This window comes from Diabrotica virgifera, chromosome 9 (genome assembly GCF_917563875.1).
Source record: "Diabrotica virgifera virgifera chromosome 9, PGI_DIABVI_V3a".
NCBI classification, from domain to species: Eukaryota; Metazoa; Arthropoda; class Insecta; order Coleoptera; family Chrysomelidae; genus Diabrotica; species Diabrotica virgifera.
In genome coordinates this window covers 30,655,295-30,715,421 of record NC_065451.1, presented here as the reverse complement: position 1 = coordinate 30,715,421, position 60,127 = coordinate 30,655,295, and the positions used below count along the sequence as shown (strand labels likewise).

Sequence of the window (60,127 nt, the reverse complement as noted above, 5' to 3'; positions counted from 1 at the left end):
CCACGTCATCCGGAGGGCAATTCTGATGGCATATTCGTGTTTTGTAATCCCAAAAACCCATGAGTAATCTGTTTATATCAATTTAATGCCTAAAACCCTCGAAACTCTAGAAGATGGCGTCCGTTGAAGGTCAAGGTCAAAGTAAAGGTCGCCATTGGATAACCAGGAAAAAATCCTAGACTACTAGTACTTTTTCTTCAGCCAAACTTCTACATGTTGCCAAATAACCAGTAACTCACGGAATTGGAATACCCCGTAAAGGCCGTAAATCTTATAATTTTCCGAGTTTGGACCTCTATATCTTGAAAATCCTTCATACGATTGAGTTGTGCCCATGAGAACTTTTTATCATGATGAATCAAAGAGTATTTTCCCAAAGTATGAACGAAATCCACTGGGACCTATTTTCCATAAGGTTTGTGCGGGGTCCTTTAGCAAAAATGTATTTGAATATGTCAAATTAATGTACCCATTATTGGACACCCCCAGTTTATGGACATATTCAGTTTATATTAATAGAAAAAATTTGATCAAACATGAAATAATATAAAAATAATATTTTATTAACATACAATTAATTAATATGTTCTTTTTATCATCCGTAACTTCACGTATGTGCTCTTAAATAGACGCTATTGTATAGGTACTTGCTACTGTCATTTCGGAGTCGGCGTTTGTATTGAATATACAAATATATATTATATACTCCAAAAAATATAACTGTTTTCAACATGGTAACAGAATACACTTGCGCGCTTAACCCGCCATTACACGCGCTATGAGGAAATCCCTCACCATATTTGTTTATAACCAATGAAATTGTGTAAACTAATACGATAACCTTAAGCACCCAGGAATGCCTTTAGCATGGTTTATGAGAGGGTATGAAAAAGTTATAGAATATTTCAGGCGGCCAGTGTGCCGTTAGGTTTTTATTTAATATTTAGGTAGGTTTAATTAAAATATTATTGTTTGGATTAGGTTAGGAACAGTGGCACACCGAGGGGGGGTTTGGGGGTTAAAATCCCACCCAGAGCATATATAAATATATATAAAAGAAAGTAGGAAAATGTAACTTGTCTTTCACAAATAATACAAAAAACTTTCGGTGCCCAAGCAAACCCCCCTCCCCCCAGAGGAAAATTCTAGGTGCGCCACTGGTTACGAACCCATTTTTAAAGTTACCTACCTATTCTAATTGGGAAATAAGCCACAATTTAACTTGAAAAATTGATTTTATTGACGTTTCGAAATCCACCTCGGAGGTCGTTATCAAAATACAAAATATTAATAGTTAATTACATAAATGCCACAAAGAAATAGCTTCAGAACAGTTTTTAATTTTAATTTGTATTTTTAGTAAAATGAATTCGCGTAAAAAACGTTAATTTCTTCAGTGGCTTGCTGAAATCGAACATTAAGAAAATTTCCTTTGGATCTATATTATTCTTACTTTTGTTTTGTTAAATTAATAAAAAAAAAATTGGTTTACGAGAGTTTCTATAATATGTGAGTAAAACCCATTTTATATTTATACATGTTGACATTCATTCTTCCTCGAAATAAGTCGAATTTATGTAGGTGAGGGCGACGCTCATACACGTGCAACCACGTCACAATAGAAGACGCGTGTAATGGCGGGTTAAAATAAATTGTACGATTGATACAGATACTGCTGTGAAATCAATTAGTGAAAAAACATTGAAAACTACAAAAGAAAAATTAAATATTATTAAAAATTAAAATTAAAATTTAATTATTAAATTATTATCCTAACTACATTCCCGAAATTCCTTTGAAAATTATTCTGTTAACTAATTTATAAATAGCGTATGTTTTAATTGTCACTTTTTCCTAAAAAAATCGAAAGAGTTCTCTTATTTTCATCATCACTTACTTAGCTTTGATGTTATCAACTTCATCTGGAGCTCACTTAATAGGTATTCTTGAGTACTTTGACAAGTGTTTAGTAAGTATGTATATTTTATAAAATGCATCGTTCTCCCGTTCTTTAAGCTTGAATACTCGTACTTAGATTTGAGTACTAGCCGAAAAAAAAAATATTAATTCAATCAACTATTAACTCCATTTTAATTAATTCTAAAAGGTCTTTCACGTAAAGAATCTATTCGATTTTTTATTTTCTTCAATTTTGGTAATAATAACTATTTTATTAAAACTTACAGTTTTTGAATTATTTATGAAAAACCGCTTTACACCATGCATTTGTTTCACGAAAAATTCAAATCTTTGATCTTTAATAACTCAAAATTTAGATTCATATTTAGATTCAGATTTATTTTAATAACATGATAAAACAAATGTTGCTTAAAATTTGTCCCTGTATCGATTTGTAGGGTTATTTTTAATAAAATAGTTTTCACCCCCCGAGAAGGGGTGGTATCCACCCCCAGGGTAAAAGTGCAAGTTGGTACCAAATAGTTTTGTTTGTTGAGGTATGCTCTAACTAGTTACCAATTTTAATGCAAATCGATAAAGGTTTAACAAAATAGGAGGTGAAAACCTTTACTGACTGCACTAACTTTCCCCTTTCATCCCTTATTGCTACTTCCTGTATCCACTGAGGTGTCAGCCTGAAAGGGGTCATAATTGTCAATATACAGTGGACACATTTCACAGAAAAACTCCATATTACTTATGACGATGATTTTTCGGCTCTAGCTCTCCGTCTACAAGTCCCTTGTCTGAAGCATGAAATAAATTGCTCACCGAACCGTTTTCTCAGTAAAGCCATGCTTTGACGGGATGTATGGCAGTTGGCGCCATATTTTTGAAACCAAATATCACTTAAACTACGAACTTCAATTTCTGGCACCAAATAGTCCGTTATCATGGCGCGATAACGGTCTTTAGTCGGTCGAAGACATGGACCGACGATGCCAACTTCCCATAAACCACACCAAACTTTTTTCTGAATGTATTGGCAACTCTTGAACCTCTTTGTGTTGGTCATCAACTCAAATAAGGGCATTTTGTTTATTCACGTCCTCATTAAGCCAAAAACGGGCCTGATCGGAAAACATTTTTTTTGCTCTAAGCGCACTAAACACATTCCTCATTGAACGCCTATTTTCGTAACACAGCTAAATAATTTCTAGACGTTGTGCCGAGTTAAGTCTTTCTAGGATGAAATGTCAAACAATACTGAATAAGAAAGCAACTTTAGGTGATACTATTCATGCACGATCTCCCAACAAATCCTCACCAAAAAAGTACCTCTAAATGAATCACCCTTTAGTTTATATAAATAAAGCAGGAAACCCATTAATGAACGCCCATTAATGCCCATTAATGATGAGCGGTCAGGTCGGTTCGGCTCAGTCCAGCATGCAAACGGAACGGCCGGAATTCTCCGAGGAGAATAAAATCCGTTGAAGTCGAAGGGCCAGTGCGTCATAATTGTTGGTGATAACGTAGTAAGCAAACATAAGTGTTGATTTTTTAATGAAAAGCGCGTTGTTTGTTTTGAAATATGGAAATATAAAATTTGGTTTCGACATTCGAAAATATTTGAGAAATTTTGCATCATCTTTATGCGGGAAAACATGATAATCGTCATATTCTCTTCTTTTTTTTAATATTTCGTGCACCCAAAACCGATATTTCCGTCGTAATTTTGCATTTTCGTCTGTTTCAATCTCAGCACAAATTTCACTTACATACTACTATAACCTCTCCTTTCGATGAGCTCTCCATGGAAAATGATAATTTTGCCGTGCCGTGCCGGCAGTTACAAATGTGTTTTTGGACGTGCCGGCCTGTCCTGTGTCGAGCCGGGCGTTCATAATGGATTTCCTGATTAAGAGTGAATTTTTAATTAACAACAATATTAAGAGTTAACAACAGTAACAACAATTATTAACAACAATATTGAGAGTTACCTAGGTACCGTAGCAAGAAGAATATACATATATAAATTAACAAGGGACATTTATTATTTTGTTTATGGAATTGAGCCACAATTTTTGGTGTAATGAAAATTTCATTTCTCTTCTTCTTCTTTTTGTTTTTGGCATCGCTGCAAGGCGATTACCAGCACGATTTATAGGCGACCTTGACGTGTCTGGCTCTAAGCCATACCAAAATCGCTGACTATGTTCTTGTACGGAAGCTTTTGATGAGGTGTGATGATTATAATTAAATGAGATTAATTGGGTCATGTTAAGTATGATTAACCACCAGATAAGAAGGATGATAAATCAGGCAAAAGAAAAATACTTTGAAGAGAAATGCAAAGAGATCGAGGACCTTCAAAAAAGATACGATCTATTTAATCTACACAAGAAAGTAAAAGAAATGGCAGGGCTAAGAAAACAAAATCTCACTGGTGCACTTCTGGATCGACACGGGATTACTATAACACAGACCGATGAGAAAGTACAACGCTGGGCAGAATACATAGATGAACTGTTCGATGATGAAAGAGGAGACCTGGAAAACATAGAACTTACTTCAGAAGAAATAGGTCCAGATATCACAAAAGAAGAAATAGCACACGCATTAAAAACAATGAAGAACGGAAAAAGCCCTGGTCCTGACATGCTTCCTATCGAACTAATAAAAATTATAGATGAACAGCACATTGATATTCTAGTTATACTTTTGAACCAAATTTATAGCTCAGACGTATTACCCAAAGAATGGTTAACGTCGATCTTTGTTTGTCTCCCCAAAAAGAAAAACGCAAGAGAATGCGCCGATTACCGCACCATCAGCTTGATGTCCCATGTGCTGAAGTTGCTCCTGAAAGTCATCCATAACCGAATATATCATAAATTGGACATATATGATATATATGCGTGAAGCGTGAAGCTCTTTTCTCACTTAATATTCTAATACAAAGGTGCCTAGACGTCAATCAAGACATATATGTCTGTTTTATTGACTATAATAAAGCTTTCGATAAAGTACGACATGAACAATTAATGAATGTCCTGAAATTAAAGAAGATAGACTACAATGACCTCAGGATCATATCTAATTTATACTATAAGCAGCGAGCAAAAGTACGTGTTAACGAACAGTTGTCAGAGGAAATTGAAATTAGACGTGGGGTGAGACAGGGATGCGTATTGTCTCCAGTTCTCTTTAATGCCTACTCCGAAGAGATCCTAAAACAAGCTCTTGAGGGTGAAACAGCTGGAATAAAGGGAACGGAGTTCCCATTAACAATATTAGATATGCGGATGACACTGTCGTCTTAGCCGAAAATATTGAAGATCTTCAGAGACTGGTTAACAGAATAGCGACATATAGCCAAGAATACGGTTTAACAATGAACATCAAGAAGACAAAATTTATGAGAATATCTAAAACTCAAAGAAATAACGAGAATCTCCTCATAAACGGAACCAACTTCGAACAAGTAGACCAATATGCATATCTTGGAACAATGATCAACTCCACAAATGATTACTTCCAGGAGATTGAATAGAAAAGGCTAGAGCGAATTTTAACAAAATGAGAAAAGTGCTCTGCACAAGAGATCTAAGGTTAGAGCTAAGAATAAGGTTGGCTAGGTGCTAAGTTTTCTCGACTCTGTTTTACGGAATGGAAGCTTGGACCTTGAATGCGGCATCAATGAAAAAACTGGAATCATTCGAGATGTGGGTATATAGAAGAATTCTAAAAATATCATGGACAGAACACGTCACAAACAAAGAGGTTCTGAGAAAGGTGAATAAAGAAATGGAAGTCTTAAATACAATTAAAACCAGAAAATTGGAATATCTCGGACATATTACACGTGGAGAGAGATACAACTTGCTCCAACTCATTATGCAGGGAAAGATTCAAGGAAAAAGAAGCATAGGGAGACGCAGAATATCGTGGTTGCGCAACCTGAGAGAATGGTACGGATGTACATCAAACGAACTTTTCAGAGCATCCGTCTCCAAGGTCCGAATAGCTATGATGATTGCCGACCTCCGTCGCGGAGATGGCACTTGAAGGAGAAGAAGTATGATTAAAAATTAAAACATAGATTAAATGACAAATAGCAACATATAACACGAATACATATAAACAGTTGAGCCTTGCAATTTGTAAGCTTATTTTGTTAATTGCTAGAAAACGCATTGCAGATTATAAGCTTATTTGGTTAATTGCAAGAAAACGCATAATTACATTGACTGATTCTTCCGTTAAGGAACTTAGAATATTGTATATAGAGAGCGGTGTTTTGAAGTTCATGGAAATGAATTTTGTGTATATATCAAAATTAGGAATCACATTAATCGGGCATTCAAAAAAGATGTGGTTTAGATCCTCGAGGCGACCACATTCACAAAAAGGATTATCTTTTATATTCATTTTATACAGATGTTGTTTTGTTAAACAATGGCCTGTGCGCATTCTAATGATGGTGGTAGTGTGTCTTCTATTTCTATATGGAAAATTTGAATACCAAGGTTTTGTGGGAAAGAAGTCTTGAATTGTTTTGTATTGCGAAGTCTTCTTCTGGACTAAAGATTTCCATTTTTCTTGGTACTCTTTTGTAATTTTTCCTCTGATGACTGATAGGGCATCCTGGGAATCCAGTTGTACTTCCATTGGTACATTCAGGTGTCTTCCTATTTTTGCCAGTATGTCAGCCTGGGTGTTACCAAATATATTAGAGTGTCCAGGTATCCAGGAAAGGAGAATTTTGGTGCCATTCTCATTGGCTGAAGATATAAGTTTCTTTGTTTTTAGGGCCCTTATATCTGCTGACGCAGATATGTTACATGTTTTAATATTGGTTATTGCATTGAGCGAATCAGAAAATATAGCTTTCTTTAGATGTTTTGTAGTTGCGACTTCCACCGCTTGATGTATTGCTATACTCTCTGCTTTGCTTATGCTTAGAGCTCCAAGAAATTATATTCAATACTCGGGATGCATATCCCAAAACCTACCCTTTCTTTGTTTTTTGAGGCATCAGTATATATAAAGGTATGGTATTTCCCATATTGTTCAGTAGTCATAAGAAATTTTTCTTTAATCATCGGGTCATATTTTTTGATATTACAATTTAGAATTGGAAGTGGATTCATTAGTGTATCATAGTCTAATTCATAGCATGGAAAATTTGCGCTTTTGTATATTTTTTTAAAATATGGAAAAAAATATTCTAATGCCGAAACTAAGTATGGAACATTATGCCTTGTATAAAAATTAGGTTTGTTTGTGAGTCTTTTACGTATTTCAATTAGAAGTAAGATTATGTAATTTTATGCTGTTTTGATATCAAGAAAGATGGCCAAAACCGATTGGGAGGATTCAAAGGCTTCCACAATTGTGGAATGAAGGAGGGTCAAGTTGTCAGCAGTGCCTCTACCTTTTCTAAAACCTGTCTGATGGTTGGTGAATGAACAGTTATGTTCTAAGGACCAATCTAGGCGATTCTTGATTAATATTTCTAATGTTTTAAGCACACATGAGGATAAAACTATTGGTCTGAAACTACTGGCTAAGAGTGGATTTTTGTGTGGCTTTAAGATATTTATAACATTATGGTTTTTCCAATCTTCAGGCAGGTTGTCACCATTTAGACAATTATTGTAGATGTTCAACAGAAAATGTTTAGCTTGTAGTGGTAGATGTTTTATCATAAGGTAAGGAATGTCGTCCATACCTGGTGCCGAATTTTTTTTATTATTTACAGCATTGTTAAGTTCCCAGATTGTAAAAGGGGAAACTTGCTCGTTTATATCGTCAAACTCAAAATTTGGATCAATAAAAACTGCAGACATGTTCTGTAGAATTTCTGTTTTAATGTTATCTGCGGGGTTATGAAATGTCTGGCCGTAATTTTTGTTATTTGAGATTTTTTTTAACTTTATTCCAAACATAGGTAGTGTTAGATTCCTTATTTAATGATTCACAGAAGTTTATGAATTTATTTCTTTTTTTAATTCTGAGGTTTCGTTTAGTTTGGGCGATTATACGTTTAGCGTTTATATAGTTTTCTAAGGAAACAGATTGTTTAAAGTTTTGAATTGCCTTTTTGCGGCTTTTAATCCAAAGTAAACATTCTTCATCCCACTCCGGATTTGAAGGTTTACCCTGTGTTCTACAGTTTTTATAGGGAATTGAGTTATGTGCTACTTGATTAACTACCTTCAAAAACTCATTGTAATTAGGGTTTACCGGTAAATCAAGCATTCCTGTTATCATTCCAGTGTCGAATGTATACCAGTCTGCTCTTTTGATATTTCTTATTTTGTATGTTTGTGTATAGATCATTTTTGTTAAACTCATTGTTTATTATGACAAAGGTGGGGAAATGGTTGCTATTTCCACAATCTGGTTTGACACCCCAAGTAGACCATATAGCCATATTATTACTTGCTATGGCTAGATCTACAGCGCTAAGATTATTATTAGGAGGTTGAAACAATGTTGCTGACCCATCATTTAGGATAATTAGTTCTTTATCAAAAATAAAATCATAAATATTTTTTCCTCCCTTATTGGTAGGACATTTATCCCATAGGGGATGGTGAGAGTTCAGATCACCTAGTATAATGAACTTTTCTGTAGGTATATTTTCTATTGTTGAGCTCAAGAAAGGAAGAGTTATGGCATTATTTGTATTGGAGTAAATGTTTATTATGTATAAGTTACCAATTTTTGTTATGTATTGGATTTGGTCTGAGTTGTACTTCTGAATTGTAGAAAAAATAATAGATTTCTTGATACAAGTAGCTACTCCACCATAACCGTCATCTCTGTCCTGTCTGACAACATTATAATACTTCAAAGAAAAATTAAAATCTTGTTTAAGCCAAGTTTCATTAATAGCAATTATGTCAGGATCTTCTTTAAAAATTAAGTTCGTTATGTTTTCCCTGTTTGATTTGATACTTCTAATATTCCACTGAATAATTTTTAATTTCTTTTTTGAATTCATGATTATGTGATTTGATATAATATGTTTAATTAATTAAAATCAGAATCAGATTTATCCTCTTGGGCCATATAGGACTCTATGTTTAATCGGGAAAATAAATGGTTTTTAAGTAAATTTAAGTTTTCTGATGAAGTATTACTAATAAAATTTAGGCATGAGTTTAAAAAGTCGTTTGAAGAAAAGGTATCAATATTTTGAAAGTTTTGCGATGCACTGGATTGCCAGGCTTGATTGAAGTTTTGTGATAAATTAGCTAAGGTTCTTGATTTGAAAGGTTCTGAACGAGAAAATGAGCTAGTGGGGGTAGAAGTTGGCTTTTCTGGTCTTAATTGCTGTGTATATGTACTCTTTTCATTTGGTTGCTTATCTTGACGTTTTTGCACGACTCTCCGTTTGTTGTCGGAGTTCAGAACCACCTGTTGAAAGGAACGTTTTACTGTAGATGATCTAAAATTGTTTGTTCTACGTTGCGATGGTTCTATTGTGTTAGAATTATTTGTACTGGTACTTGGAGTATTTTCTAATGGTCTGCTGTTATTTTTAAAATTTGTAAAATCTCTCGGGTTATAAATAAATTTATTGTTTGAGATGTATGATTTTGGAATGGCTTCACTTGCCTCAAAAAATGTCAAATTTTCATACGCCATGAGTTCTTTAATATTCTTTTGCCTTGTATATTCTTGGCTGCTCTTGTCAATAGATTTGTGAGAGTCTTTGCAGTAAAAACATTTTGTCATGCATACGTCTTCATGTTTGTTTTCCCCGCAATTAAAACATCTTTCTTTCCCTGTACAGTTTGTTTTTGTGTGGCCAAATCTAAGACAGTTATAGCATTGTGTCACTGGGGCAATATATGTGTCCACTAGTCTTGGTATGCCATAAAAAAAACACAGTTTTGGGCATAAGAACGCCTCGAAATGTAAATAGTGCCGTACCTGTGGGTTCATAAGAACTTACTTCATCTTTAATTATTCTTCTATTTAATCTTTTTATATGTAAAATTTCAATGTCATTTCCTGTATCGCAACACCGAAGAAGTTCTTTTTCATCAATATCTGTATCAATCTGTCTGACGATACCTTTGCAGGTTACGAAGTTAAAAGGTATATATATATATCTTGTATCCCTGATTTAGAAGTTGAGTGTTCTTAAGTAGCATGTTAGCCGAGTGAAAATTGGCAAATTCAACTGAAACTCTATTGAGCCCTTTACTATCTATTTTTTTAACGTCATTAAGTTTGAGGTTGAATATATCTCGAGCTATTTTAATTTGTGCCAATTTTTATATTCGGTATATTTGTAGATTCTATAAGATATACTACAAAAGGTCCATGATCTTTTTCGGAGTATGTATTAACCTTTTTTTCTTCCTGAGAATTGTTGTCGGAAGTCTGATTTTGATTTTTTTCGGAATTATTAGTCATTGCAATTTTAGCCCGAGAAGAAGTATCAGGATAAGGGGGGACTGAGCCCCCCTTCTCCTCACTCATTGTAAGAAAAAACCAGCCAATGAAGTATTAATAACTAGAAAGCAAAAAGAAATAAAAAAGCAAGCAAAATAGCATAAAAGAAAGCCGCTTGAAAAAAAATATAAGCAAAAATGCTCAACTTACCTATATGCAAACACTTAAGCAACAACACCGGCGGTTGTTAGCTAGGTTTAGACCCTAAACTAGTGGCAAACTTTAACTGCTACAAAACAGAAACTGTTCACACCTCGAAAGCGTAATGTCTAGTTTAGAAATATTAAATTTTTGGAAAATATTTCTTAAATTTAAAATACGCGGTCTGACGTTTGGTATTTTATTTGACAATGATTTCATTTCTCAAATGAACTATTGTTTGACTTTTCGATTTCTACTCAGTAGTGGGAGCACGCAAAATAGAATTCTTTAGTGACGTCACGTTTCCTAGCAACCGTCAATTCTCCCATTATGAAATTCGATTTTGTGACGTCAGCAAAATAGAATTCTATTTGGCGTGCTCTCACCAGAGACATATGTAAAGAGGATAGACTTGACTAGCGATATGCCACTCAATGCATCGGGGTTTAACGTCGACATAGGATTGGGTGGTCTGGTTCACTTTGTCAGTCACATGCGCGGGCTCGCTTGGTTAAAAGAGATAGATAGACCACCGATCGACTGTTTTCATGCTGTTTCCGCGTTACGCTTTTTTGGTGACTATGCCGAGTCTAGGCTTAATATGCCAATGGCTCTCACCCCAGGTGCGGGAGCACGCCAAATAGAATTCTATTTTAGTGACGTCACGTTGCCTAGCAACCGTCGATTCTCCCATTATAAAATTATATTTTGCTGACGTCACGATTGCTAGGCAACGTGACGTCACTAAAATAGAATTCTATTTGGCGTGCTCCCACTGCAGGTTGTGAGGATTTTCGGAGTGGAGATCGAAATGTCAAACAATACTTCATTTAAGAAATGTAATTTTCAGTAGTAATTGCACGAGAGCTCTAAAATTATCGATTTGTATCCCGAGTGGCACTTTGACAGTTTTAATCTCACGACCCGAAGGGGAGTGAAATTTTGTCAAATTGGCACGAGGGCAACAAGTCAATAATAATTTTAGAGATCGAGTGTAATTCGTTGAGATTATTTCATGAATAAAACTTCTTTTTAAATCATTTTAACTATATTTTATTGATATTTTCACCTGGATATTTGCTAAACCTCTTTCATGGCGTTCTCTGTGACAAGTTGTAAAACATTAATGTCACTGAATGTTCATTTTTGCGTAGTAACGAAGGGCATCTGACGTAATGCTTGACGACGGGATATAAAAAATTATCGGGTATAATATCACAAGAGAGTGAGAATAAATTGAAAATAATGCGACAGTTTTTCGAAAATTTGTTGTCTGGCAATAGACACGAGAGCCCGCAGGGCTCGAGTGGCTATTGCCCAATGACAACAAATTTGAGTAAAAATGAAGCTTTATTTTCTTATTTATTCTTACTGTCGTGTGATATTCGTAAGATTATTTTTTAATACGTATATTATGGATAATTTCTTAAATGTGACAGTTGTCAAAACTAGGAAACTGGTTGCCATTAAACAAAAACAATCTACTTAAAAAATTCTATCGGTAATTTTCTACAGTAGATAATTATCAGTATAATTTTAATCTGATTGGACAGAATTAAACACGTGATCAAATATCTTACTATACGATTGGAAGTTAAAATCATTAAAAAATAATCAGTAGTAATTGCACAAGAGCTCTGAAATTATTGAATTTTTCCCGAGTGACACTTTGACAGTTTTAATTTCACGAGCCGAAGGCGAGTGAAATTATGTCAAAGTGTCACGAGAGCAAAAATTCTATATTAATTTCAGAGATCGTGTGCAATTTGTTGCGATTATTTCATGAATAAAACTGTCCAAAACCAAAATTTAATTGTAATTTATTTATGTAAGTACAAAGTACCATTAAACACACAGTTTTTATAAATATAATATGACGATTGAAAGTCATCACTTTTATAATTTTTAAAACATTAATTGTCATTAATGTCACTGAATGTATTTTTTCCTAGCAACGAAGGGCATCTGACGTAATATACTTGACTGGAATTTATCAAAAATTATCATTTTAATTTAGATTTCTGTGGCGTTCTATTGGTCAGAATCTCCTATGAATGAAATAATCAGTAGTAATTGCACAAGAGCTCTAAAATTCTATATTAATTTTAGAGATTGAGTGAAATTTGTTGCGATTATTTCATGAATAAAACTTTTCAAAGCCAAAATTTTATTGTAATTTATTTATGTAAGTACAAATTAGTACAATTAAACAAACAGTTGTTATAAATATTAATTTGACGGTTGAAAGTCATCACTTTTATAATTTTTAAAACATTAGTTGTCATTAATGTCACTGAATGTATTTTTTCATAGCAACGAAGGGCATCTGACGTAATATACTTGACGGGAAATTATCAAAAATTATCATTTCAATTTAGATTTCTGTATCTTTCTATTGGCCAGAATCTCCTATGAATGAAATAATCATTATAATAAGTAATTGTACAAATAATAATTAGAAGTTGTAAATAAACAGTTTATATAAAAAAAGTGAATTTTAAATTAACAACATTGCTAAAGTCGACTTTATATTACATGATTTATCATGTGATTTGTCATATGATTTGGCCATGGAGTAAAATTTACATGTTTACACCGTGTGGTTTATCATAGGATTTTGTCATAAGCATTGTCATGCGGCTCGTCATGGGCCAAATCATATGATAAATCATGTCTATTCGGTTGACTTACAACGGTTAGGGATTAATGAAGAAACAAACGAATCGGCAGGTCGATTGTAATATTTTAGGTATACCAGTAACATAAGCGTAGACCTAGGGTGCGTAGAGGGTCAATATCTATATAATTATAAAATTTTTAGTAATTTTTTGATTAAAATTTAATAAACAAGATAACTTAAGGTAAAATAATAAGATGGATAATAAAATACAATGCACCCTTGTTAGAAATACTTTGCACTTAGCAAAAATTTAATACTAACTTAGGAGTAAGATTATGAAAAACACCTATTATATTTTTCCGAACGGATGTGAAGAGATTTCTTTGACTAAAAGAACAATTAGGTTTTACCCGCAAGTAATATTTTAAATACGAAAAAATATATAGATTAGTGCCGATTCGATATGCGGTCTACCATCCAATATGCGGTCTACCACAGAGTAGCTAATTCGTTATGTGGTCTATCACAGAGTAGTTATTTCGATATGCAGCCGCCACTAAATAATGTTAATGCATTCAGTAAATTTTGCATATACTCGTATAGGGGAAGGGAGGGCAAGACGGAAGGCTTAACTTTATAATGTGTAAAAAAATAAAACGTAATACAAAACTTTCATTTTATTCATTCTTGAAAGAGACCTTATACAGTTACAAAAGTCAGCCATTAAATATTATTAATAATAAGTGGAATTTTTTTTATGAGTAATTAAAAAATAATGTCAAAAATTCCAGCTTGCCCTTACCCTGAGGGCAGGATGGAAATCTTGTTCGGGCAAGATGGAATGTAGAGGAAAGCACTACATCTTACAGTTTACACACATAAAACTGCCATCTTCTGTGTCGGTACACAATTCATGTGCCCAACCATTACAAACAGGACATTGTACCCAGTCCTCTGTGGGCGGTTCCACATAATGTTCACCACATACACAGAACACATCATTTTGTAAAGACTGTTCTAAATGTACAATATTTTTAACTTTTTCTGTTTTTGTCCCTTTTCCTTTACCTTTTCTTTTATTCTCGCAGGTTCCCATTTCCTTGCTTTTATTTTTGCCCAACTATTATCTTCCAACTTGCCCTAAGCTGCAATTTTCCATCTTGCCCATATGCCCCTTTCCAATAATAATATCAATATTTTAAAAATGTTTTATTATTTCTCTTATTTAAATATCAATTCAGATAACCTGTACCTAATAGATACTTTGTATAAATAATGCATAATAATAATATTATAGACCTTGTTTAAATAATCGTATCACAAAAATTCAATAATTGCGTAATGTTTAACTGCGAAAATAAGAAAGAAGCGTGTACACTCATTAGCTGATCTGAACTGACTGAGCCGTCGTTTGTAAATGGAAGATGTTCGCCTGCATCTGTGTGAGTGTGGATCTGGGCGCTTCATTGCGCAGTTCGGGTTTTATAGGTAATTTCCATCTTGCCCTATCCTTCCATCTTGCCCTCCTTTCCCCTATACAGTGTGGTGCAAATAAAAGGAATAAATTTGTTATTTCGTAAACCGATTACATTAGGGAAAATCCTGAAACAGGTCGATTTTTGTTTTTAAATTATGATATTTTGGCATACATAACATATTAGTGTCGTCATCTATCTGGGCGTGATGACGTAATCGATGATTTTTTTTAAATGAAAATAGGGGTCGAGTGATAGCTCATTTGAAAGGTCATTAAATTCTCTATTTAGTAATAAAAACATTTACACAATTATTTGTACAGGGTGTCCAACAAAAATTTTAAAATTAAATTATTTGACAAAAAATAAGAAGAATGTATGTAGTTTATTTAATTCAAAATACATTTTACTGTTGCCCAGAAAGAGAAAAAATGTTTATTTCAAAAATAAACATTTCTTTTCGATTAAATTCAATGTCCACGCCAGCTCCTACCAGCCACCTGCCTCTTAGGAAGTTTGAACATTTAATTTAAGCTAAAAGCAATGTTTATGTGTGATATAAACATTTTTTACTGATTTATAACAGCAATAAAATTTATTTTGAATTAAATAAATTATATAAATTCTTTTTTCTTTTGTCAAATAATTTAAATTAAAAAAATGTTTTGGGCACCCTGTATAAACAATTATGTAAATATTTATATTAATAAATAGAGAATTGAATGATCTTTCAAATGAGCTAGCACACGACAACTATTCTCATTTAAAAAAAATCATCGATTACTTCATCACGCCCATATGGATGACGTCACGAGTATGACATTTATGGCAAAATATCATAATTTAAAAATAAAAATCATATAAACTATAAAATATACATAACTAACATAGAAAACATGCGATCTGATAAAAGAATAAATCAAGCTAAAATTAATTTACAATGTCATAATTATAAATGCTTTTTACACGCGTCAATTGAGTTTAATTTGAAAACATCCAACTTATTGCCTGTAGGCTGCATTGCTGCCGCTTTAATATATCACTTAAATTGATTGTGACTTTATATAAAACCATTTTAGAGATTAAATTAAGACATCAACAATACAGCAACGTTTAGCCTTCTACCTTTTATAAGTTATAATTTGTTTTATTTTTATTATATCGATATTCATGCAACAATTAATATTAGATATATTGATTTTTTGCTACGGGTAATGAGCTGTTATAAAGAATCATGAAATTATATCGTTTAGGCTTCTGAGGCTATACAACACCTAAAATTTAAAATTATTTGATTTATATAGAACCCCTTCAAATAAAAAATGACTGCACCCATGTCAAATGTGTAAATGTGTAAATAGTCAAACTACATCGGACCAGTCAATTCGTTCATTTCTTTCTTAATCCTTGACCGGTGTAAACCTACCGAATAGACGTAGTGTAAAGTCGACTTAAGAGTTAACAACAGTAAATACTGTAGCAAGAAGAATATAATATAACAATGGGCATTTAGAATTCCGATTGTGGAATTGAGCCACCATTTTTGGTGTAATGAAAATTTCATTTCTTAAATGAACTATTGTTTGACGTTTCGATTTCTACTCAGGTTGTGAGGATTTTCGGAGTTGAAATCAGAACATCAAACAATACTTCATATAAAAAATATAATTTTTCATTACACCAAGAATTGTAGCTTAATCCCATAAACAAAATACTAAATTTAACATGCCACAAAAAACAGTTTCAGAACTTAGCTCAGGCAAAGATTTGTTTGCTTATTATTTTTCAAGGGGCAGTTCAGCGGTTAACCTAATAAAAAGAAAAGAATGTGTGTACTTTGTACGCACGTAAGAAGTTATACTTCTATTATATGATTTCTTAAAAATAAATATACTTTAAACAGTTTGTTTTAATTATTTTAAACACCAAACTAATTTTGTGCTTACCGCTTTCCAAAAAAAATAAAAAAAGTATAGGATTGAACTGGATTCGAACTCAAGACCTCTCGATCTCTGGCCGAATGCTATACCAAATACGCTACGACGACTGTGTCTGCATCGGTTCGGACGTACCTAATGACAATTCACGGCAACAAACAGACAAGGTGAAAGTATAATAAATATACAATAAAATGTTTTAATAATACTCATCTTACTCCTGAGGAAGACAAATCCAAAGACACAAAAATTATAATAAATATATTTACTAAAAACACTAATATATTCTTTTCACACCTTTTCTTGCACTGATATATTTATACATAACTAGAAAGATTTAGCAACTAAACGTCATACTGTCTGTGTGCGCATGCGCGCAGTATTATGAAGAGAAGTATAACTTCAAAAACCTTTGTTCGGCTGTTGTTCTGTATCTTTTTTTTATTATCAGAGATTTTCCAAAAATCGGCATTGTATGTGTAATCAATCGACAACTGAAGTACTTTTTGGGAATGCGCCGCTCGCCTAATATGTAAGTCCCCACTCTACACAACAACTTTTATATTGCAAACGTCAAATTATAATTGAAGGGTACAGGCAAAGAAGGTGCTGTGTCAATTTTTGCAGAAAATGAGTTTCTGGTTGTTTATGTTAGCCAGCGGTCTTGACTACCATTTTATAAATCAATCACGGCTTTGAACATATTCAGTCAGGAATAACAACATACTTATTATTTTAATTTCTCTAGGCCAGTGATTCTCAACCTGTGGGGCGCGCGGGGGGGGGGGGGCGTGGAAATATAAAAAAAAACACCTAAAACATTGACTAATTTACTAAAATCAAAGCAAAACAAAATTCTGACAAACAAAAAAATAAAATACCCATGAACAAGGAGCTATACATAGTTATGAGCACTGAATACTAAATCAACAAGTTTAATGTAAATTAGTGACTTCCTTGGGCCTGTTTTACAGAGCAAAGCTTATCGAAACAGGGTGTAATATTAGAAATAGACGCTCTCAGTTCTTTCTCTAAATTTAGCTGCGATCTATATCAGCCATCGCGGAAAATCCTGTTTCGCAAAGGTAGGATGGTGAAAACGGTAATAGTATACGGAACGCTCTGGTTTTCAGTGCAGAAAACTCATCATTTACCCATCATTTGTTGTGAAGTCTATGAAGGTTTCTTCTTCTGCAGAAGAGAACTCTTCGGGTGTAATTTGAAACGGATTCCCGACCCACTCATAACTATTAGGTACGTATTAATTGGTCGTCGGCAAAAAAGTATCTTTTAAAATTTTTTGTCAGCATTGCTAAATGATTTTCAATGGTTACAAAAACAACTTTCACGCGTTGTTCTTCAACCTGGTAAGTTTTCAAACATTCATCCACATTTTCAAATATTTCTAGGTTTTTTGTTTTAAATTTCTGCTCCACAATTTCAATTTTCTACAGAAAGCGTTAACTTTATCATTCGTATCAAACATATGTGTATTGGCCCCTGGAAGTTGTAAGTTCAAAATATTTAGTTTCTCGAGTATATCAACCAAGTAACTCAATTTCAACAAAAATAAACCATCGTGAAACATCTTGGCTTGCGGCCTCTTTTCTTCTTCTAGAATAATGGCGATTTCATGTCTTCAAAACACGTTGTAAAAATTTCCCACGTAATAACCAGCTTGCCTTGCCTCACAATGAAATAATAATGCTGAATGTACCGCATCCATGTCTTTGCAAAGTACAGAAAAGATTCTAGTTTTCAAAGGTCTCATTTTATGTAGATAATTAACTATTGTTACAACCGTAGTTAGCACAATATTCAAGCCAGAGCTTCTCTGTTGATCATACAGTGTCTCTATTTTTGCTTCATTTATATAATCATTTAACATAGCAAATAATGCAGGCGACTTTGCTATCAATTGTATTGGTTTGCAGAAAAGTAGTTCTACTACTGATCTGCCATCACAAAATCGAACGTAGACAATAAAATGAGCATATTTATTGCTACTGATGCCTCATCATGCTGAATCGAAAACAGCTTTTCACGCAACTTCCTGATTTCTTCCGATTTCCGTAAATCCGATTTCTTCAAGACATGTGCACAGAATTGGTAAACGTTCAAATAAGGCTCGTCCAATCAAAGTGACCTTTTCCACACCCGCACAGGCTAAGTCCTTTTTGCGTGCCAAGAATAAATTAGCCACATCTACTTTCTCTACCATTTCAATCTCTGATGATAAAACACCTCGGCAGAGAGAATACATGAATAAACTTCGGACAGAACTGAAACGGCGAACAGATCATGGAGAACAGAATTTGACGATTAAGTATGTAAGGGGCAGACCTACTCTAGTCAGTAATACTGATGGCTCTTTAAACTAAACGTGTCCAGCAGTTCCAAATCAAGTAAATCCCAACACGTTGAACTTACATGTTACTATCAAAATGTACGTGGTCTAAATAGCAAAGTTGCATTATTTAATGCTAACATTAGTGATTGTGAATTCGACATCATAGCATTAAGTGAAACGTGGTTGCACGGTGATGTTTCGAGCATGGAACTCTTTCCGAATAATTATGTAGTATATAGAAAGGACCGAAAATTCCATGTGGTGGATAAGGTGAAGGGTGGTGGTGTAGTGCTTGCGGTAAAAGACTTCATAAAATCCGAAATATTGGATATTGCGGCTTTCGATGCTCAATTTCCATTAATTGATCTAATCATTGTCAAGTGCCAGATTGGTTACAAACATTTTTATACAGTTGTTATTTACCGGATAGGTTAAGTTTAGTTGACTTTGAATATTTTTTCGATTGCTTAGGGCAACTTGATTATTTATATAATAACTCCATATTACTAGGCGATTTTAATGTTCCAAAGTTCATTGATAATGATATATCTGATTTCCAAACTTCTGTAGTTTTAAGTTTTACGGGCTCTACTGGACTTAGACAATTTAACAATGTTGTTAATCATTTGGGTAGACTGCTAGATTTAGTCTTATCGCATTTCAGTTGTGAAGTGAAGCATGATGACTCACCTTTGCTCTATGAAGACTCTCATCACCCAGCTCTTCAAATTACATTTACGGATATATTTGTTAAAGAGCCTATATTTAGGTATGGTTCTGAGCAAATAACTTACAACTTTAAAAAAGCAAATTTTCCTGCTTTATATCGAGAACTGTACGAAACGGATTGGAATTTTCTGGATACTACTAGTGACGTTAACGTAATTTTAAGTAATTTTTATGATAAAATGTTTTCTTTGTTTAATACGTATATTCCAGTTTATAAAAATTTTTGTCATAAATATCCACCCTGGTTTGATGCTGACATCATTCAGAACATCAAATTAAAAGCATAGTTTCGAAAAAAATTTAAAAGATTCAAAAATCATTGTGATTTGCTTGAGTTTCAACGGTTAAGACACCTTGTCAAATCAAAAATCAGTTTGGCATACAATGTGTATGTCGATAACATTCAAATATCTCTATCCATCAATCCCAAGAAGTTTTGGTCGTATGTTAATGCGAAAAATAATAGTTCAAGAATTCCTGGTGTAATGAAATATATTGGCATTACTACCTCCGAACCACAAAATATTGTGAATGTTTTTGCAGAATTTTTTAATAGTGTTTTTCTGTCATCTGATATTAATTATAAAGCTAACTCTTCATCAGTAACGCAGATTACTTAAATTTTTATCCTATTGTAGAATCTGAGATAATTTCTGCTAGTAAGAAATTGAAAGACAAAATGACGTGTGGACCTGACAATATACCATCTTTTCTGGTTAAGGATTGCATAGGTGCCTTAACTGTGCCACTATTAAAAATTTTTAATTTATGTCTTCTCAATAAAGAATATCCAAGTCTCTGGAAGGAGTCAAAAGTGTGCCCAGTATTCAAAACTGGTGAAAGGGATCAGGTAGAAAACTATAGACCAATTTCCATAATTTGCAATCTGTCGAAGGTTTTTGAAATAATTTTGTATAATCGTATTTATTCAAGAACTCGTAATCAGCTGTCTCAATACCAACATGGTTTTGTCTCCAGTCGGTCCACTGTAACAAACTTATTAGTGGTCACACAATATATTTCAGAGGCCCTAGATAATAGAAGTCAAGTTGACGTCGTCTATACCGATTTTTCGAAGGCGTTCGATAGAATTCACCACGGAGTATTGCTTTCTAAATTATACCACTTTGGTCTTTCTGAGGATGCTGTTACTTTTATGAGGTCTTACTTATCAAATAGAACGCAGTTTGTTTCTTACAATGGTTACAAATCGGCAAAGTACCTTGCTTCTTCAGGGGTTCCACAAGGTTCTAATCTAGGTCCATTATTGTTCTTGTTATTTATTAACGATCTGTGTGAATCTATTTCTGCACCATGTTTATGTTATGCTGATGACTTAAAGATTTATTCATTGATAAGCGACCTTAACGATTGTCATTTTCTGCAGAGTGAACTGAATCTCGTACATGAATGGTGTAAGGAAAATCATCTGAATCTTAATGCCAATAAGTGCAAGGTGGTTAGTTATTCCAGGAAACAGTCTACTATATACCATCCTTATATTATTGATGGCAATGAACTGGAACGTTTGACTAAAATTAAAGACCTTGGAGTTATATTTGATCACAAACTCACTTTTGTTGAACATGTTAATGTAAAGGTTAGAGAAGCACTTAAATCTTATGGATTTATAATTAGAAATAGTGGAAATCTCACTAATACTAAGGCCATTAAATTACTGTTTTACACTTTTGTACGCTGTAAACTGGAATATGCCTCTATCATTTGGTCACCGTTTTATGATGTACACATCCAAATTATAGAACGGGTTCAGCGAAAATTTTTAAAATTTTTGTTTTATAAAATTAATGGTATATATCCTACGAGGGGTATCAGCAATAATGAGTTATGTAGCGGTTTGGACGTAGTGTCATTAGAATCTAGACGAATTAATGCCTCCCTGGTATTCCTGTACAAGCTACTACATAATCTCATTGACAGCCCTGATATCCTTCGACAAATAAATTTTAACGTTCCGTCTTATCCAGTAAGAAATTCGATTACGTTCAGAAATACACAAGCTAGAACTAACCTTATGTTAAATTCTCCTCTATTCGTCATGTGCAGCTATTATAATGCCTTAAGTATTTACTGCGATATATTTAACTGCAGTTTAAAGCAACTGATTTCTATGGCCAAGATCTACCTAGGTGATTAATAATTTATTTCTTTAGATTCAAATTTAGTTTTGTAAAATTTTTGTTATTATCGATACCTATGAATTACTAATATTTTATTTAATTTTTTATTTATGTAATATTTTGTCCTGTAAATGGATTCTGTTGGACAATAAACGCTATTATTATTATTATTATTATTATTAGCTGATCCTGTACATATTCAGCTATATCACCAATTCGGCGGGCAACAGTATCATTTGATAGAGGTATAAACTCCAATTTTTTAGCAAAATTATCTCCAAACACAGTTTCTACAATTTTGATTGCAGTTGGTAATATACGATCTTCACCAATAGTGTTAGGCTTTTTAGATCTGGCTATTTAATATTAGACTTTATAAGAGGCAAGTAAAGCTATTTCATTCACAGTCAAAGTTTTTATTAAAACTAATTTTTGCTTTTCACGCCATTTTAATTTTAACTCAAAGAATTCTCGGGGTTTGTTAATGTACTCACTATGAAGCGTTTCCCAATGTCTTTTTAGTTTATTAGTTTTCAGAACAGTTTTTCAGAACTTAGTTTTCAGAACTAATTTTACAGAACAGGCTTTTATATTCAAGATCTAATGATGGTGACTTTTTGGGACCTTTCATGGCAACTAAGGGGCTACCTCAAGGTTCTCCCTTAAGTACCATTTTGTTTAATATTTAAATAGCAGAACTGTTTTGTATTATCAATAATGAAGTTAAAATATGTGGATATGCAGACGACTTGGTTTTGTATATTAAGGGATATGATATCCAAAGCATGGTAAGTAAAATAAACAAAGAATTGGAAAACACATTACACTGGCTTGCAGAACATTATTTGTCCTTGTCCAAAGACAAATGTGAAGCTGTATGGTTCACAAAGGGTAGGCGAAGAGATAATCTAACAGAAATCAAAATCAACAACACAACCATTCCTCTAAAAAATGAAGTGAAATTTCTAGGCATAATTTTTCATAAGCATCTATCATGGGACTTACATGTTGACAATATTATACTCAAGCCAAAGAAAAATATTAACATCCTACGTGCAATATGTAGAGTCTGGTGGGGAGCTGACCCACGAACACTCCTAATGGTTTTTGATCAGATCTCACCTCGATTATGGTTCCTTCCTATTCAACCCAATATCACAAAAATGCAACAACAAACTCAATGCAGTATTTTTTGAGGGACTTAAGATATGTTTGGGGTGCATGAAGTCTACACCAAATTTGGCAATTTTGGCAGAGTCTGCCCAAATGGATCTAGAACATAGAAGATTATTGTTAGCCTCTAAATTTTTAAGTAAAATCATCATTATTGAGAATCATCCCATAATCTTACTTCTAATTGAAATACGTAAAAGACTCACAAACAAACCTAATTTTTATACAAGGCATAATGTTCCATACTTAGTTTCGGCATTAGAATATTTTTTTCCATATTTTAAAAAAATATACAAAAGCGCAAATTTTCCATGCTATGAATTAGACTATGATACACTAATGAATCCACTTCCAATTCTAAATTGTAATATCAAAAAATATGACCCGATGATTAAAGAAAAATTTCTTATGACTACTGAACAATATGGGAAATACCATACCTTTATATATACTGATGCCTCAAAAAACAAAGAAAGGGTAGGTTTTGGGATATGCATCCCGAGTATTGAATATAATTTCTTAGAGCTCTAAGCATAAGCAAAGCAGAGAGTATAGCAATACATCAAGCGGTGGAAGTCGCAACTACAAAACATCTAAAGAAAGCTATATTTTCTGATTCGCTCAATGCAATAACCAATATTAAAACATGTAACATATCTGCGTCAGCAGATATAAGGGCCCTAAAAACAAAGAAACTTATATCTTCAGCCAATGAGAATGGCACCAAAATTCTCCTTTCCTGGATACCTGGACACTCTAATATATTTGGTAACACCCAGGCTGACATACTGGCAAAAATAGGAAGACACCTGAATGTACCAATGGAAGTACAACTGGATTCCCAGGATGCCCTATCAGCCATCAGAGGAAAAATTACAAAAGAGTACCAAGAAAAATGGAAATCTTTAGTCCAGAAGAAGACTTCGCAATACAAAACAATTCAAGACTTCTTTCCCACAAAACCTTGGTATTCAAATTTTCCATATAGAAATAGAAGACACACTACCACCATCATTAGAATGCGCACAGGCCATTGTTTAACAAAACAACATCTGTATAAAATGAATATAAAAGATAATCCTTTTTGTGAATGTGGTCGCCTCGAGGATCTAAACCACATCTTTTTTGAATGCCCGATTAATGTGATTCCTAATTTTGATATATACACAAAATTCATTTCCATGAACTTCAAAACACCGCTCTCTATATACAATATTCTAAGTTCCTTAACGGAAGAATCAGTCAATGTAATTATGCGTTTTCTTGCAATTAACCAAATAAGCTTATAATCTGCAATGCGTTTTCTAGCAATTAACAAAATAAGCTTACAAATTGCAAGGCTCAACTGTTTATATGTATTCGTGTTATATGTTGCTATTTGTCATTTAATCTATGTTTTAATTTTTAGTCATACTTCTTCCCCTTTAAGTGCCATCTCCGCGACGGAGGTCGGCAATCATCATAGCTATTCGGACCTTGGAGACGGATGCTCTGAAAAGTTCGTTTGATGTACATCCGTACCATTCTCTCAGGTTGCGCAACCACAATATTCTGCGTCTCCCTATGCTTCTTTTTCCTTGAATCTTTCCCTGCATAATGAGTTGGAGCAAGTTGTATCTCTCTCCACGTGTAATATGTCCGAGATATTCCAATTTTCTGGTTTTAATTGTATTTAAGACTTCCATTTCTTTATTCACCTTTCTCAGAACCTCTTTGTTTGTGACGTGTTCTGTCCATGATATTTTTAGAATTCTTCTATATACCCACATCTCGAATGATTCCAGTTTTTTCATTGATGCCGCATTCAAGGTCCAAGCTTCCATTCCGTAAAACAGAGTCGAGAAAACTTAGCACCTAGCCAACCTTATTCTTAGCTCTAACCTTAGATCTCTTGTGCAGAGCACTTTTCTCATTTTGTTAAAATTCGCTCTAGCCTTTTCTATTCAATCTCCTGGAAGTAATCATTTGTGGAGTTGATCATTGTTCCAAGATATGCATATTGGTCTACTTGTTCGAAGTTGGTTCCGTTTATGAGGAGATTCTCGTTATTTCTTTGAGTTTTAGATATTCTCATAAATTTTGTCTTCTTGATGTTCATTGTTAAACCGTATTCTTGGCTATATGTCGCTATTCTGTTAACCAGTCTCTGAAGATCTTCAATATTTTCGGCTAAGACGACAGTGTCATCCGCATATCTAATATTGTTAATGGGAACTCCGTTCCCTTTATTCCAGCTGTTTCACCCTCAAGAGCTTGTTTTAGGATCTCTTCGGAGTAGGCATTAAAGAGAACTGGAGACAATACGCATCCCTGTCTCACCCCACGTCTAATTTCAATTTCCTCTGACAACTGTTCGTTAACACGTACTTTTGCTCGCTGCTTATAGTATAAATTAGATATGATCCTGAGGTCATTGTAGTCTATCTTCTTTAATTTCAGGACATTCATTAATTGTTCATGTCGTACTTTATCGAAAGCTTTATTATAGTCAATAAAACAGACATATATGTCTTGATTGACGTCTAGGCACCTTTGTATTAGAATATTAAGTGAGAAAAGAGCTTCACGCTTCACGCATATATATCATATATGTCCAATTTATGATATATTCGGTTATGGATGACTTTCAGGAGCAACTTCAGCACATGGGACATCAAGCTGATGGTGCGGTAATCGGCGCATTCTCTTGCGTTTTTCTTTTTGGGGAGACAAACAAAGATCGACGTTAACCATTCTTTGGGTAATACGTCTGAGCTATAAATTTGGTTCAAAAGTATAACTAGAATATCAATGTGCTGTTCATCTATAATTTTTATTAGTTCGATAGGAAGCATGTCAGGACCAGGGCTTTTTCCGTTCTTCATTGTTTTTAATGCGTGTGCTATTTCTTCTTTTGTGATATCTGGACCTATTTCTTCTGAAGTAAGTTCTATGTTTTCCAGGTCTCCTCTTTCATCATCGAACAGTTCATCTATGTATTCTGCCCAGCGTTGTACTTTCTCATCGGTCTGTGTTATAGTAATCCCGTGTCGATCCAGAAGTGCACCAGTGAGATTTTGTTTTCTTAGCCCTGCCATTTCTTTTACTTTCTTGTGTAGATTAAATAGATCATATCTTTTTTGAAGGTCCTCGATCTCTTTGCATTTCTCTTCAAAGTATTTTTCTTTTGCCTGATTTATCATCCTTCTTATCTGGTGGTTAATCATACTTAACATGACCCAATTAATCTCATTTAATTATAATCATCACACCTCATCAAAAGCTTCCGTACAAGAACATAGTCAGCGATTTTGGTATGGCTTAGAGCCAGACACGTCAAGGTCGCCTATAAATCGTGCTGGTAATCGCCTTGCAGCGATGCCAAAAACAAAAAGAAGAAGAAGAGAAATGAAATTTTCATTACACCAAAAATTGTGGCTCAATTCCATAAACAAAATAATAAATGTCCCTTGTTAATTTATATATGTATATTCTTCTTGCTACGGTACCTAGGTAACTCTCAATATTGTTGTTAATAATTGTTGTTACTGTTGTTAACTCTTAATATTGTTGTTAATTAAAAATTCACTCTTAATCAGGAAATCCATTATGAACGCCCGGCTCGACACAGGACAGGCCGGCACGTCCAAAAACACATTTGTAACTGCCGGCACGGCACGGCAAAATTATCATTTTCCATGGAGAGCTCATCGAAAGGAGAGGTTATAGTAGTATGTAAGTGAAATTTGTGCTGAGATTGAAACAGACGAAAATGCAAAATTACGACGGAAATATCGGTTTTGGGTGCACGAAATATTAAAAAAAAGAAGAGAATATGACGATTATCATGTTTTCCCGCATAAAGATGATGCAAAATTTCTCAAATATTTTCGAATGTCGAAACCAAATTTTATATTTCCATATTTCAAAACAAACAACGCGCTTTTCATTAAAAAATCAACACTTATGTTTGCTTACTACGTTATCACCAACAATTATGACGCACTGGCCCTTCGACTTCAACGGATTTTATTCTCCTCGGAGAATTCCGGCCGTTCCGTTTGCATGCTGGACTGAGCCGAACCGACCTGACCGCTCATCATTAATGGGCATTAATGGGTTTCCTGCTTTATTTATATAAACTAAAGGGTGATTCATTTAGAGGTACTTTTTTGGTGAGGATTTGTTGGGAGATCGTGCATGAATAGTATCACCTAAAGTTGCTTTCTTATTCAGTATTGTTTGACATTTCATCCTAGAAAGACTTAACTCGGCACAACGTCTAGAAATTATTTAGCTGTGTTACGAAAATAGGCGTTCAATGAGGAATGTGTTTAGTGCGCTTAGAGCAAAAAAAATGTTTTCCGATCAGGCCCGTTTTTGGCTTAATGAGGACGTGAATAAACAAAATGCCCTTATTTGAGTTGATGACCAACACAAAGAGGTTCAAGAGTTGCCAATACATTCAGAAAAAAGTTTGGTGTGGTTTATGGGAAGTTGGCATCGTCGGTCCATGTCTTCGACCGACTAAAGACCGTTATCGCGCCATGATAACGGACTATTTGGTGCCAGAAATTGAAGTTCGTAGTTTAAGTGATATTTGGTTTCAAAAATATGGCGCCAACTGCCATACATCCCGTCAAAGCATGGCTTTACTGAGAAAACGGTTCGGTGAGCAATTTATTTCATGCTTCAGACAAGGGACTTGTAGACGGAGAGCTAGAGCCGAAAAATCATCGTCATAAGTAATATTATGGAGTTTTTCTGTGAAATGTGTCCACTGTATATTGACAATTATGACCCCTTTCAGGCTGACACCTCAGTGGATACAGGAAGTAGCAATAAGGGATGAAAGGGGAAAGTTAGTGCAGTCAGTAAAGGTTTTCACCTCCTATTTTGTTAAACCTTTATCGATTTGCATTAAAATTGGTAACTAGTTAGAGCATACCTCAACAAACAAAATTGATTTGGTACCAACTTGCACTTTTACCCTGGGGGTGGATACCACCCCTTCTCGGGGGGTGAAAACTATTTTATTAAAAATAACCCCACAAATCGGTACAGGGACAAATTTTAAGCAACATTTGTTTTATCATGTTATTAAAATAAATCTGAATCTAAATATGAATCTAAATTTTGAGTTATTAAAGATCAAAGATTTGAATTTTTCGTGAAACAAATGCATGGTGTAAAGCGGTGTTTCACAAATAATTCAAAAACTGTAAGTTTTAATAAAATAGTTATTATTACCAAAATTGAAGAAAATAAAAAATCGAATAGATTCTTTACGTGAAAGACCTTTTAGAATTAATTAAAATGGAGTTAATAGTTGATTGAATTAATATTTTTTTTTTCGGCTAGTACTCAAATCTAAGTACGAGTATTCAAGCTTAAAGAACGGGAGAACGATGCATTTTATAAAATATACATACTTACTAAACACTTGTCAAAGTACTCAAGAATACCTATTAAGTGAGCTCCAGATGAAGTTGATAACATCAAAGCTAAGTAAGTGATGATGAAAATAAGAGAACCCTTTCGATTTTTTTAGGAAAAAGTGACAATTAAAACATACGCTATTTATAAATTAGTTAACAGAATAATTTTCAAAGGAATTTCGGGAATGTAGTTAGGATAATAATTTAATAATTAAATTTAAATTTTAATTTTTAATAATATTTAATTTTTCTTTTGTAGTTTTCAATGTTTTTTCACTAATTGATTTCACAGCATTATCTGTATCAATCGTACAATTTATTTTAACCCGCCGTTACACGCGTCTTCTATTGTGACGTGGTTGCACGTGTATGAGCGTCGCCCTCAGCTACATAAATTGGACTTATTTCGAGGAAGAATGAATGTCAACATGTATAAATATAAAATGGGTTTTACTCACATATTATAGAAACTCTCGTAAACCAATTTTTTTTATTAATTTAACAAAACAAAAGTAAGAATAATATAGATCCAAAGGAAATTTTCTTAATTTTCGATTTCAGCAAGCCACTGAAGAAATTAACGTTCTTTACGCGAATTCATTTTACTAAAAATACAAATTAAAATTAAAAACTGTTCTGAAGCTATTTCTTTGTGGCATTTATGTAATTAACTATTAATATTTTGTATTTTGATAACGACCTCCGAGGTGGATTTCGAAACGTCAATAAAATCAATTTTTCAAGTTAAATTGTGGCTTATTTCCCAATTAGAATAGGTAACTTTAAAAATGGGTTCTTAACCAGTGGCGCACCTAGAATTTTCCTCTGGGGGGAGGGGGGTTTGCTTGGGCACCGAAAGTTTTTTGTATTATTTGTGAAAGACAAGTTACATTTTCCTACTTTCTTTTATATATATTTATATATGCTCTGGGTGGGATTTTAACCCCCAAACCCCCCCTCGGTGTGCCACTGTTCCTAACCTAATCCAAACAATAATATTTTAATTAAACCTACCTAAATATTAAATAAAAACCTAACGGCACACTGGCCGCCTGAAATATTCTATAACTTTTTCATACCCTCTCATAAACCATGCTAAAGGCATTCCTGGGTGCTTAAGGTTATTGTATTAGTTTACACAATTTCATTGGTTATAAACAAATATGGTGAGGGATTTCCTCATAGCGCATGTAATGGCGGGTTAAGCACGCAAGTGTATTCTGTTACCATGTTGAAAACAGTTATATTTTTTGGAGTATATAATATATATATATATATTTGTATATTCAATACAAACGCCGACTCCGAAATGACAGTAGCAAGTACCTATACAATAGCGTCTATTTAAGAGCACATACGTGAAGTTACGGATGATAAAAAGAACATATTAATTAATTGTATGTTAATAAAATATTATTTTTATATTATTTCATGTTTAATTAAATTTTTTCTATTAATATAAACTGAATATGTCCATAAACTGGGGGTGCCCAATAATGGGTACATTAATTTGACATATTCAAATACATTTTTGCTAAAGGACCCCGCACAAACCTTATGGAAAATAGGTCCCAGTGGATTTCGTTCATACTTTGGGAAAATACTCTTTGATTCATCCTGATAAAAAGTTCTCATGGGCACAACTCAATCGTATGAAGGATTTTCAAGATATAGAGGTTCAAACTCGGAAAATTATAAGATTTACGGCCTTTACGGGGTATTCCAATTCCGTGAGTTACTGGTTATTTGGCAACATGTAGAAGTTTGGCTGAAGAAAAAGTACTAGTAGTCTAGGATTTTTTCCTGGCTATCCAATGGCGACCTTCACTTTGACCTTGACCTTCAACGGACGTCATCGTCTAGAGTTTCGAGGGTTTTAGGCATTAAATTGATATAAACAGATTACTCATGGGTTTTTGGGATCACAAAACACGAATATGCCATCAGAATTGCCCTCCGGATGACGTGGTGGCCAGGGCCACTGCAAGGGACGTCATCTTCTAGAGTTTCGATGGTTTTCGGCATTTAATTGATGCAAATGAATTACTGGAGGGCTTTTTGAGGGCGCTAAACACGAATATGCCACCAGAACCGACTCCCGGAGCACCTGGTTTCCAAGGTCAATGAAAGGGACTCCTGGAGTTTCGAGCGTCTTTGGTACTACATTGATGCAAACGGATTAATTATAGGTTTTTGGGGTTGCTGAACACTAATACGTGATCACATTGTGCCGTAGGCACAATGTGATTCGTGGGTCGGATCTGATAGTGTAGGCTAGTTCAGCAACCCCAAAAATCTAAGAGTAATCCATTTGATTCCTCCGAAACTCCAAAAGATGCTCTTGTGTCTGTGCTGATCACGTATTCGTGTTCAGCAACCCCAAAAACCTATAACTAATCTGTTTGCATTAATGTAGTACCAAAGACCCTCGAAACTCCAGGAGCCCCTTTCATTGACCTTGGAAATATGGTTCTATATAGAGATCTGGTTCTGCTGGCATATTCGTGTATAGCGACCTCGAAAAACACTCCAGTAATTCATTTGCATCAATTAATTGCCGACAACCATCGAAACTCTAGAAGATGACGACCCTTGCAGAGGCCCTGGCCACCACGTCATCCGGAGGGTAATTCTGATGGCATATTCGTGTTTAGCGATCCCAAAAACCCATGAGTAATCTGTTTATATCAATTGAATGCCGAAAACCCTCGAAACTCTAGACGATGACGTCCGTTGAAGGTCAAGGTCAAAGTGAAGGTCGCCATTGGATAGCCAGGAAAAAATCATAGACTACTAGCACTTTTCTTTGATCCAAACTTCTACATGTTGCCAAATATCAAGTAACTCACCGAATTGGAATACCCCGTAAATCTTATAATTTTCCGAGTTTGGGCTATTTTTCCTCTATATCTTGAAAATCCTTCATACGATTGAGTTGTGCCCATGAGAACTTTTTATCAGGATGCTTCAAAGAGTATTTTCCCAAAGTATGAACGAAATCCACTGGGACCTATTTTCCATAAGGTTTGTGCGGGGTCCTTTTACATAAATGTCTTTAAACAATTTAAAAAACAATTCTAAACTCCAAATTTTTGGAGCCTAAACTTTGAAAAATGTTTGTAGCATAATCTTTTATGGCATCAACTTCTCCGAGAGCTCATTTGATACATATTTCTGAGTACTTTGACAAGTGTTTAGTAAATATTTTATATTTTATAAAATATGACGTTTTCCCGTTATTTAAGCTTGAATACTTAGATTTGAGTACTAGCCGAAAAAAAAATTACATTCAATCACCTATAACTCACTTTTAATCAATTCTCAAAGGTTTTTCGAATAGGAAATCTATTTTGTTTTTTATTATCTTCAATTTTGATAATTATAACTTTTTTAATAAAACTTATAGTTTTTGAGTTATTTATGAAAAACCGCTTTACACCATGCATTTTCTTTACGAAAAATTCAAATCTTTGATCTATTTTAACAACATGATATAACAAACTTTACTTAAAACTTGTCCCTCTATCGATTTGTGGGGTTATTTTTAATAAAATAGTTTTCACCCTCGAGAAGGGGTAGTATGCACCCCCAGGGCAAAAGTGCAAGTTGGCACCAAATCAGTTTTGTTTCTTGAGGTATGCTCTAACTAGTCACCAATTTTCATGCAAATCGATGGAGGTTTAACAAAATAGGAGGTGAAAACCTTTAATGACTGCACTAACTTTCCCCTTTCATCCCTTATTGCTACTTCCTGCACCCACTGAGGTGTCAGCCTGAAAGGGGTCATAATTATCAATATACAAGACACATTTCACATGCCAAACTCCATATTACTTATGACGATGATTTTTCGGCTCTAGCTCTTAGACTATTGGCCGCCTATATCCTGTGACATCACACGTCTAGTCGTTTTCCTCTGGGGCTACATCAAGTCCAAAGTCTACATGAATAAACCGGCTACCATTGAGGCATTGGAGGCCAGTATTAGTCGAGTCACTGGTCAAATACAAATCGAAAAGCTCGAATGCGTCATCGAGAATTAGACCTTCAGAAGGGACCGTCTTAACCGCAGTCATGGTCAACATTTGAAAGAAATTATCTTTAAGAAGTAATTGTAAAGAATGTTTCTTTTTTACGACAATAAAGATTTTCAAATAAAATTCATTTTTTCATTGTTTTTTTTTTTAATAGCCTAACCCCCAAAACGAAGTTTTGATCAATGCAATATTTGCATTTGTATTTCCATTATGCTCATGGGATGGCGCTACAAATTATGTAGTTCCATTTAGCCAAATATGAAGGTAGGTTGTGTAGACCCTTGTTAATCCGAATATTGAGAAAATGCTCAACGTGAGTATGAAACATGTGCTTTTAAACTAGAACTGTATGAATATTGGTTTGGGCATATTTTTTATGTGAAAGGCTTTTTACCAGTATGTGCTCTCATATGCGTCTTTAAAATTTTCTTCATTCAAAACTGTTTGTTGTAAATTTCACTAGTGTGCAGAAGGCTTCACAAGTTGTTAAATGGACCTGGTGAATATCTCTTGTCCTTCACACAAGACTGGAATCAGCTTCTTTAGCCGTTGATAAAGTAGACTCTGATTATCTTTTGTCGAATCGAAGCAAGGTGTAATTCCGAGTTGAAATGAGTAATAATACGTGTGGGGTAGTTATTTTATTTTGTAACACAACACTATTTACAATCACTATACAATAATAACTATTACTGGGTTTAATACAAAACATACATACATTTGCTATGTAGAATTGCTACTAAATTGAACCGCGGTTAGGAGACAGACAGAGAGAGAGAGAGAGAGAGAGAGAGAGAGAGAAAGATAGAAAGAGAGAGAGAGAGAAAGATAGAGAGAGAGAGAGAAAGATAGAAAGAGAGAGAGAGAAAGATAGAGAGAGAGAGAGAGAGATGAGTAATTCGCGTAAATAACCGTGTAGTAATAAAACGTGAACCGTGAATTAAGACTGTATTGTCATTCGGGAGACTACATTCTGAATTGGGCTAAACGCGACCGACTAGCTCTGAGCCTGACTGGTAACCAACTGAGAGAACGTATTAAAACTGACTAAGAAACATTTTTCGGTCTTTTTGTCTCTTACAAACGAAGGAGTAGAATTGATTAACTTTTGTGCGTGTCTAGTTTAAGTTTTAGAGTAAATACAACGTTTAGTTCCAATCCAACATTATCCTAATCTGGTTATCCGGTCGGCATCAGTACTGAAAATGTGTGAGAAAGAAAAAATAGATCAGAATAGGGATTATGGCCTTGTTTGCATAGTATAAAAATTTACAAATCAATGAGATTTGCGACGGTCAACGGAAATATGGTATTTATTAATTTAATGGCCTTTTCTTATGTTCGAGTTACTACAAGGGACAGATGGCCCAACATGTGTGTTCATTTAAGAAATTATCAAAAATGCTATAAATTATATATTGGGGCGAAATTATAATAATTACCAATATGTTACAAGGTTTGTAACATCTAGTATACACTCTCATATGCGATATTAAAATTTGTTTCATTGAAAACTGTTTGGTGCAAATTTCACATTCAAATGGTTTTTCATCAGTATGCATATTCATATTTATTTATTAAGCGCAAAACAGGCCTTGTAGGCCTAGGGCTAACATGTTTACATTTCTGATTACATAAATAATAAATAACTTAATATAACTTACATAACTTATAAATTATTACACTTCAGTTTTTTGATACACTTCTTCACCACCTCCCTCCATCTCCTTCTGTCCAATGCTAATTCTTTCCATCTCTCAATGTTACTTTTCTTCAAGTCTTCATACACACTGTCCTTCCATCTTTTCCTTGGCCTGCCTTTCCTTCTCTTTTGTATTGGTCTTCGTGAGAGTACCATTTTTGGCATTCGTTTACTTCTCTCGATGTGTCCCAAGTATCGTATTCTCTGTACTTTGATCGTCGTCGTGATCGTTGGCTCTTGATATAGTTCTTCCAATTCTTTATTGGTTCTTCTTCTCCACTGACCTTCTATTTTCACACCTCCATGTATTGCTTTTTGCATTTTTCTCTCCCATCTTTCTAAAAGGTCTGTTTCTGACTTTTTGAGCACCCGTTTCGCATGCGTATGTTACTGTAGGTCTGATAACAGTCTTATAAATTCTTATTTTTGTTTTTCTTGATACGTATTTGGATTTCAATAATGTGCGTAATGCTCCATATTTTTTATTTCCTTTAGCTATTCTTGCTTTTATCTCCTCTTCTTCATGACCATTTTCATCTATTTTGGCTCCCAGGTAAATAATTTCTTTGGCTCTTTTGAACGAGTAAGTTTTTTCTCCATCTATTTGTACTATGATGTTATGCTCTTTTTCTTTTTGGATCTCTCCCATTATCATATTCCCATTTTTCATTAACTTTTGTAGTTCTTTTTTGCTTGTTGCTAATAGCGTCAGATCATCTGCAAATGCTATGCATTGGTGGCCGTTTTTAAATATCATTTCTTGCATGTTTATTCTGCTTTTCCTGATTATTCCTTCCAATGTTAGATTGAATGCAGTTGTTGATAGTGGGTCTCCTTGTCGTAATCCTTTCTTGGTTTCAAACTTTTTGGATGTACACCCTTTCCAAGCTATTTCGTTTGTTGTGTTTTCCATCGTCATCTTTACCATCCTGACAATTTTACTTGGTATCCCCAATTCTTTCACCAGTTCGTACATCTGCTGTCTATTTACTGTGTCGTAAGCCTGCTTAAAGTCTATGAACAAAGCATATAGTACTGTTTTATATTCGTAACAGGTAGTCTGTATTTCTTTTAAGGCAAATATTTGGTCAGTCGTTGATCTGTTGTTTCTAAAACCTGCCTGGTATTCTCCCAGTATTTTTTCCGAGTACTGACTTAGCCTTTTTCTGATACTTTGTGCCAAGATTTTGTAAATTATTTCTAATAATGCGATGCCTCTGTAGTTTTCGCAAAGCATTCTATCACCTTTTTTATGTATAGGGCACATCCTTGCTATGGTCACAGTATAAAGAGGGACAGTAGAACCACTCTCCGAAAAATTGGAAGTAAAATCTTTAGTCGCGCATGGCGACCGCGCAATGTTGGCAGTCGCTTTTGCCCCAATCTCGCATTGCTAGTAGCATAGGAACGTACGGCTTTTAACAGGGAAAACCCGTATCCACCACTGGTGAATTACCAATTGCGTACTGCCGGTATTACTTCCTGAGATCAAAGTGCCGACATGGAAGCGGTTTTACTGTCCCTCTTTATACTGTGCTATGGTCCACTCTTCTGGCATTTTTTCTACTTACCATATTCTTTTTATCAGGTCATATATCTCTTTCTGTAGTCTTTTCCCTCCTGATTTTATCATTTCGGCCGATATTTCTGTTATTCCTGGGCTTTTGTTATTTTTCAAGCTCTTTATTTCGTTCTCTATTTCTTGTTCTGTTGGTATTTCTATTGCTATCTATCATCTTCAATTTCGTGGTTTGTTTCTTTTGTACTTCGCTCTTATTTAGCAGTTCTGTGAAATAGTTTTGCCAGTTTCCCATTATTTTTTCCAGCTCATTTAGCAACATCCCTTTATCATCTCTCATATATGGGTTGTTTTTTTGATATCCTCTTTCCATTTTTTTGCGTCCGGGTAGAATGATCTTATTTCTTTTTTTTTTAATTTTTCTTCTATTTCTTTCAGTTTGTTCTCGTTGTATTTTCTCTTTTTGCTTCTACATTTTCTTTTCATGATTTTTCTCAATTCTCTGTATTCTTTTCTAGTGCTTTCTTCGTCATTTGTTAGATTTTTGAGTCTTACCTTTCTTATTGCTTCTGCTACTTCTTGACATTCTTCATCATACCAATCTTTTGTTTTGTGTTTTCTTTTGGTTTTCGCTAGGATTGCTTTACTTGTGTTCACGATTGCTTCTTTTATATTTTCCCATTGTTTGTCTGGGTTTGACGTTTCTTGTTCCCTGATTAGTCTGTTAGTTATTCCCTGTTCATACTTCTTCTGTGTGTTATTATCTTTTAATAGTCCTATGTTGAATTGTTTTTTAATTTTTTCTTTTGTTTTATTCTTTTTCTTTATGTTATGCTCAATTTTGTATTCTGCTCTCACCAAGTACTGGTCCGAGTTACAGTCCGCTTCTCTCATGCTCTTTACATTTATTACATTGTTTACATGTTTCTTCTCTATTAAAATATGGTCTATCTGATTTACTGTCTTTTTATCAGGGGAAATCCACGTTCCTTTATATATATCTTTTCGGCGTAATTGTGTGCTTCTTATCACCATTTGCCTTTCTGTTGCAAAGCCTATTATTCTTTGTCCATTATCGTTTGACACCTCATGTTTGCTATATTTCCCTATTATGTGCTCGTATATGTATATTCTCTCTTCCGACTTTGGCGTTGCAGTCTCCCATTATTATTTTGATGTCAAACCCTGGTAATTTATCATATTCTCTTTCCAATTGCTCGTAGAATTCATCTTTTTCTTCTTCTGTGGCATCTTCAATCGGTGCGTGTACATTTATTATGCTTATGTTTCGTTTGTCCCCTTTTAATCTTATTGTGCATAATCTGTCTGATATTGGTTGGAATGCCATTACTCTTTCCTTCCATTTTCGCTGTATTATAAAGCCTGTTCCTAACCTTCTGGTTTCTCCCACGCTTTTAAAAAATACCACGTCTTCTATTTCTACTATTTCTGTCTCTAATTGTTTTGTCTCTTGTAAAGCTATTATTTCTACATTATATCTTTTAATTTCTCTAATTAATTCTTTGAGTTTTCCTGTTTCGTATGTGCCTCTTACATCCCATGTACCCAAATTGACTTTAGTTTCCTTTTTGTTATTTTTACTTATTGCCTTGTCAATTGCCTGCGTCGTTTCCGTCTCATTTATCTCTGTTGCAGACTGTATCTTGTCATTTTTCGGCTTTTCTTTTTTATTGCTGTCTTGATTTGTTTTATTTCCATAGTTCGTAATCCTCTCTTTGCATTGTTCGTCGTCATTTGTTTCCTTTCATTGCTGTTGTTTAGTTTTTTGCTTTATCACCAACGTTTGGTTCATTCCATCCCAGCGCCATATTTCATGATCGGCATATATTTTCTTATACCCTACTTTCACTTTTCTCCCTTCCTTTCTTAGTTCTTGCGCTTTTTGTCTGACACTTTTCTGTACAATTCTGTCGTTCTTTGATAGGTCATCGTTGATATAAACTAGACCTTCTTCTCGATTTCCAATTTGGTTTTGTTTCGCATGATTTTTCTTTTATCTTCTTCCTTTTCAAGCTCAACCAAACAAACTTTTTCTCCTAACTTCAGAGCCTTCTCTATTTGTACATCTACTTCTAATTCTGTCTGCATAACATTTTTAATTGCATGCTTTAGGATATCTGGGCCATTTGTATCTATGTTCAAACCCTGTATAATTATATTTTTTCGCCTTTTTTGATTTTTTAAACTTTCAAGCCGTTCTTCTATTTAAAATCCAGTATGCACTATCATATGTGATTTTAAAACTTGTTTTGCTGAAAACTGTTTATTGCAAATTTCACATTCAAATGGTTTTTCACCAGTATGCACTATCATATGCGATTGTAAATATAATTTCCTTGAAAACTGTTTATTGCAAATTTCACATTTAAATGGTTTGTCATCAGTATGCAATATCATATGTCTTTTTAAACTACCCTTTGTTGAAAACTGTTTGGTGCAAATTTCACATGCAACTGGTTGTTCACCAGTATGCAATGTCATATGCATTGTTAAATTTGCTTTTAGTGAGAACGGTTTATTGCAAATTTCACATTTAAATGGTTTTTCACCAGTATGCACTCTCATATGCAATTTTAAAACTTGTTTTGTTGAAAACTGTTTGTTGCAAATTTCACACTCAAATGGTTTTTCACCAGTATGCACTCTCACATGCCTTTTTAAAGGTGATTTTGTTGAAAACTGTTTGTTGCAAATTTCACATTCAAATGGTTTTTCACCAGTATGCACTCTCATATGCAATTTCAAATAATGTTTTCTTAAAAACTGTTTATTGCAAATTTCACATTTAAATGGTTTTTCACCAGTATGCGTTCTCATATGCAATTTTAAAATTTGTGTTGTTGAAAACTGTTTGTTGCAAATTTCACACTCAAATGGTTTTTCACCAGTATGCACTCTCATATGCAATTTTAAATGTGCCTTTGTTGAAAACTGTTCGGTGCAATTTTCACATTCAAATGGTTTTTCACCAGTATGCACTCTCATATGCAATTTCAAATAATGTTTTCTTAAAAACTGTTTATTGCAAATTTCACATTTAAATGGTTTTTCACCAGTATGCGTTCTCATATGCCATTTTAAAACTTGTTTTGTTGAAAACTGTTTGGTGCAAATTTCACATTCAAATAGTTTTTCACCAGTATGCACTCTCATATGCAATTTTAAAACATGTTTTGTTGAAAACTGTTTGTGGCAAATTTCACATTCAAATGGTTTTTCACCAGTATGCACTCTCATATGCAATTTTAAATGTGCCTTTGTTGAAAACTGTTCGGTGCAATTTTCACATTCAAATGGTTTTTCACCAGTATGCACTCTCATATGCAATTTCAAATAATGTTTTCTTAAAAACTGTTTATTGCAAATTTCACATTCAAATGGTTTTTCACCAGTATGCACTCTCATATGCAATTTCAAATAATGTTTTTTTGAAAACTGTTTATTGCAAATTTCACATTCAAATGGTTTTTCACCCGTATGCACTGTCATATGTGCTTTTAAATTACCCTTGGTTGAAAACTGTTTAGTGCAAATTTCACATGCAAAAGGTTTTTTACCAGTGTGTATCCTTATATGTAGTTCTAAACGATAATTGTTTGAAAATGGTTTCTTGCAAATGATACATATAAAACGTTGCCCTCCAGTGTTCACATTGGTAGTGGAAGTTATATATTGCTTCAAATTTTTGTCAGTTCTAGCATGATGTGTTAAGAGGTTACTGGCAGCTGTTTTCATGTCATTAGAAGAGAAACCTAAAATGATAATTACGTGTTAAATCAGAATGGTGCAATTAAGAGGAAAGGCGCAAAATGTCGCCTGTCAAAATTTTCAATGTGTTTTAAATGTATTCATTTTTTTCAAATCCTGAGAAAACTAATAGATATTTTTGAAAAATTTAAACGCAGAATGAAAGATTACGTTATTACCGAGGGCCGAAAGTCCCTGAAAACTGTAATGTTTATTTTAATAAGTTACAAGGGTGAAAATAAAAGGTTGTAAGACGCACAAGCGCGTATACTCTCCATTAGTGCGAGAGAAAAGGACGATGAACCTAATAAGTTAATCAATTTTCCTCTTGATCTGAATGTTCTTCTTGTTTTTTGTTGTCTTTGCTTTTGCTTCTTGTCACAGACATTTGTTTTCAAGAAGTACTATCCCCGCCAAATATGAAAATTTGAATAGTATGTTACCAAGACGAATTTTTCTCACCCAAATTTAATAAATTGTCAATAAATATATCAAATATAAATATCGATAAATTAAATCAATTATGTCAAATTTGTACCTAAAGATATCTAAAATTTTATGTCATCAAATGTAAATATCTCACTTTTTACCACGGGCATATAAATTTCCAACCACCGGCTTTTCTCTTTCTATTCCTTCAAATTTGCCACTAGAAATACTTTTCAATGCCCCACGTTGGGCGCCATGTTGTTGTGATCTTACTTTTGATATCTGATGCTGTTCTCAGATGTAATTTATTTTAATTAATTAATTAATAATTATCTCATTAATCAAACAGATCCAATACCAATATAGTCTCAATCTCAGGGTAAATTATAATATCAATTACTTACTTTCGTGGCTTCAAAATATTTCTCAGTGGATTCCTAATCGGGATAGATAAAAGAGAGTAAAATAATAGACACATGGATTTCAATTAGAAATTATAAAATCGTTTATTTTATCTAAATGGCCATCACTATTTAATATTTCTTATATCTTATCTTTATTTAATACAACATTTACAAAAAATGGGAATCTTATTTTTTTTTGTTTCCAAAATTTTTTATTTAACAAGAACTATTATGATTTATCAGTAACAAATTTATTTAAGTTTGATGAAAAATTTGGAATAGTGATTGTGTGCCCCAATTTTCAATGTGGTATTTAATACACAAACCATACATTCATGTCATAACAAAATAGACTGACTTTTTTCTGGAGATTTGACAATGTCTTCCCATAAAACACGTTTCCTCCTATCTTGGGTTGCGATCAAACGACTCGTACCAGCTTCCCAGTAAGGCCTCTGCTCCTTTCTGACAACTACGCCTCGTACAGCCCTCGTTCCTGCCGTCTCCTGATTCCGTGTTCTACCTTTTTCAAACACTTCAACAAAACCGGGATACTCTAGACTCAAGGAGTTATATACTATCTCTACTCGGCCCAACACTCGTTCCACGATATCTTACTTTTTAATTTTCAAAAACAAACTAACTATACCGGCGTTTCACTTTTTTGTACACTCTTCTCGAAAACTGGTCTTCGCCTCTCGATCGCCAAAAACATACTGCCACACATCTCTCATCCATTCTCCTACTTCCAAATTACCCCTTCCAGCATTAAAAAATCAACCAATCCCAAGCAACTTTCAATTATCCGTATTTATCAACACAATTTTCCTTTTTCTAAATATCTTAATGGATTTCAAGAAAAAATAATATTCCCCATTTCAATTTTACTTTCTACATTAATACAACATTTACAAATTTAATGACCTATTATCTTATTCACTAGAGTATTAGTTAGCGGTGGTTAATGACAAATCCTTCCGCGAACACTTTCTTTGTACACATCACTCTAATTGTTTACTTGAGTCGTATTGTTCCCGCGGTTCGTAAACACTTCTCCGAATCACTCTCTTAAAAGCTACCTATACATAATTTGTTTTATACAGGGTGTTCCAAATTTACATGCCCGTGGTCGAGAAAAATGAAAACCTTTATTTTAATTTGACTTTAATTTATAATTATAAACTTTTATTTCTTATATCAATTAGGAATATAACAGTATATATTAATTTTTCAAAAATATAACACCGCCATTGGAAAAAACGTAAAAATATTTTGAACTTTTTAGATATATTAGTTACCATTTAATAAATGCATAACGTATCTTCACATGTACACTTCGCGTCAAAAAAAAACTGGTACAACTCTTATAACCGAAAATCGTGTTTTTCAAGTTGTGTAAGTTGATCTTGTCACAAGTGTCATTCTAATTTCTAGGGTAGTTTCGTTGCCAGTTCAACGAAAATATTATATCAAACTAGGTAAATAAAAAAAAAAAAAAAAAACTAAGAAGATGTAAACCTCCGCGAGGATGAATCGGGTTTACATCTTAGCGTAGTAAAAAAAAACAATTTACAAAAAATAAAAAAATTAATAAAAAAACAAATTAACAATATAAAAAAAATGCAAAAAAAATACAAAAAAAAATAAAAATTTACAAAAAAAATTAACAACCAAAACAGAGTATTATTTAGATCAGCGGTCGGGGAACCGGGGCAAATTACCCCAAATGGGGTAAAAATGAAATTTTTGGGGGTAAAAATGAAGCTTTTGTGACTAAAAAGTATATATTTTTAATTTGCTATTTATAAAAAGAGGCGATTTTGTTTTTTTTGCTCTTCGCCATGGGGTAATATCAACTTACATAAAAATCTTTTGGGGTAATGATTAAAAAAGTTCCCCGGCCGCTGATTTAGATAATAACTGTAGATAATAATGTTAGTTTGTTATGTGTTTAGAGTTAGAAATACAGAAAAAATTCCTCTGATTGAAAAATCAAATTTGTTTGTTTTTAAAATAACAAAATGTCTGGCTAATTGGCTCGGCCAAGGCCATCAAATTCACTCAAAAAAAAAAAGGTAAAAACGGAGCTGTGCGACAGTCCGCATTTTTTAATATACTAAAAACTAAAACAATTGTAATTTTCCGTCATCTCAATTAAGTATTCATACATTGAATAGTGTTTTATTATAATTTATGAAAATATTTCAATTCAAAAATAATGATAGATAATAAATCTTGACATGACTTTAAATTATTATGTTTAATGTCAAATCGAGAGGTGTGATTGGTTTCTCGTAAATTGTAGGACAAAACTGCATTGAGTTGTGTAGAATAAATAAAACACACTGGAAAAATTAAAAATTTAATTTGAAATTAATATAAAATAAATAACTTTTTCCGCAAATCGCCAGGAAATTTTGACATTCCTGTCAAAATTTCTTGAAGAAAAAGTCAGGACTTCCTTACTGTAAGGAAATGTCATTTCCTTACTGTAAGGAAATGATATTTCCGTACAGTTGTTAGTGTTAAATTTATAAGCGTCAAGTTTGACAATTCAACCTCAATACGTTTCCATAGTAACCCAAGTAATTTTATTAGGAATTTCAAAGCACCATTTATTTGGGAATAAAATTATCGCGTTTTTTTTTTAAATCAATCAATATCTGTCGAATTTTAAACGATTTGCGGAAAAATAGTATGTTTACCTCGTAGGAAAAGCCACATTCCTGGACTCTGTGTTGCTAAGTCTCGGCTTGCGCCTCGACTTAGCAATCTTCACAGTCGTCCAGGAATGTTAAGCTTTTCCTACCCGGTAAACAATGTACTATTACAGTGAACAAGTGTGGAATTTAAATATATGTATTACATTTCGAAATATACATTCTAAACGTTATTTTTTTGTATTTAGATTTAGTGCAATTCCGTTGTCTGTGATGGCAACAACGAAGTGATTCACGAACAATAATTGTCAGTCTGAACACAGGTTTACATTGGAAAAAAAAGTGTACCAGTTTTTATTGACGTGAAGTGTACCTATGTGCGGCAGATTCGTACAAATAGTATAAGAATTATTGTGCATTTAATGGTAGAAGCATTTAATTTGGACCACATATACTACACATATAAAGGTTCAAATTTAGATATGCGGTTATCTCAGTGTTTGTTGTTTCTCATTTGTTGTTGTCATCTCAGTCAAAAATATGTTGTTTCTTTTTCAATTATTTCACCCTGTATGTAATAATTTTTCACTCCGCAGATAATACCGCCATTGAAAAGAGTGTAAAAATATTTTTAGTAAATATTTTGAACTTTTTAGTTATGTTCATTACCATTTAATAAATGCATAACGTATGTTCACATGTAACTATGGGCGGCAGTTTCATTTTGAATGCCCGCCATTTTTGTAAAAGACAAAATCTGAGATGTCTATACTATTATATACTACTACTATTAAATGCACATATCACACAGATATACAATGTATATCTGTGTAACATAATTTTGAATAATAAAAGAGTTATATAAAAAACTAAAAATAAGTTATTTATTTAGTTTATTGACATATTTTACAAAATTAACATTAAACCACGAAATTATATATTGATTTTTGAAACAATAAAATCATTGACTTTTAAAAATAACAAACTCAATGCTATAATAAAAAAATATCTTAATTATCCCAGTCTTTTAATTATTTCTTAATTATGTCAGTTTGTACTTTGTTTAGAGTCCACTCTTGCCTGAAGAATACAGGCGCACTCATTATTTTTTTTTTAGCCCTACATAGTAGGATTGATTTTCTTCGTCTGAAACAATTAAAAAACTATAGTAATAATAATAAGGAATATAATTATTCAGTTAACCTTCCGATGACCAACCTTGTTTGTTACACGGATGACCAACGGGGGTAAAAAATGACCCCCGGTAAAAATTGACATTTGACAAAAAAATTAAGTTGTTTTAAAAAATAAAATAATGTATGTATTCGTAATTTTTATGTTACTATTGTATCAATAAATCATAAATAAACATTAGTAAAACATATTTTTAATTACAACTGAATATAGTCCAAGTAATGAAGCTTAAAATAGGACAAAACCTCGCAATTTTTACAGAATGGATCGATTTGCTTGAAAATTTGAGAGTAAGTAGTGGATAGTCCAAGGATCAAAATCTATATGATGCCGAAAGGCGCTTTTACCATGGGGGTGGTTGCCACCCTATGTCGGGGGTGAAAATTTTTTATTATATTTTGACCGCAAAAGTTGGTAAAAACATTCATTCTAAGCAAAAAATGTTCTATACATTTTTTTGATAAAATTAATAGTTTTCGATTTATTCGCTATCGAAAATGTTAGTTTTATATTAAAAAAATTAATGTTTTTAATAAGTTTTCCGCAAATAACTCAAAAAGTTTTCATTTTATCAAAACAACTTTGCTTAACAAAAATGTACCTTTTGAAAAAATAAACAAAACCGTTTTTTAAATTTTCTTTAAGACCAATAGTAATCGAGCTATACTTTATTATATGTTAGCTCTTCTTCGTCAAATATTAAATATTGTAGTTTCAAAGTTAAATGACGGGAAAACTATGCATTTTTCGAGGATAACTTGTTTAAACTAATTTGAAGTATTTCAAAATATCTATCTCCACAAATAAAACAAAGTCTTTAGCTCAAAAATTAAGTGGCTTATAATGAAAAGAATGTCAGACCCTATATTTTTCAGCGAAAAAGTGATTGAAAGCAAACCCCTAATCACCACCCTGAATAAAATTAATCGTTGACCTTATTTCGTCTTCTTTACTTATGTATTATTAATAGGTTTTAGAAGTTTACTGGTTTAGAATGATTAGTCTTTAAAAAAATGGAGTCAAAAGCAAATATCGAATTTTTGAAGTGTGGTAAAAAATTTCCTTTTTCTACAACCACTATTCAAAGTGCACTTTTCTGCACGGTTTTATGTTAGCAAACTTGATATTTTCTCACAGTATAAGATATTTGACATTAGTGTGCAGAAAAGTGACGTTTCTGTGCCGCAAAGTGACGTTTCTGTGCCGCAAAGTTCTTTTCTGCACAGTTGACTACCTCATTCTGAGTAACGTTATATTCTGTTTACATCCGTGGTTAAACTTTAGACAAATATATAACCTATAAGACAATTATTATATTTAACTATAGCATAGAAACTAAATTATGGATGTTACAACTGTTTTATTTTACAATTTTATTCTTATTAAACATTTTATAATTATCAAATAACCAATAAGGATTTAGCAACCTGTGCAAGAGACGTCGAATGAAGTATGTTTTGTGTAAATCCGTGACTGCATAAATATAATGTCAATAATGTGTAATAATTGTTTAAATTTAAACAAATTAAGGCAGTGCATTAATTTTTTAACTGATTTCTGTGCAATTTATTTAGGTATAAGGAATTTAAATTGATTAGTAGGTATTAATTAAATACAGTTTAAAATTTATCACATAGGTACCTATTATAATTAATCGTCGTTTGGAAATTGTGATTTTTATTTTTAGGAAAAACTGTGCTTGTAGAAAAAGTATAGTGTGAAACACGTGCAGAAAGGTAATTTCTCACTCGTTTGAATTGCGGCACTCGCTTGCGCTCGTACCGCAACTTTTCAAACTCGTGAGAAATTAGTACCTTTCTGCACTTGTTGCACAATATACTATTTCTTCAGAATAGAAAGATTATCATCATAGATACGAAAAAATATTTAAATATGAAATTGTAGCCTATTTAATTCCCAAGAACTTGGTTTGCAAAAATTTTTTCTACGGGAAAAATTGAGTGAGCTATTGACAATTAAATCTTATAATAACATGCAAAAATCACCTTTACCAACCCTTTCAAAGTCACCACTTTTTGCGACTGAGGATTTTAAAAGAATTTAATATTAATAGTCTTATAGATCTTATAAAAACCTACAAAACTATTTTTTACCAAACTTTCTAAGATACAAATTAAAAAGGTTACGGTTAAAAAATCAATATATTTTTTTGAGAAAAAAAAAAAGAAATCCAATTGGAAGCATAATAATGTAAGTTAGCTTTGCTTTTAGTCATTGGCCTTATTCATTCTTCTTTATTTATGTATTATTAATAGATTCTAGAAGTTTGACTGGCTTAGAATGATTAGTTTTAAAAAAAACTGGAGTTAAAAGCGAATAACGACTTTTTGTAGTTTGGCAAAAAATGCCATTTCAGAATAGAAAGATTAGCATCAGTTATACGAAAAAATGTTTTTATATGAAATTGTAGGTTATTTCATTCCCAAGAACTTGGTTTGAAAAAAAATTTTTTCTACGGCAAAAATTGAGTGAATGGTAAATAAGTATATATCAAAAAACATTGATTTTTTCTGTATAAAACTAACACTTTCGATAGCGAATAAATCGAAAAGTATTAATTATATCAAAAAAATGTATAGAACATTTTTTGCTTAGAATGAATATTTTTATCAACTTTTGCAGTCAAAATATAATAAAAAATTTCCACCCCTAAGATGGGGTGGCAACCGCCCCCATGGTAAAAGCGCCTTTCGGCATCATATAGATTTTGATCCTTGAACTCTCCACTACTTATTTTCAAATTTTCAAGCATATCGATCCATTCTATAAAAATTGCGAGGTGAAATGCTTCGGTTCCTGGACTAATAAAAACAGGAATCATCATTCTGAACTTATAGCTAAAGAAGTTTTAAAATATACACTAATTTACGTCGCCACAGGTTTAACATTCCAATATTGAAATGGACCATTACAATTCCACATAATAGGTGGTATTTACTTAATTTAAAATTGGAACATGGAAGGCCAAAGGAGTTCGTTCCCCTCAAATTCGGAAAATATGTTTTTTTTCGTAAAATGTAGAAAATATTTTTTATTACAAAATATGAGGGTATCTATAATTTTAGAATGATATTAAAGTCAAATAAAAAAATAATGAGTTTAAAATTGAAAATATGTCTGAATTAATTAAATAAAAACATGCATTAGGGTCAAAATTCACCTCCTTGGTCATCGGAAGGTTAAGATGTAACAAAATAGCCTATGATTTTTTTTGATAACATACACATTTAGTGCATAAGTAGGCTTAGTACTGGGCTTATTAGTTTGTAACTTATAGTCCAAGTAATGAAGCTTAAAATAGTACAAAACCTCGCAATTGTTACACAATGGATCGATTTGCTTGAAAATTTGAGAATAAGTAGTGGATAGTCCAAGGATCAAAATCTATATCATGCCGAAAGGCGCTTTTACCATGGGAGTGGTTACCACCCCATATCGGAGGTGAAAATTTGTTATTATATTTTAATCGCAAAATTTGGTTAAAACGTTCATTCTAAGCAAAAAACGTTCTATACATTTTTTTGATAAAATTGATAATTTTCGATTTATTCGCTTTCGAAAGTGTTAGTTTTTTATCGAAAAAATCAATGTTTTTAAAAATTTTCTGCTAATAACTCCAAAAGTTTTCGTTTTTCTAAACAACTATACTTAACAGAAATGTATCTTTTGAAAAAATAAACAAAACCGTTTTTTTTTTATTTTCTTTAAGACCAATAGCAATCGAACTATACTTTATTATATGTTGGCTCTTCTTCGTCAAATGCTAAATATGGTAGTTTCAAAGTCAAAAGACGAGAAAACTATGCATTTTTCAAGGACAACTTATTCAAACTAATTTAAAGTACTTAAAAATATCTATCTTCAGAAATAAAAAAAAGTCTTTGGCTCAAAAATTAAGTGACATAATGAAAAGAATGTCAGTCCCTATTTTTTTCAGCGAAAAAGTGATCGCAAGCAACCCTTCAATCACCACCCTAATTAAAATTAGTCATTGACCTTATTTGGTCTTTTTTTATTTATGTATTATTAATAGGTTCTAGAAGATTGGCCGGCTTAGGATAATTAGTTTTTAAAAAACTGGAGTTAAAAGCGAATAACGAATTATTGTAGTTTGGAAAAAAATGGCGTTTTCTTCAGAATACCAAGATTAGCATCAGAGATACGAAAAAATGTTTTAATAGGAAATTGTAGCTGATTTAATTCGCAAGAAATTGGTTTGCAAACATTTTTTCTACGGCAAAAATTGAGTGAGGTATTGACAATTAAAACTTGTAATAACATGAAAATACCACCTTTACCAACCCTTTCAAAGTCACCTCTTTTTGCGACTGAGGATTTTAAAAAGATTTAATGTTAATAGTCCTATAGTTGTTGAAAAAACCTACAAAATTAATTGTTAAGCAGCTTTCTAGGATAAAAAATAAAAAAGTTACGGTTAAAAAATTAATATATTTTTTGAAAAAAAAAAAAAAGGAGAAATCCAATTGGAAGCATAATAATGTAAGTTAGCGGTGTTTTTGGTCGTTGGCCTTATTTATTCTTATTTATTTATGTATTATTAATAGATTCTAGAAGTTTGACGGGCTTAGAATTATTAGTTTTTAAAAAACTGGAATTAAAAGCGAATATCGAATTTTTGTAGTTTGGTAAAAAATGCCATTTTCTTCAGAATAGAAAGATTAACATCAGAAATACGAAAAAATGTTTCTATATAAAATTGTAGGCTATTTAATTCCTAAGAACGTGGTTTGAAAAAAATTTTTCTACGGCAAAAATTGAGTGAAAATTGAGTAAATGAGTATATCGAAAAACGTTGACTTTTTCTATACAAAACTAACACTTTCGATAGCGAATAAATCGAAGACTATTAATTTTATCAAAAAAATGTATAGAACATTTTTTTCTTAAAATGGATGTTTTTATCAACTTTTGCCGTCAAAATATAATAAAAAATTTCCACCCCCGAGATGGGGTGGCAACCACCCCCATGGTAAAATCGCCTTTCGGCATCATATAGATTTTGATCCTTGGACTATCCATGACTTATTTTTAAATTTTCAGGCAAATCGATCCATTCTGTAAAAATTGCGAGGTGAAAAGCTTCGGTTCCTGGCCTATTACCTTGAGTAAACTTTTTGTTAACTGGAATGTATTTAGAACTGCTACGAACACGATCTGCATTAACTGTTTTCCCTTTGAGGGCAAGGTTTAACATTAAGCTTCCTCTGGACATTATTACCTATAAGACAAAAATATTAGATTAGAGCATATAGATTTTTCTGGTAACAAGTAACATACCTTCATATATTATTATTCCCTCCTTAATCTAGGCTATAAATTAATCTAATTTCTGAACGAACACAATTCAACTGACACAGCAAATCTCAGATACATAAATGTTGATAGGTATTTACTTGGTAGCAGTTTCTGTAGGAAGAATAAAAAGAATGGTGGTACTGTAATCTATGTTAAAAACACTTTAAAATTTGAAGCTATAAACTGCGATAGTTTTAATATTGAACAAACATCTGAATTTTGTGGAATTTTTCTTCAAGATATTAACACTGTTGTATTGGTAGTGTATAGATCTAGTAAATGTAACGATTTTAAGTCTTTTTTCAAAAATTTTGAAAATCTATTGGATCACATTATGAGGCCAAATTTGAATGTAGTGATTTTGGGAGATTTTAATATTAATTTTAAAGGAAAAACGCCAAATATTAGTGAATTGACTTCTATAACATCATCTTTTGGTATAAAACAAACAATTTATGACTATACTCGAGTTACTGCTACATCTGCCACTTGTATAGACAATATTATGACAAATTTTGAAGAAAATCAGTTTCAGACAAATGTCCTTGAACCTTGTTTTTCAGACCATCGCGGACAGTATATTAAGTTAAGCAAATCATCAAATAAATTAAAATCAAGTGTTTGCACTAGAGCCTTTACACAGGAAGGTATTTTAAAAATGAGAAACTTTTTATCAGAGTTGGACTGGAACATTTTTGATAGTGATTTTGATGTAGATTGCTTAGCAACGTTTTTAATAGATAATTATAATTATGCAGTATCTCACTATTTTCCACTAAAAACATTGGTTATTAAAAATAAAAAATGTCCTGTAAATTGGTTTAATGACAACTTAAAAAATATGAGAATTTATCTGCACTCTTATAAAATACGTGCTGATTCTACTAAAAATCCAATACATTACAGTCCATTCATTTTACATATTCCCAACTGTAAACAAACGCACATGGAAGCTAAACAGGGTCGTCCTGAAATGTATCTTAAAAACCAACACACTACCTACAATTTAAATTTGCAGACTGACCAGTTTGGACCTGTAAAATGAGAATCCGCCTCGTTTAGGGCAATAAATTACATTTAACAGCCTCTTGACGAATGAGACGGCGAATACTAACACGTGCGTTTGTTTATAGTTGGGAATTTGCTATGTGAATGTGGGAACGAATATAAAAAATACAAAAATCATTATAATTCCGAGTTGAAAAACGCGAAAAAGATGGCTTATGAGAAATTAATATTAACATCAAAGAATAGATCCAAGACGTGTTGGAAGATAATTAACTACGAGCGTAACAAAACAAATAGTTCACATAATATAACAACCAATTTATCTTGTGATACTATCAATAACTTTTTTGTTGAAATTGCTGAGAACATTATAAAAACCCTTCCTAATACATCAGACGACATAATCTTGAACTATCAAAACTTCCCAGCTCCATCGAGTTCATTCTTTCTATCTCCAACTACTCAACAAGAAGTATCGGAGGTTATAAATTCACTAAAAAATTCAAACTGTTTGGATACAAATGAGCTAAACGCTTCTTTTATAAAAAATACTTGTGAAATAATTACTGATCCTTTAACACATCTCATTAATAACATTTTTTCAATCGGGATATTTCCAACTGGATTTAAATACTCCAAAATTGTTCCTGTATTTAAGAAGGGCGATCGTGATCTTGTAGACAATTATAGACCAATTTCTATCGTTTCCATATTCAGTAAAATAATAGAAAAAATTCTGAAGCAACGCATAATATCGTACTTTGAAACCAATAACTTTCTTACCAGTTCACAATATGGGTTTAGAAAGGATCGTTCCACAACTCATGCGCTCTTAGATGTGATGAGTGGCATAGTGGATGGCCTGGAGAAGCATAACCAAACTGCTGTAACGTTGTGTGATCTTTCAAAGGCCTTCGACTGTGTTTCTCATGAAATTTTACTAAAAAAACTTCACTTTTACGGCATCAGAGGTACTCCTCTAGAACTAATTAAATCTTATCTAAGTGATAGATACCAAGCAGTCAGATACAGAAATTGTCTCTCTGAATTTAAGCATGTTAAGCATGGAGTTCCACAAGGTTCTGTTTTGGGCCCTCTATTATTTATTATATATGTTAATGACTTGCCCAATTTTATGGCTCCATGTAAAACAGTACTATTTGCAGATGACACTACTTTTATTTTTTCTGACAGAAATCGTTCTCTTTTAGAAACCAATTCTAGGAACATAAATTCAAATGCTCAATCATGGTTCGCAGCAAATAAACTTAGACCAAATGACACCAAAACTCAAAATTTATTAATTTCAACTAATCCATTCGATGCTCATGTGGAAAAAAATACTGTAAAATTGCTGGGCATGACAATTGACAACACACTGACTTGGTATAACCATATTGACCATCTCAAAGGCAAACTTTCCAGTACTTTATTTTTACTTAGACAACTAAAACTTGTTACAGGTGTTGATACCTTAAGAACAATTTATTTTTCTCTCTTCCATTCGTTTTTAAGCTATGGCGTTATTTTGTGGGGAAACTCTTGCAATGCAGTAACAATATTTAAATTGCAAAAAAAAGCAATTAGAATAATTGCAAAAGTTGGTTACTTGGAATCTTGCAAACCATTATTTATTAAATATAAAATAATGCCCTTGCCAACACTATGGCTATACAATGTTCTCGTGGAAACACAGGAAAATTGAGATACGAGGTTTTCACACTAAGCCATCGATATATAGGTGAACTAAAATAATTGAGATTGCCTTGTTAGATTTTTTTTAATAGCTAAATAGACTCCCAAAAAAGTGGAAAAAATTTAATTTTTTTTTGTAAAGTGTGCAAAAAAAATTATTTTTTGAAATACTGACTTTATTTTAGTTCCATGTAGAGCCTGAAGGCCCACAATTCAAATGGTGTTTCATTTTTTGATTTCACATGAGCAGAACAGCCGAAATCATGGCAGCAGTTGAGAAACTTTTTTTTTATATATGTGTCCCTGTTGGTTGATGTAATTAAAAAAAAACACTATATCGACTTTAAAAATTCATAAAGTTTGTTAAAATGTTAATAAATATGATATAAAAATTATAGATTATTTTATTTAAATCCTTTTCTAAAAAAAATCCCAACAATGTGTTAAAAATACTGCCTAGACACTAGACTACCCCCTTAAGGGTTAGAGGTTGAAGAGGAATATTTTGTGTTATTAGGGAATCTATCGACCTGTCAAAGTTAAATCACGTGATCTTTGGTTGGCACACAAAACTGTTCTTAACCTAAACTCAATGTAATTATTGATTTTTCTTATTTGTTTTTTGTCGTGATTTTGAGGTAGTATAGTATTTAAAGACATTCATTAGATTAATTATTTTATAAACTTTACGTTTTTGGTGATTTTGAGTGCTGACAACATGCCTGTGACTTGTATATTAGTGAACTGTGGAAGTCCAACTGATCGGGATAATGTTAATTTTAATTTGTTTTTTGTCCTGATTTTGAGCTAATATAGTATTTAAAGACATTCATTAGATTAATTATTTTATAAACTTTACGTTCTTGGTGGTTTTGAGTGCTGACAACATGCCTGTCACTTGTATAATAGTGAACTGTGCAAGTCCAACTGATCAGAATAATGTTAATTTTAATTTGTTTTTTGTCGTGATTTTGAGCTTAATATAGTATTTAAAGACATTCATTAGATTAATTATTTTATAAACTTTACGTTTTTGGTGATTTTGAGTGCTGACAACATGCCTGTGACTTGTATAGTAGTGAACTGTGGAAGTCCAACTGATCAGAATAATGTTAATTTTAATTTGTTTTTTGTCGTGATTTTGAGCTTAATATAGTATTTAAAGACATTCATTAGATTGATTATTTTATAAACTTTTCGTTTGTAGTGATTTTAAGTGCTGAGAACATGCCTGTAATCTGTATAGTAGTGAACTGTGGAAGTCGAGCTGATCGGATAATGTTAATTTTTTTCGTGTTCCCTCTATAGGGCTTTTCATTCACAGTCATTTGTTTTGAGCTTCTGTCATATAATCCGTGTATAGTAATATTATACACGGATTATACAACATCTGACAGAAGCTCGAAACAAATGACAATCGATGAAAAGCCGTATTAGAAACTCATTTATGTTTCCTCACCTAACTAAATTGTCAAATAACAGGACGCACTCATGCTAGGAATTATGGTTTTTATTAATATTATTACAATTATTTATATGTGACACTAACGTAACTAGTGACATTCATTTTTAGGCCAATGTGACAAACTTTATTAATAGTACTAAATTTTAACATTTATCCCCTATTTTGTTAAAACAATACTATTTTGTTTTTCATTCTATTCAAAATAAATGCAGTTTTGACAGGGAATTTGTTTTGTTATTTATTTATTCCATATAGACCTGGATCCCGCGTACCAAAAAAAAGTTGATTAATAGCAAGCTGAAAATTTATTAATAGCTTAATGGTGTCTAGTCCGACAAACTTTGATGTACGGGAACACTGGAAGTTTTAACTGTGGAACAGGTTAAAAATTTGGAACGTCAAACTACGAAAATGTTTATGTAATTTGTCAGATAAAACTTCCAATTGATTTGCTACCAATTCATTAAACTCTCATGCAAAAACCAGACTGGTGAAAAAATCACCAACTGGGCATTTTAATGAGTAGAACACGAAGACTATGTCAAACTACAGGAATCATGTTGGTTAGTAATAGCAGTCTGATTTTTGCATGAGAATTTAATGAAAGGATAACAGATCAATTCGATGTTCTGTCCGACAAAATATATGGGATGTTTTTGTAATCTGATGTTCCAAATCTGAGTTTCCAAACTGTTTCACAATTAAAACTACCCCTGTTCCAGTGTCACAATACATCAAAGTTTGTCCAACTGGACACCGTTAAGCTATTAACAAATGTTCAGCTTGCTATTAATCAATTTTTTTGGTACACGGGATCCAGACCTAATAGGTTTGTTCATAGTACGACACAAACGATTAGCAACTGCTGCCAACCATCAGATGCATGAGCAGTTAACAGTTAGCGTTGTGCAGTTAATAGTTAGCATTCATAGACTACGAATGCACATGTGTCTGATGGTTGGCAAGAGTTGCTGATCGTTCTACGAACAAACCTATCAGTAAGCACAATTTGTGATATCCATGGGTAGTTACTAACAGAAAGAGGCAGGATTCGATTTTTAAAACATTTATTTTAGAGTCAAAACATAGTCATACCTTAAACGATAAATGAATATTATTATTACAAGTTGATACTAATTACAAAAATAAATACACATTTAAAAGACCAATACATAATTACTCATGATGAAGAAGTACATTATAATTAAAAATGAATAACCATTTTCATATCGCTGCAACACAATGCCAAAGCCATCTTATATTTCAATTCGTTTAGTGAGCGCAACAAGCACTCTGACCGAACAGTTTCAAAACTCATTAGTTTTTCATCAGAAAATGCATATGTTGCTATCTCCAAACCATGTAGCTGTAACATATGTACATACATTGGGTTCTTCGTCTGTCTTGCCCTGAGCATACTAAGCTAAAAATAGGATTGCTGCAATATGGCTGCAGACTTCACTATTACCAGCCATACGCATACAATGTGAATTTGCTATGTCATCAGAACTGGCTATCACCCCACCCAAGCATTTAGTCGTTTAGCATTGGATTTTTGGAAATGCTTCACCTAAAAGAAATATTTTATTTTTTTGGAAATTCTTCAACTACAAAAATTTATTTTTATTAGAGTATTTGCGTTCTTTACAATGATTGAGAATATTTTATTTAAAATCAGACATTCATATAATATAATTTTAGAACAATCATGACAGTAATTCAAATATATGGCAGTAATAAATCATTTTCAGAGAATTATGGAGTTCGCAGTTTACAGATTAGGACGATGATATGTCTGGTTTCATACAGATATATAAACGTAAATAAATCTAATATTTAAAACCAATTTATCCAAAAGACACTAATACTGTTATCCATATATTTCTTAATGGTGAATAAATAAAATAAAGGCATACCTTTCCCACAATAATATGGAAATCAGGAAATCATTAACAATTTTTACTCCATTCAAAACAAATCCAGCTGTAAAATATTTATGTGCCTGAAGGCTTTTGTATGCTTTCATCTGCTGCTTAGAGTAGCAACTGTGACATATCAGACTCCACCAGATATGTATAAATATCTATAATAGTAACTTGATGGACTGCACTTTACTGTAAAATCTAATTCTGACTGAATTGCGTATGGATCTAAATCCCCAATTATTTTCAGCTTCAATAAATATCTAGAACTATAAAAGAAATAATGTTATTGCTTGCAAAATTCATCATTATTGATAAATATCGGGGCAAAATGAACAGTAAAAAAAATTGTTTCGCCTACCTTTCTCGCAACATCTGGAGTTTCCAATAATAATTTCCTTAAATAATCAGTTTGCATTGTGGTAAAGTTTATAAAGTTCACAAAAACAGGAAACGAAATCCAAATGAATCCAAAATACGACGATAAACAATGAAAAATCATTGAAAAATAGATGCAAACATAACCTCTTTGTTAGTTTGTGTGCCAACCAGAGGTCACGTGGTTTGGATTGCCTAATTCTGTGAGATAATAGGAGCTTAGGTAAATTAACTACATACTCTTTATTTACGTACCATCATCTTGTTTGATTTCAGCTTTTATAGAACATATATTAACCTCTAAAAAATCAAATGTATCATTTGTACTTTCCCTGATAGGTTCATCCTTAATTTCGATTTTACAGGTGTCCTCTAGAACTTCATTATCTATTTCTCTTTTGCAAGTCGTTTCACCAACTTCTTCTTTTACGTCACTTTGATTAGACATGATTTTTAGTAATATATAATACGTCTATCTTGATTTTGTATTATGAAAAATATCAAAAAATACTGTGTAAACTGTAAAGTAAAATAAAAATAACATATAACCTCAAAAAATCACGTACTGACCAACGAACTGTCAACTGTCAACACTCAACACTGATACGAGAAGCTAATTCGCACACTTGATCCAACGTTGCCAATTGTACGGGTAACAATCAATGCGCGGTAAATTTAAAAAAGACGATGCATTGTGCCAGCAATTATAATATAATGATTAGTAATATATTAATTTAATCATTAAAGATAGTCAGTCAATGGCGTGCGTCATACAGATTATATTTTCAAGTTTAATTTATGTCTTACTAATATACATGATAAAGCTCAAGCTAAAATAAGTTTATTCAAGCGTTTAAGCTATACATATATGTACAAGAACTGGAAATTTTATGAAAGTTACTAACGAAGAAAAAACAAACAGATCGCTTCGTAGCGGCAATTAAGATTGCTTCGTAGGGGTAACTTAGACATGGCCTGTTCTGTTGGGCCCCAACAGAGGGTCACTTTAAATTGTCGGCCCGAGTGGGGAAAGAATTTGGTAAGATACTGGGTCAAATGTAAATACCAGGTAAATTCAGAACCAAGTACTAACTTACTAGCAACAACATTTATTACAGGAGTGAAATGGAAAGAATAAGCTAAAGATAGCCTAACTCAGCGAGCTTTAAAATATTACTTCACACATATTTGCTGTTTATTTAGCGTTTGCCTCTAAATCCCCGCTTTGAAATCAATAGGCAGTGATGTGTCGTTACCATATCAATTTCTAAAAGTAAAAGTTGATATAAAATTTACATACCTAAATTGTATTTGCCTAGTGATAAAAATAGTGTTTTTCAAATTAAGCAATATCTTAAGGCTTACAATAAAATGAACATATATAGTCGTACCCAATTTATTTTGCAAACATGAAGTTGGTCAAGAGCAATCAAACAATTACACAGTTTAAAAAAATTCCTCTAATACAAAGTATAACAATACTTGAATATATGCTATACAGGGTGTTATAACAGAAAAAATAATAAGTAGAATATGATCGCCGTTTACAATTAAAAGAAAATATGATCGATTTAAAAATTGGGGCCTTCTATGGAAAGTTTTTGTTATCATTGGGTTTGAAAGTGTTTTTCACTCACTAATATCCTTGTAGCGTAGCACACCAATTCAAGTTAAACTTGTTATTGATTTTTGTGTTTGTTATTGTTTTGTATTTTTTTATGACTCTGTAAGCATTGTCTATAAAATTGTACAATTTTCCATGACAATAAAGCATATTTCTATTCTAAGTTGTCTATTTCTTAAACCAAAGCATTGATTATTACTACGAAATATTAATATCATCAATATTAATCTCACAATCAACCCATAGAAGTTGTCAAACAAATAAAATATTTGGGAATCATTATTGATAATTTATTTATTAACATTAAAAACGATTTATTGATTACAGTTAATTTATTTAATGGAAATTAAGGTAATAATAATAATAATGTTTATTCAACACAAATATAACAATATACATAAAATAATAAACTATAAAATATTCATGCGACTAAAAACATATCAAAGTGTATAGTTAATAAGAATAAACATAGGAAGCCACAAGAAAATAAATTTGCACGTAGCTATAGCCCAAAGTAACTCCTGTTGTTTATCCAAATCTTCACTAGTCAAAAGCCTTTAAATTAAAGTTCCAGCAGTTTTTCCTTTTTCTACATATATAAAATATCTGGTGTTTGTTCCTAAAAACAAAAACATAAGTACCATAAAAATCATACAAATGTGGAAAGTACCACAAAAGTACAGTACACACTTGATACTCCGACATGCTCGGTAGTCCGACCTTTTGGTCCTATACCTGTCGGGCTATCAAGGGACAACTGTATTTTAATATTAGGACAGTTATATAAGGTTTAGGTTAGTTTAGTTAGTTTTATATAAGGGCACTTGCCATAATAAGCCACAACAAAAAGGTATTAAAAGAAAAAGCTATAGATCTTAAATGGGAAGCTACTACGTTTAGTCTATATATAAATGAAAGTAAAACAAAATATATAGAGTGCACAAAGTCAAATCAACATAAAAATCTTAAGGTAGACAACCATACCTATGAATATGCCTCCCATTTTCAGTACCCAGGCTCAATAATAAATGACAACAACAACACTAGTCAAGAAAAGCATGGATTCTTAGCAGCAATAAGTGATTTTATCAGCGGCGGCTCGTGGCCTAAAAAGTGGTGAAGATGAGGAAAGTCTGCCGGACCCAAAAGAAATTTCGGTATACTTATACCTATGACGCGCCCAAATCTCATTAAAAATTCTTTAAAAAATGTTTAGAGTTTAGGGCCCTAACAACTTGAAAACTTTTTTATGGCACTTATATTAGAGACGGGGATGAAGAGATACTTAAACAAAAAAGCAGTATGTATTAGATAGATTAATAAAACTGACTTAATCAATTTTTATAAATCAAGTCGAGTCTTTGATCGTTTATGGAAGCAAATCTATCAATTATATCTTCATAGAAAGGATAAACTAAAAGTTTTTAGCCTTTTTAAGCACGAAAAACTTCTCTTTCTACAGATACGGTATTCGATGGAATTTTCAGAATTAAACAAAACAAATTATAGGCTTCTGTAACAATGTCTTTAATTGGTTGTAATTTTATAACCATTTCTTGCAAATTACCATTTTTTAAATTTCCGTCAGCATAAAAAGGCAGAGCTCTCTTTTATGTCTTTGAGTTTTAGTAAATATTTGCCAAAAACTCAAAATAAATTTTGAAAAGCGTCGGAAGGAATGATCAAACTGTATGACCCAAACTTTGTTGTATCTGCTAAGCTTATTCATCACAATCACAATTCACAAAGAATTTTAATTCATCACAATCCTGAAAATGTAATCCATTTCCATTAAAATATATATATTAAATAAAAAAATTGGGTAGAATTTGCATTCGTGCTCATACCATCATCACACCTATAGATCTTTTCAAAGTATTAATAACGGTCATTGTGCTTGCTTTGTCAAAAACAGAATTAAAAAATTATTCACTTCTTTTATCACGTATTAATTGACGAGTCCTTTTTATCTAGTTTAAACAAAAATGAATATCTAGGGACGTTTTTTTTTTAAGAACATCATATAAAATATCTGTTATAATATGAAACATGTCGATAAAAACTGCTAAAAATGTAAACTCAAAATCATTTAAATCTCATAAAAAGCCTTTAGCCAGGTGAACTGATTTGCGGTCTTCCATCTTCCGAGAAAAAAAAACGAATACTGCCCATCATAGCACACATCCAACTAAAATTTTACTAGGTGAATACGGCGGACTTATTTTTAAATTCATCTGCACTTGCTAATTTGGGTACTACCAGTGCCTATATGATGATGTCACGTTGCCATGACAACCGTTGACGCTTGTGCAGCCGAGAGCCGAAATTTCATCTACGTCTTCATCTAACTCTGCTCGAGTCATAGAAGTCAAATGACACAGGTCAGTATCTGACCGTCAAGGACCTACAGTTTTAATTTTTGGATTACATATTGAAATTCTTTTTTAATTTTTGGATTACATATTAAAATTCTTTTTTAAATTTTGGATTAATTAAAAAAAATAGGTTTATAATTAATTTCAGTATTTAGATATAATAATGCTACTTATATTTTTTTTTCTCAATTTGATTATATTTTTTGGTGAAGATCACCTTCACCTACTTCACCTGGCCGGCCGCCGCTGG

General features: G+C 32.7%; 1 protein-coding gene and 1 long non-coding RNA gene across 2 annotated transcripts; both read right to left on the bottom strand.

Moving 5' to 3' along the window:
• Positions 1-33,023: 33,023 nt before the first annotated feature.
• On the bottom strand, positions 33,024-56,454 carry LOC126892623 (gastrula zinc finger protein XlCGF57.1-like). The gene is made up of 2 exons (XM_050662235.1): positions 56,134-56,454; positions 33,024-39,391 (listed from the first exon to the last, which is right to left on the bottom strand). Exons 1-2 carry the CDS (start codon positions 56,324-56,326, stop codon positions 37,845-37,847), a joined length of 1,740 nt encoding a protein of 579 aa, XP_050518192.1. The 5' UTR covers positions 56,327-56,454; the 3' UTR covers positions 33,024-37,844.
• On the bottom strand, positions 54,629-56,127 carry LOC126892646 (uncharacterized). The gene is made up of 3 exons (XR_007700941.1): positions 55,862-56,127; positions 55,495-55,763; positions 54,629-55,148 (listed from the first exon to the last, which is right to left on the bottom strand). It is a non-coding gene; the product is annotated as an uncharacterized LOC126892646 (long non-coding RNA).
• Positions 56,455-60,127: the final 3,673 nt, after the last annotated feature.

What these genes read in the sequence shown, in the direction of transcription:
- LOC126892623 (XM_050662235.1), bottom strand. Translation starts at nt 56,326, where the DNA reads ATGTCTAATCAAAGTGACGTAAAAGAAGAAGTTGGTGAAACGACTTGC. An exon ending in TGAAATCAAACAAGATGATG is followed by an intron (nt 39,392 to 56,133) that starts GTACGTAAATAA and finishes TTATCATTTTAG; the next exon opens with GTTTCTCTTCTAATGACATG.